This window comes from Coffea arabica, chromosome 11e (genome assembly GCF_036785885.1).
Source record: "Coffea arabica cultivar ET-39 chromosome 11e, Coffea Arabica ET-39 HiFi, whole genome shotgun sequence".
Taxonomy (NCBI): domain Eukaryota; kingdom Viridiplantae; phylum Streptophyta; class Magnoliopsida; order Gentianales; family Rubiaceae; genus Coffea; species Coffea arabica.
In genome coordinates this window covers 12959096-13031184 of record NC_092331.1, presented here as the reverse complement: position 1 = coordinate 13031184, position 72089 = coordinate 12959096, and the positions used below count along the sequence as shown (strand labels likewise).

Genomic DNA, 72089 nt, shown 5'->3' with positions numbered 1-72089 from the left:
AAAATCTTGACTGGTCCTTCTTCATACGTTAAGGTCTCATCCACTTCAATTCCCTCCAATGGCAGCACATGACTTGGGTCTGAATAATATTTCTTAAGCATGGAAACGTGAAATACATCGTGAACCTTAGCCATGCTTGCAGGTAACTTCAGCTGATATGCTACTTTCCCAACTCGCTTCAAAATTTCGAAAGGTCCGATATACCTTGGCTTTAGCTTCTTACTTTTTTTAGGTACTACTCCGCTCTTCAAGGGTTTAATTCTTAGGAAGACCTTGTCTCCTACTTCGAATTCCAAATCTTTCCTCCTTGTGTCGGCGTAGCTTTTCTGTCTACTCTGAGCGGCTTGAAGCTTTTCCCTAATAAGTTTCACTTTCTCCTGGGCCTCTTCTATCCAAGGTATCGCTGTTGGATCTACAATCTTCTTCTCTCCTATTTCATCCCAATGAATCGGAGATCGACACCTTCTCCCATACAAAGGTTCATAAGGTGCCATTTGAATGGAGGCCTGATAACTGTTGTTATAAGCAAATTCTACTAAGGTCATATAATTACTCCATTTACCTCCAAAATCCAATATACACGACCTCAGCAAATCCTCCAAAGTTTGAATTGTTCTTTCCGATTGCCCATCGGTTTGGGGATGATATGCAGTACTAAATTTCAACTTAGTCCCCAAAGACTCCTGAAATTTTTGCCAAAAACGTGAGACAAACCTTGGGTCTTGGTCAGACACGATACTTACAGGAATACCATGTAATCTTAGGATCTCTTCTGTGTACAACTTGACCAGTTTTTCCAAAGAAAAGCTCATGCTTACAGGCAGGAAATGTGCAGACTTAGTGAGTCGGTCAACTATTACCCAAATTGCATCGAATCCTTTTTGACTTCTAGGTAGTCCCGTTACAAAATCCATTGTGATATGTTCCCATTTCCATTCAGGGATTTCTAACGGTTGCAATAAACCAGAGGGCTTCTGATGCTCAGCTTTTACTTGTTGGCAGATCAAACATCTTTGAACAAATTCCGCCACATTTTTTTTTTAAACCGTCCCACCAGTACAATCCCTTCACATCATGATACATCTTGGTCACACCTGGATGTATAGTATATCTCGATCGATGTGATTCTTCTAAAATTTCTTTTCTTATCTCTTCATTTGCCGGAACCACAATTCGATCTCGAAACCTCAATACACCTTCAGACCCTAATTTAAAATCTAGGGTTTCCCCTTTTTGCATTTTCTCCAAATTCTTTTGAATCACAGGGTCCGTTTTCTGGGCCTCCTTGATACGCTCTAATAATGGTGATTTTAACGATAAGTTCCCAAATAAAACCTTCAATTTCTCCAAGCGAGGGTTCCAACTGCTTATTTCTTCTAGCATGTCCCACTCTTTAACCATTAACCCTGCTACTTGGGCCTTTCTACTTAGAGCGTCAGCTACCACATTAGCTTTTCCTGGGTGGTAATTAATAGAACAGTCATAATCTTCCAAAAATTCTACCCATCGCCTTTGTCTCAAATTTAATTCCTTCTGGGAAAACAAGTACTTAAGGCTCTTATGGTCCGTATAAACCTCAAAAGTCACGCCATACAAGTAGTGTCTCCATTTCTTCAAGGCGAAAATCACTGCTGCTAACTCTAAGTCATGAGTTGGGTAGTTTTGTTCGTGGGGCTTCAGTCTCCTGGAAGCATAAGCAATCACTTTACCATTTTGCATTAAAACACATCCTAGACCTTCTCCGGAAGCATCGGAGTACACGGCATAACCTTCACCTCCATCAGGTAACACCAAAACAGGAGCGGATGTCAATCGCTTCTTTAACTCCTGAAAACTTGACTCGCACTTAGGAGTCCAAATGAACCTATTCCCTTTCTTGGTTAACTCAGTCATGGGTCCAGCAATCTTTGAAAAATCCTTGATAAATCGCCTATAATAGCCTGCTAATCCCAAGAAACTTCTAATTTCAGTTGGAGTTTCTGGCTGCTTCCAATTCATAACGGCCTCAACTTTTGCCGGATCCACGGCAATTCCATCTTTGGAAATCTTGTGCCCTAGAAAAGATATTTCATCCAACCAAAACTCGCACTTGCTAAATTTGGCATACAATTTATGTTCTCTTAATATCTGCAAAACTGTCTCCAAGTGTTTAACATGTTCCTCTCGAGTCTTAGAGTATATCAAGATATCATCGATGAAAACCATTACAAACTGATCCAGATACTTCTTAAAGACTCTTTGCATTAAATCCATGAATGCCGCTGGTGCATTAGTTAGACCAAAAGGCATGACTGCGAATTCAAAATGTCCATACCTCGTACTAAAAGCAGTCTTGGGTATGTCCTCCTTTTTAATCTTCAATTGGTAATACCCTTGCCTCAAGTCCAGCTTAGAGAAAACTACTGATCCTTGCAGTTGGTCGAACAAACTATCTATCAACGGCAGAGGGTATTTATTCTTAATGGTAATCTCATTTAACCCTCGATAATCAATACATAACCTCAAGCTTCCGTCCTTTTTCTTAACAAACAGAACGGGTGCTCCCCATGGTGAATCACTCTCCTTTACAAAACCCTTCTCCAAGAGGTCTTGCAATTGAATTTTCAACTCCTTCAGCTCGGCAGGAGCCATTCGGTACGGAGTTTTTGAAATTGGAGCCGATCCAGGCACTAAGTCAATCCTAAACTCCACTTCTCTTTCCGGCGGTAGAGTCTTTAGCTCCTCAGGAAAAACATCAGGAAATTCTTGTACCACTGGTACATCTTCCAACTTTGCTTGATCACTAGGAGCATTAATCATGAAAGCTAAGAAACCTTGAGCTCCTTTTGACAACATTTTCCTTGCCCGTATCCCTGAAATCATAGCAGATGAGGCTAACCTACCCTTAACATCTAACCTCAGAGTTGCTTCTCCAGGTATACAAAATTCCACCACTTTTGCTCGGCAATCAAGCTTAGCATGATACTGGGCTAGGAAATCCATTCCTATGATAACATCGTACCCTTTTATGTCCAAACTGATTAGATCCACTAGCGTTTTACGCTCTCCAATCCAGAATTCACAATTCTTATAAGCTAAGCTAGCGATTATCCTCTTATTACCCATTGGTGTCTTAACTTCAAGATCGAAGGGTAACCTAACAGGTCTCACATCTATTCCAGACATAAATGATGGATTTACGAATGAATGAGTTGCACCAGGGTCAATTAACACTTTAGCTAGTCGATGAAAAATGGGAAGAGTACCTTCCACGACTTCCGAGGAATCAGGTACAGGTTGGTCATCTATAGCATACACCCTGGCAGGAACTGTTGGCCGGCTCCCTCCAGAAGTGTTTGGCCTAGCATTTGGATTACCCCACTCCTGAATTTTTGGACATCCAGCAATTTGGTGCTCGCCACTTCCGCATTTCAGGCACTTCCCTTGCTTCTTCCAGCAACCATCTATAGTATGGCCAGGTTTCTTACAAAATACACAATTCATTTGGGGAACTATTGCTCGACCTCCTTGCGAGATATTCCTAGGTTGTCCCCTTCCAATCGGTCCCATTCGGGTTCCATTATTCCGTCCCCCTGCATTCCTGGCCCCGTTTCCTCTTGCTTGGGCTCCTCGTGGTGCTCCAGGGTTATTCGCCCCAAAGGTCCCTCGGCCCATTTTGGCCGGTGGAGTATTTCCATAAGTCGGCTCCCGACTACTGTTAGGAGCAAATCTTTTCTTAGCCTGAAAAGATTTCACTTGAGCCCGAGCTACTTCAACTCTCTGGGCTTTTTCGACAGCATCTGCAAAGGTATCAATCCTTACAGCAGCTAAACCTTCCTGTATTTCTACATTCAGACCTTGCACAAACCTTCTAACTCGCCTTTGTTCCGTGGTTACCAATTCAGGAGCAAAACGGGATAGTTTTGTGAACTGGACTTCATATTCGGCGACACTCATCGCCCCTTGTTTACATTTTATGAAGTCATCCTCCCTCTTTTCTTGGATAAGAGGTGGAAGAAATTTGGCATTGAACTCCCTTGTGAAGTTTGCCCAAGTCCTTGGAGTATGATTTCTGTCCCAATTAGTCCTTACCAGATTCCACCAGGAGCGAGCAGCTCCCTCGAACTGGAATGCGGCAAAAGTTACCTGCCGCTCTTCCGTGTAGTTTAAAGCTGCGAAGATGTCGGAGATTCTCTCCCACCATCCCTCAGCTATATCAGGTTCGGGTCCTCCATAGAACTTAGGAGGTCCAAATTTCAAAAACCTCTCCAGCGCCCGATCCTCAGAATCGGTTGGGCCTCCTTGGCGGTGCACTGGCCCAGAGGCTTGATGTTCAGTCAAGCGCTCCAAGACATCAGTAATACGGTTAATTGCGGTGGCCACTTGATCTCCGGCCACTCCCTCTTGCCCTTGGTTTTGGTTGACCTCGGGTTCCCTATCACCACCCGCTTCCGGGTGTTGTCTACGGGGTCTCCCACGGCCTCTTCCTACTATTTGGCGATCCATTGCCTAATTATGCCTATTACGGAAGGGTAAGATAATTAGGCAAAAATTTTATTTATTACTAATCATTATTATCCGTTAGGTGATTAAAATCAACATGGTAATGGAGGAAAAAGGAAATGAAACACTTAACATATATTTCCGTGGAATCAGTCATACAATCAGCAAGTTGGAACATTTCCAAAGGTGAGGCACATAAGTTAGCGAAAATACATACAAATAATCCCTTAAGCACAAAATTAGGGATATGGTGCCTCGGAAGCAAGTCATTCACCTAGACAAAACTTGATGACTTGACTAATGTCCCTTTTCTAATCCTATATATCCGATACTGTCAAGTCAACCTAATCTAACCCTCAGCAGGGCTATCAGGAGCGACATCCTCAGCCGGATCCTCCTCCGAGTCCTCCTCCGGATCCTCCTCCGGGTCCTCCTCGGCACCTGCCGGCTCATCCTCCTGAAGGTAACTAGTGGCCTCATCCATAAGCATAGAAGCATCAGCCCTGATGCCAGCACTCCTATCTGTGATCCCCTCAGCAAGTCGGGTCACTCTGGACCTCTGTCGCTCTATCTCCAATCGAGCAATCTCCAGCATATTATGCTCAGCAGTTAGCCTAATCTCCAAGTCGGCTATGCGATCGAACTGAGTATCCACCATAATACTCAGCTCCTCCACATCCTGGGTCAAGGTGTGGTTAGCGTCCCACAAGTGGCGGCGCTCATCATCTAGGGATAACACCAAGTCGTTGGGGTAGGCATATGTGACTCTGCACTGGCATCTAGGTTGCCTATCAGCAGGCGAGTATCGAACTCGACCTCCTCCATCTCGAGGCCTATAGGAAATGGATCTCAGCGGCTCTACATGTCCATTAGCCGCGCCATTACCATTAACGTGTCCATTACCATTCTCCATACCTGCAAAATAATCAATACTTAAAGGTTAGAACTTAAATAGCTAACTGGATCATACATTACTTAAGGTATTTCTAATGATCTCAAAACTTATTCCTAGAGAGGATTAGGGTTTCTAACACAACTAATATGTCTTTCAAATAACTTCTCTAACCCTGGCTCTGATACCACCTGTGACGACCCCACTTCCCCCTGAGGCGAACCAAAGGGTTGGCGGGCCGTCTGCCCAGCTCTCGCCAGGACTCACGCGAGCAATCTAACCCGAATCCTTTCGAAGAATAAACTAATCTATTACAAAACGGTTTTTTTTCCCCGAATAGAATCATACCTAAAGCCACATTAACTTTAAAGATAGCTATGATAAAAATAACTAGTCGAGGGCTTTAAACGACCTACGTGCTAAAATCGAAGTATAAGTCGTACCCATCAAAACAGATAAATACATAAATCCATAATACAACTTACAAGCCAAGTAGTCAAATTAGGGTTTACACATTTTCCAGCTTCAAGTGGCAATCCAAGAAGGAAAATACACTATCCCAAATAACACATTACAGCCCACAGAATAAGTTATAGAATTCAGATACAGTCCAAAAGAAAAACTTAAGTAGCATCCAACTCTCAGTTTCCAGAACCTGTTAAGGAAAACAATAAACGTGGGGTGAGCTAAAGCTCAGTGGTGCCCCAAAACATGCAATCACATAATTTCAAACAGCGATTAATAACTGCATAAATTTAAACAGTTAGAAAAGCGTATAACAGCACAAGGTAGGATACGTGGGCTCTCAGGAGCCATTTTTCCTCGCTTGATCACCAATTATCGTAGTTGACCCTCCGTCAACTCTCACTACTTATGGTCCATGTAGATCCACTTATTTTAATCCTAACCCGTCACCGTTCATACTTCTGCTTCGGGCCCGACTTCGTCTACCGACGCAGTATACTCGAGATATACCCGTATAAAATTTAGTCGAGGGATTCATCCAATGACGTGATTGCAATCAGATACACGCGTCGAGGAATTCACCAAACAACGTGATTGCAATCAGATACACGCGTCGAGGGATTCACCCAAATGACTTTTGTAGTTAGATTCACGCGTCGAGGGATTCACCCAACGACGTAACTACATTTAGATTCATGGTAGTTGGATACAAGAGTCGAGGGATTCACCCAACGACGCAACTCCATTTTTGAATCAAAGATTTAGGAGAAACTATTTTGCACCAGTCACCACTCGAACGGCTAGTGTGATAAAGTACACACAGCTCACTTCGATGGATCAGAAACCAAATTTTTTTTTTCAACTTATCACATAACAAGTCAAGGAAGCACTTTAAACGATTAGGCATAGAACAAGCAGGGACACTCACCAAGAGTGGAGTTCAGATATCAAGTTGGGGATCGAAATCCGCGTCCTCGAAAAACCCTAAAAACCAGAATTTGAAACTATAAGTTTCTACTTAGTTTTTAAGCTTAAAGTCATTAAGGTATATTTAATATAGTACCAGTTCACTTTAAAAATTCACAGACAGCAGTACACATGGAGGAAAAATACAAAATTTCTACAGGACAAAGGCCTATGGTTCTAGTTTCAAACGCCACTGACGGCGCCTTAAACGGATTTTCCTACACCAAGATATCAACCTTTTATTGAGACTGGTCAGGGCATCCGAAAATCTGAAATTTCCATTTTTCACTTGTGAAAATTCCTTTTTCTCTTTTAACACCAAAATGTTTTTATTCAAACCATCTTTATACTTCTTATAGAACTTCAAAACAATATTTTCCAGGCATTGACATCCATTATATGTCCAAGAAAATTTCCAAAATCCAAGTTGATATTTCAACTCAACTTTCGGCAGCCACAAGAAAGTTTCCAGCATTTGTATACCCACATGTTTGGTTAAATCATTCAAGATATCAAATATTTCCTTGCTAAACAAATTATACAATTTAAACTTACAACCCTATTGTACTTCCAAACCATCATACTTCCAGGAAAATAAAATAAATTACCAAAAACCAATTAAACTCCAAAAACAAACTGAAATTGCTGGTTCAACCTGGCTAGCGGCCTCCAACATTTTCCAGCCACCAATACGCTTTATATCAAATTTTCCCTTGGTTTAAACATGGTGCTAGGTACTCAGTTTCAGCATATAAACACCTAGTTAGTTGCTAAAAATTCCACTTCAAAACCAGGTTCATATAACAAATAAATAATAACAAAAATCAGAAATCTCATCCAACCAGTCACGGTTGCATTAATGCATGAAGGGCATTCTGTTTTCATTTCATTTTCGGGTTTTAAACATGCCTTTAAACTCTCGATTTAGCTATCTAATATGATTATAAGCTTAAACCACAAAATTAACATCAAATAAACCAGATCAAAGAGGAAATATCATATCAAATTCTCGGCAGAACTTTTACTTCCAAAGCAGGATTTTTTTCTAAGACCTTGATTTCAATAACCGGCTGCTTAAAATTACCTGCAACCTTTGATAAGACTTCCTCTAATAATACTTAACTTAATTAGCCCAGAAATTTTACCTCAGATACACTCCAAACCTACGCACAGAAATCTGGAATTTTCTTCTTTCCTCTCGGCTATCACGCACCCGGTTTGGTCCTGCGTTCACTTTGCAGCTGGAAATGGTGTTGTGATGAAGGTGGTTGCAGTTGGTGGATGTTAGTCTGTGGTTGACAAAGGTGGTGATGGTTCCCTGGTCTTTTCCCTCAGCTTACGGATTAGCAAGAAAAGAAACAAGAAGCTCGGTTCTCTCTCTCTCTCTCTTGCTCCCCTTTGTCGAAGAAACCCAAGCTGTAGTCCTCACTCTCTCTTGTTCTCGGACTAAGACAGAGGAAGAGCTGAGATGGTTTTGTGGAAAGAAAGTGTAGTGTCTGGAGTGAGGTTTTGCAGAGGAAATGGAATTGGTGAAGGTGGTGTCTCGGTATTAGATAGGAGGAATGGTTTTGTGTTATAAGAAAGGTTTGGTAGTATGAAGGTATTGTGGGGCCGTGTGAACTGAAGAGACTGTATCGTGGTTTACTTGTGCAGAGAATGAATTGACGTTGAGGCTTGTGTTTGTGAATTGGAATTGTGGTTTGAGATGTGAAATAAAGCAAATGGTTTACGGTAGTGATATGAAAAAGGATTGAATGTTATTAGATAGTATAGTGGTGCCGTGGTTTTAATGATGTGAAATAAAGAGACTGGTATTGTGTGCCGTGGTCTTGAGAGAAAGGATTGCGTGTGTAAGAATAGGTAGCGTATCGCATTAGATAAAACGTGATTGGCCAGAAGCTGCGGTGATTAAATTTGGTTGTCAGAGATTACGTTTGGTTTGCATTGAAAGGTAAGGTAAGGGTAATTTAGTCTTTTCACTTTATTCCCTAAGCTCGACTTAATTTCGCAAATCCGACTTAATTCTAAAAATTATTCCCAAGTGTGATTCAAACGCCTAATTATACTCTAACATACCTAAACCATTTTTATCGGATAATTATCGATTAAACTTGAATATTAAGGTTCCTAGTAATTCTTATATTATTTAGCGATTAAATTAGTCATTAAAATTTCCAATTATTATTTCTCAAGTAATAGAGTTAGTCTAACTCGAAATTTATCGATTTAGTAAAATAAGGTCAAGTGAAACAATAATTGCATCCACGGGTATCAATTTGCACACAAAATTATTTTTACACACTTATTTAAAAACAAAGAAAGATAAGAATATATTTATCGAAATTTTCACACCTAAAGCATGTTTAACATATTAGAATCATATTTATCTAAATTCATTGATTTCTATCTTAACACGGAAATTCTTATTAACATTTAACATTAGCATCTAATTAAAATTAATCATAGGAATTAAACAATTTATTTTAAGATCATAATTCTAATTACTCAAGTATCAATACTTTAGGATTAAAGACTTAAGTATTCCTACATTTAATATTAGGGCAAAAATAAATCTCACCCTAAAGATATTAATTTAGTCTATTAAGACCAAGAAATATCATAAACTAGAAAATTATATTATTTTTCACGTAAACCTAATTTTTACATACTTAATTGCAAACAAGTAAAAGTAATGCTCGAAATTATTAAGAAATAAAAGAAATGCAAATAAAATATGCACTAGTTTATATATCCATTTTTCACGGTTCTCACAAACAAGACTTCAACAATCTTATTCTTCAAAATCTAACACGAATTGAGGAACCTATCAACCAAGAAGATACTGAATTCCTAAAACAATTATCCAAAAAATTCAAGAAAGACAAGGATCATTTGGTCCAGATCTGATTACTAATTAACAATGGTTATGTAATCGAAACTGAAGTCTTATTTGATACTGGGGTAGACCAAAGTTGTATTCTTAAAAATCTTGTCTCATCCCAATTCTTTGAACAAAACAAAGAAGGACTAAGGGGAGCCAATTGATCTAAATTTGAAGTCAGCTTCAAATTGACAAACGTTCAAATCCAGTTATTCTCCTTATCCATTTTAGATACATTTTTTCTAACAAAAAAACTAACCAATAATGTTATTCTTGGAATACCTTTTATTCACAAACTTATTCCTTACCTTATAACAAATAAGGGCATAATATCTCAACTTCTTGATCCTAATGCCCTCTTACCCTTCTTTAAACTCTTAAAACTAACAAATTCTATTTTACAGGAAAATGACATGCTCAACATTCAGACCAGTCAACAATTGGATATCTCGCAACTTTGTTAATAATCCTATTGCAAAAGATTATTATTCTTACAAACAAGAATGTAGAGAGGACAGAATTCGATATTTCGATATTGTATTTTATAACAACGAAATTTGACAACGCAGTCCTCCACATCTTCGACACCAACATGACAATATTGTTACAAAACCAACAAACTATACAGTTCGTAATTTGAAGAATCAAAGCTTCATAAGACGAAGAAAAATTCAAAGATTAACCCTTCACAAACATTGGCTTAAAAACCAATGGGTAATGTAAGCACCTGAATTTGACAAAATGATTCAGAAAATAAAACAAGAATTATCAGTAATCATTTGTTAAAATAAGCAGTCAATACACAACATGGAACAGAGAAGCATCAGAAGAATTATCCGCAATAATTTGCTGAACAAATGCTTCTAGAAACAATCAAACTGGCTCAATCAGGACAAAATTTTAGAAAAATCATTTTTTATTGTAGCACCGAAAGCACTGTGCAGTCCGACAAGTTACTGTACAAACACAGCAACAAAAGACAAACGATGCACTGTAGCGATACTGTAGCGGGTACTGTAATAATACGAAAATTTTGCTATAAATATCCCTCAAATCTAACACAATCCACACACCATTCTCACACCAATTCTTCAAAGCTAATTCTCTCTCTAACTTGAAAAAGCTCTCCTCTTTCTCTCTACAAACTAGTTTTAGTTTTTAGTTTTTAGAATCAAACAAAGAAGCAAACCTTGTGCAAATTTCATATCCTGTAAGTCCTCTTACATTCTTGTATTCAATCTTATTCAATCAAATGGTCGGTTGAACCGCCTATATTTATATTCATTTATTTATTTTATTTTATTTTGATTATACTAACCATACATGGCTAGTTATACCGCCTATACTAACTAGTGGCAGTTCGACTGCGACTCACTTCCTAACTTCTATGCCCTTTGCTTTATTTATTTTATTTACTTTCCTGGTTTAAGGGGCTAACCCCTCGTCCCGTCTGGCAACCCCTTAAATCAGGAAAGTAAATTAAATTAAAAGCATAAGATTTAGGAAGTAGATCGCAGTCGGACTGCCATTCAGTTAGTATAGGCGATTGCACCAGCCATATATGAATAGAATATAAAAATAGAATGTAAAAACAAGAATTAAATGGATATAAGGCTGCTCAACCGACCATTTGATTGAATAATATTGAATATAAGAATGACTTGCAGGATATGAAGCTTGCACAAGGCTTGCTTCCTTGTTTGATTCTAAAAACTAAAAACTAAAACTAGTTTGTAGAGAGAAGGGAGAGGTTTTTCTTCAAGTTAGAGAGAGAAGTAAATTTGAAGAATTGGAGTAAGAATAGTGTGTGATTGTATTGGGTTTGAGGGGTATTTATAGCAAAATTTTCGTGTTGCTACAGTATCCGCTACAGTGTTTGCTATAGTACTGCTACAATGCATCGATTGTCTTTTGTTGCCGTCTTTGCACAGTAACCTGTTGGATTACTACAGTACTTCTGGTGCTAAAATATTTTCTCTAAATTTTTGTCCCGATTGAGCCAGTTTGAATGTTTCTAGAAGTATTTGTTCAGCAAAATCATTGCTGATAATTCTTCCGATGCTTCTTTGATCCATTCCTTGTAAAGTTGTGTATTGACTCTTTGTTTGTCAAGCAAGTATTTGTTAAGAATTATTCTTTGAATATTTCTCCTTTGCATGAAGCATTACTCTTTCAATGTTTGTACCGAGTAGTTTGAGTTTACTGCCCCAATGTGATTGTATCTGTGGGTATTGTAGCAAGGGATTTTTCACCAGTATTACTGCTAAAGTATATGATGTCAAAGTTTTTTATTTTGGATTCTTTTCTCTCATTTTCGAAATAGTGATATTTTATCTAGAGAAGTGAGAAAGTATCATCTCTGAGTTTGATCTGAAAAGATTGAGTTGGATCTTCAGGAATTAGAAATGGATTTTCATCTTCTTCATTTTTCTAAATCCAGTTTATTCTTGAAGTCTCGTTGATTGCTTGGAATTGGTTTGAGATTGTTTCATCAGGTACCCAATTTGAAGTAGATTCTACCGGTATCCAGTTTGAGAATGATTCCTCAGGGATCCACTCCCAATTAGCTTGATTCTGATTTGATGCTGTTTGGTATTCATTGGTTTGATTGCTGGATATTTCTCCGTAGGAGGTTGTTCCCAAGTAAAGTAACCATCGAAGAGATAGTTTTTCTCTTTTGAATTGTATGATGATGAACTTCCTTCACCTGCCATATTTCTACATAAAGAAGTAGTTAGTTTAAAAAATTGGGATATTATCCCTTTGGAAAGGAGTTAATTGATTGAGAAATGATGCTCCTATAATGAGATGGTTAGTCAGATACTCAGTCAAAAAGAAGGTATCTGAGAATTGATTTTGTATATTTGGAAATTTGAATTCGATATTAAGTTTGGGATAGTTGGTTTTTCTAAGAGATTCTAGAAATTGGATTGCAATGAGGTATTCAGGAATATAGTTTTGGTCTGTCCCAATATCAAATAGGGTCTCAGTAGCCAGAACCTACCCAGGTATAAAGCAAGCATATAAAACTTACAGAAAATCAGAGTGATCTTTGAAGTGGAAGCTTCTTGAAGCCAAATCAACTTTAAATCTTTATTGATCTCTTTGAATAGAAGTGCGTACAAGGAAATTTAAAAACTGAGAAAGAAAGGGTTTACAAAGAGATTTTTAAGATGACTCAAAACTCGATGCCCTCCTTCTATTTTCGAATTATATTTATAGAGTCTTCTATCTTTGAATTTCATCTTCATTTGATTGTCGACTCTTTCATTTGAATTTCATTTGCTGACACCTTATCTTCTTCTGATTGGTGGCTTTTTGAGATTCTTATCCTTATGTTGAAATTGACATCTTGAAATTGGCTGACATCTTTATGGCGCCCCACTTCTCCCTAAGGCGAGCCAGAGGGTATCCGCGAGATGTCTGTCCAACTCTCGCCAGGACTCAAACAATTTTCATTCAAGCTTAATGCAATACTAGACATTACCACTAAATAAGACAAGTTAAATAATGCGGAAGCCTTCAACTTAACGATTTATAATAATTATCCGAGTCTTACATCGAATATCCAAAGGATACTTCAATGCCTAAAATATACAACATTCAGATACATGAAATATCTAAATCATATATTAGATTTCCAAAAGTACAACCAGTAAGAGGTCTAGTCCAAATTACATTAGAAATCCTAAGTCAAAAGTACATCAAAAGGGGTTTCTCCAAATCCATTCCATGTCCAGTCCTGTTAAGGAAACAAATCTACAGGGTGAGCAAAACGCTCGTGAGGCCAAAAACACACATGCAAGCACATAGTCCAAATAACAAACCCAAATAACAGGTCAATTGATAAAGTACTAGTAATTAATAATTCCAATAAGATGTAAATAGAAACAATTCAAGGATATGGTAGCTCTCAGGAGTTAAGTTCCACTTGCTTTGCCAAGGTCATTCGTATACCTTCCCGCGATGACACTCCGTCAATCGGGTTGGTATTTTCAATCCGTAGATTACTACTTACTTCCATCCGTCCACCGTACATACCCCCACCGGGCCCGAACGTCATTTATAAGGCGATACTTCAACGAATATGCCAAGCAAGATCTCTCCAGTAGATCAAGTTTATCATGTAATTCTCATGGCTCGCCAAGGTTCCCGACCAAGCCCATGCCGACTCGAGTCTAAGGTTTGCCTATGAGTTTGGGCGTCCCCTAGTTAACATTTATAAGTCGAGGAGATTCACTCCAGCGACGTGTGCAGTCATAGCATACCATTATATTTCATTCATTCATTCAATACATTTCAATCATTCATTTCTTTCAATGCATTTCAATCCTTAAATATCATTTCTAATGAGAACGAATGCGGTAAAGTAAACACTCGACTCCATTTTCAAAATCTCCAATCATTAATAGCAGTTAAGCATGTAACAAATTTACATACACTTGACACTCACCAAATCAATCAAGGAGAAATATTTCTTGAAGTTCAAGCGTCCTTCGTAGGATCCTCTTGAAGGTTTTCGTGCGAGCCTGAGCAATTAATAGTGAATAATTACTTATAAATCCCAATTATCGAGAAAGATTGCACGCTTGTACAATCCCAAGAAATTTCACTAAAATGAGCCTAAATTACTCGCAAATTAAGTCTCAAAAGTGGGGTTTTAAGGTACAAGAGAAATCGAGTTTTCATCTTTGAAATCAAGTACAAAACGTTAAAGTAATATCTAAGGAGTAAAGAGAATTCGAAAAACTCCATTTCCTTAAAATTCGGAAATTTCAGTTTTAATACGAGATTTTTGAAAAATCGTATCTCACTCTTTACAAGTTCAAAATTGGAAAATTTAGTACCGTTGAAAACCTCTTAGAAAGTACTAAAAGTTCTTAGAAGACAATTTTTTATTATTTGAAACGGAAGGTATTCAAAAATTAGCTCAAAATTGCTGTTTTGGGGCATAGAAGACAGGTTTAGATTGGTTTTTGGCCAACTTTGTAAATTTGGAAAAATTCACTTGATCCGAACTAACCTCTGAAATTTGGAACTCTATTAGAGTTGCACTCCAAGTTTAAAACAAAACAAACGGAACAAGATTCGAAGTTTTGAGCGCCAAGATATGGTAGCTCAAAGTTACTAAAATTTCCTTGCTAATCAAGGGTTTTCCAAACTCAAATCATGAACTTTGGAAGTTTAGTTGAGACGTGAAACTGGCTCGGAATGTCACCAAATTTAGAAGTATAATACTACCATATAAAGACTATTTTTCTGTAAAATTTCATAGAAAAATACGTACGGAAAGATGGTTAACGAAACCACTAAAGTTCCAAGGAGTTCCAAGGCAAATCTGCCTTGGACTTCCGTTTTTTTTCCATTTTCAAGCATTTGGTTAAGGAACCTCTCAAACACGGTCCATTCTAGTAGGAAATGTCTAAAATATGTCTAAGGTATATCCGATAGGTGATTTACACTAAAAAACTTCGGATAACAAGTCCCAAATCATTTTTAGTTTCAAATCTGTCCAAATGCATGGTATTCCTTCACATGACCAAATTCGAATTTTGATCATAAATCACTCAAACTCAGAATTGAGCATGGTTGGTGATGTTGGAAAATAGACTCATAAGGCTACATTTTCTCAGAAGAAACCGTTTTCAAAATCTGTCCATAACTAGCTCGTTCGTGAGCATCAAGTTACAGCTCATGTGCTGCCTTCAGGAAGCAATGAAACAGGACAGTTAATTTCAAACGAATGGTTTGGCTTGCTCAAGTGGAACCAGGACAAGCATTTTATACCAATGGAAATCTGGAAATGTCTAGTTTCCAGTGCCGCAAACGGTACTCGATTCCGACATCGGAGCGATGAGTTATAGCCAAAACAATCTCTTAAGGAAACATGTTCCTGTAGTGTTTTAACATTCCTGCTTAAGTGCTTCGTATATCCTTGACAAGCTTCAAATTGACAGCCTATACATTATACACATTACTATTTCATAATTTTAGAAGATTTGTAGGTAATAGTGAGAATTCTCGACATTGCTATCCAGAAAAGAAGAAAATTTGTCTTGTTTATTAGCTTCTTCTTCCTTCTTTATTTCTTGATTCTTTTTTTTCCCTTTCTGGGTGAGGATTTCCTCTTTCCTCATGAAAAGTTGAAGAGGGAAAAAGGAAAGGAATTTAAAAGGCTATAAAATCTTCCAGCTATTTTGAACTTAGTATTAGTAGAAAGTCTTTCTCCTATTAGTGAAAGACTGAGGTGGCTTTGATGCTTAAAACATAAAGATAAATTGGATTATGTGCTTGTGAGCCATTGTTAGGAAGCTGAATGCAGTTAAGAGTTTGATTAGGATCTTTATTGGCTCTTTGTAATGCTATTACCCAAAAAAAGGACAAAAATCAGCATATTTAATAGTACATCTCAGAGTAAGTGTTACAAAGGATATTTAAAAAAAAAAAAAAACAGTGTTACTAGGGCTATGCACCACAGATTTATGTGTGTATGTTTGCATTCATGGCCTCAAACTATTAGCACACTTAGCAGTAGAATGGCATTTCATTTATAAAAATTAATACCTCAATTATAATCAACCACGACCACCTTTTCATATCTTCATGTCTTCTATTTGGGAATGTTTGATTTTTGAAGTATAATTAATTTGTGTCCTACAAGTTCACCATTTCAAAGAATTTTTATTAATCTCTATGCTCGCTAAGCCTAAATTCAATATATCCCATATTCATGTTAGTCGAATGCATCGAAATGTTTCTCATATTATGATTTGTTACCCAAAATATATACAATTTCTCTTATAATATTCTAGAATCAAGCATAATTGGCCATCTTCTCCACGGGTGAAATACAAAAAAAGTTCCTGTGGTTAAACTAACATACGGAAAAGCTCCTTATAGTTTCAAATCATACATTTCGATCTCTCATGATTTGAACTAATTTAAAACAACAATAGAAATCGTCAAAACTAACGGAGGCAAATGAAATGATATAATTATCCTAATATACACATGTATATATATATAAACAATAAAAAACTTTCTAACAATAATCCTATTCAGCAAACTCGTGGAAAAACTCCCTGTGGTTAAGCCAACCTATGTGAAAGTTGTGACAACCCCACCTCTCTCTAGGACGAATCCTAGGGTATCAGCGAACAGTCTGTCTAACTCTCTCCGGGACTCAATCGATTAAAGAACTAATAATTCAGATAGCTCACAAAATATCTTCCAAGGAAGAAGTACAAACTCTAATGGAAGTATAATCTCCACACCAACTTTCCAAACTTAGAATATAGAGTTAAATATCAAACTTACCAATCCACACTTAATTTACATACATAAGCCAAATTTACGAATTCAAGTTTACAAGAGTCAAAAGTAGGGTCTTCTAAACAAAAGTTACAATCCAAAGTACAAGTTCAAAATAAAAGATAAAGCTATGAAAGTCCTTAATCAAAAGTCCATCCCAGATCTGTTAAAACAAACAAAGGGAGTGGGGTGAACTAAAACTCAGTGAGGTTCCACATAAACATATAAGCATATAGCCAAATAAAGACGTAATTTAAATAAGTAAACATAGTATTGTACTATAACAATTTAATCACAGTTCAATTCAAGGATACGGGTGGCTTTCAAAAGCCAAATCCACTTGAGCTTGACCATACAAGAATCCGTTAACTCTCCGTCAATGTTTGCATTTAAAGAATACAATGTCAGTAGAATACCACTTTTTCCAATTCCCGTCCACTAGTCAACCCCCTTACCGAGTCTGAACTCCTCAAACAGTAAGTAGGTAATACTCGAGTATACCGGTTTCCAATTTTCAGTAAACAGTCCTCAAGGTTTATCGGTCTTCTCGATCAATCCCTTGCTGGTTCGATACAATCAACTCGCCTATGAGGTTGGGTACCCAAACAGTCATAGTAGTTGATGGGATATCACTCAAACAATTCATATACAGTCAAATATAGAGAAATCATATCTCATGATAGCAATATACAGAGCCTTAGTGAAATCAAAGGAGATCAAGTATGACAAAGTACATGCTCATCTCAATTTTGGCAAAACAATGTTTGGTTCAACCAATCGCAAATCAAGTATTCAAATATTTCACATAAACAGTTAGCAGGTAATGGAACACTCACCTGTCAAACAATACAGTGATCAAACGTCAAGTCCTTTGGTTACGATCACCTCTGTTTCTCAATCTTAGGGCAACGAGTGAAATCATTAACAATTTATATTGGTTTCCAACTCAAATGTGAGCTCATTAGATGACCAAGTGAGTGATTAAATTTATTTAATTCACCATGTAAGTTAGGCCCAAAATGCAGTACAAGGTCATAAAAAACAAGTTTAACAAGTGTAAGAAAGTTGGGCAAAAGAAAATTTTCATTCAAATTCAAGTCTTCTTCGCGGGTAAAACAGTCGCGCCCACGCAGTCTCGAGAAAACGGCCATATCTCACTGTAAGAAGGTCGGAATTAGGTGCCATCAGTGGCGTTGAAAATTAGACTCAAAGAGCTTTCCAACTATACTAAATGCACACTCTAGTTCATCTCTTATCAATACCAGTGATCCAAGGAAGTCAGCTGATTTTTCAGTTCTGATCAGCCCTTAAACCCTAGCAAAGTTACACTAGTTCTTGATGCTAACTTCACTTGTTTTGACTCAAATTCATTCAATTCAATCTCTTATGGTTCATATACAGGGAAGCAAGTTATCTAGTACCGTTGAAGCTTAAAATGCAATACACATAAATGATTAAAAGAGTTAAAACAGTCTAGCCACCAAAAGGAACCAAAACAGTCTATTTCTTACTCAAAAACAACCACTTGTCTTGCTTAATTTCCATATAAACTCATACCAAACCTTAAAATAATGTTTATTCAAGTTTATCAGACTTAAATAAAGTGCAAATGAACAACAAAATCAAGGAGAAACCTCTCCTATAAAACCGGTCAGCCAAAACAATTCACTAATTCACTTATCTCACCAACCTTCATCCTTTATTGTAGTTAACTTAAACATCATACCAAGTGTTATCTTTAACTCAAAAAGGGTCCAAAACATGTAAATACATGAAGGAAAGCTATGAACAAAGCTCAAGCAAGTCATCAAACACATGGTAGGCAAACCAACCAATCCTACTATCACTTGATTAGTTCAAGAATTTTAATCATAACCAACATCCATTTGACTCCTAGTTTGCCATCAAAACTTCAAATACTTGATATAGTATAAGAAAGCTAGGATTTAAGGTTCACCTACCTCTTTTATGTGAAGTTTGAAGTACCAAAACAAACCACCAAAACCAAAGCTCTAGACTTGAAACACACTCTAGGGTTGAAGATGGTTCACTCACTACTCAAGTTCCTTCTCTTATGATTTTTGTTCAAGATCAAACTAGGGATTTAAAAGCAAGAAGATGGAATTTTCTTCCTTCCCTTGGAAGCTTCAAGAGAGTCGGTCAAGCTAGGGAAATAATGGCTCCAAGATGGTTTAAATTTCCTCTAATTACTTTGGTCAAAAAGTTAAATGGCTAGAGTTTGGCCACTTGACCTAATCTTGGCCCTTTCTTCCCTTAATCTTTTGACTAATGAAATTTCTACCCTCCAAATGTACCAATGTATAATTAACACCTCTAAACTATCATATAAAGTCCCAACTACTAAATAAAAGACATTTGGCCAAAATATATATGGTGAAATAAATAATACCAAGTCAAGAAAATGTTTTAATTCAAGGCAATGTAAGGATATATTATAAGTGATTTAAATCTTAGGGTAAGGCATGTAGTTTAGGAGATTTGTGTTTTAAAGTGAGGGTTCTCACACTCTCTTTCCCGTAAAGAATTTCGTTCTCGAAATTCTCACCTTGATCACTGAATAGCTCCGGGTACTTTGTACGAATGTCCTCTTCCACTTCCCAAGTTGCTTCCTCTACTTCTTGATTTCTCCACAAAACCTTTACCAAGGGTATCTGTTTAGTCCTTAATTTCTTTACCTTTTGATCTAAGATCTGTACCGCCTTTCCTCATAAGTCAGAGATTCGTCAATGTCTATTTCTTCTGACTTCAGTACATGAGTGGGGTTTGGATGATACTTCTTCAACATAGAAACGTGAAATACATCATGGATCCTGGATAGACTCGCTGGTAACTCCAACCGGTATGCCACATTCCCTACTCATTGAAGAATCTTGAAAGGCCCTACATATCTCAGTTGAAGCTTCTTTCCTTTTCCCGCCGTGAAACTTTAAAGTGATGTAACCTTTAGAAATACTTTGTTTCCAACTTCAAACTCCAAGTCCTTACGTCGAGTATCTGCATAACTCTTCTGTCGACTTTGTGCTGTTTGAAGTCTATGACATATCACCTTCACCTTTTCATAAGCATCCTATATCCATGGTACTGCAACTGGGTCTAAAACTCTTCTTTCTCCTATTTCATCCCAGTATATTGGTGATCGACACTTTCTTCCATAGAGAGGTTCGTACGGTGCCATTTGTATGGAAGAATGATAACTATTATTGTATGCAAATTCAACTAATGCCATGTATTGTCCCCAATTTCCACCAAAATTCAAAATACAAGTTCTTAGCATGTTCTCAAGTGTTTGAATAGTTCTCTCCGACTATCCATCAGTTTGAGGATGATAAGTAATACTAAAGTTCAACTTGGTTTCCAAGGTTCCTTGTAATTGTTGTCAGAATCGAGACACAAACCGTGGATCTCTGTTCGAAATAATGCTTGTTGGGATCCCATGCAATCTCACTATCTCATCCATGTACAGTTGGGCTAATTTTTTCAAAGTGTATCTCATATTTGTAGGCAACAAATGAGTAGACTTGATCAACCTGTCTACTATTACCCAAACAGCGTCATGACTTTTCTGGATATGGGGTAACCCTAATACGAAATTCATGGTAATGTGTTCCCATTTCCACTCAGGAATTTCAAGAGGTTGTAGAAGACTTGAGGGTTTCTGATGTTCAGCTTTCATTTATTGACACACTAAACACTTTTGGACAAACTGAACAATTTTCTTTTTTATTTTATCCCACCAATACAGTCTCCTCAAATCCTAGTACATTTTACTGCTTTCGGGATGTACTGTTGTCACGCCCCGAGCCCGCACGTGCCCGTCACATGACATCCGCCGTACTCCCAAGTCCCACTCAGGAATACAAGGCTACATTAACTAATTTAACTTTGATAGTACGAGATAATTTAACTAAATAAAATGCGGTACGAATTACATATAAAAAGGAGTCTATGAACAATCAAGACGTTCGTACATTTATTCTCCAATTGAAACAGCGGAAACAAAGGTAAATAAGACCAACAACTGGACGTAGCCAGCCTGCCAACTTCTATTCATCTAAAACTAATAAAAGTCATCCTCAGGGTCTTCTACGTAAACCAATTCATACTCTTCAAAATCTGCAAAAATGGAAAAAAGTGGGTTGAGCGACACATCGCTCAGTAGGTAATATTTACCCCTCTGTTGGACTATGCACTCTTAGTTTTATAGATACATATACAAATATAAGTACAACTCAAATCATTTGCATATCATTCACATCCGTAATTTTGAAAGTAACGTCATTTATAAAGTAATCCGCAGTAAATAAGGACAAGCAATTTAAAGGCATCTTACTGATAGTTGTACATAAGAAATCGTAAAGTCATAAATCATTTCGTCTCAAGTCACAAATCTCTTCATATCCACTCGTAAATCAACTCATATCAGTTCATAAGTCTCATTTCAATTCAGTTCATAAATCATTCCATCAGATCAGCTCATAACAAGTAAATGCAACGACCGGTTATTGAGTACTCAACCTAGAGATTTTACCCCTTCTAGATGGGCAACCAATAGGTTTCATGACTACCGATTGGTCTTATTTCATTCTTGGGTCAATCGGCTGGGCTTTATACCAGGCTACCATGACTTTCTCAATTGGTCAATCAGCTGGGTTTTATACCAAGCTACCATGACTTTATCAATCGGTCAATCGGCTGGGCTCTATACCAGGCTACCATGACCTCACCAATCGATTGGGTTTTATACCAGGCTACCATGGCGATTAGACAGGACTGTAGTCCCTACCGTCTATTCCATGACTGCTCTGAACTTTACTTGTCAAAATTCATTTCTTATATCGTATACATAAATCTTTGCTTTCATAAACGATTCAGCTCGTTTTGTATATAAGAAACATATCAACACATTTCAAATAAGTCACATGGTCCATTTTTGTATAGTAAAATATAACATTCATAAATATCCAAGCAAAACATTTAATCAAACACATTTCGAGTCAACACAACAAAATAGCATTGAAACAAAAATTTCACTTTGCACGTTTGAAATCTCAGAAGGGTAAGTACCACCTACCTTTGTTTAGCTGCTCGAGTGGAACTACCTTAAATCCTTGTACCGTACCTATCAAATGCATGAGTTCCCTAATTAGTTGTTACTTCCTATAGATGCATAAATATACAACCTCTAAGTAAGTACAAGATTCATATCTAGACCATTGTATGGACCCTAATAACATTTCCCTCCAATCGGATGATTTCTCTTTTTGGAAAGTTTCCTAATTTGAAAAGTTTCTATTTTTAGAAAGTTTCTTAATTTGGAAAGCTCCCCTTTTTGTAAAATTTCCTAATTTAAAAGAAAATACTTACTCATGATCATATTTATTATCTTGACTATTGTCTTACTATACATATTTATATTTATAACTGTTCATTATTATTATTATCGTCCTTGTGGACGCTATTTTACTTTATTACCACTTATGTATATTCTGTAATTGGTTACTATTACCTTTCTCTTTATTCTACTTTTATACGCGTGTAGGTGTTATTATTATTTATGTATACGTGTACCTATGTGTATATAAATTGGCTTATTATAGTTATTGTCTTAATTTGTTCCACTCGTATTTATATTTTTATTTTCGTTTGTATCCTTAATTTATTTCCTCCATGTCCATATTGTTATTATTCTTACGATAATTGTTTAATTTACTATTAATATTAATATTATTATTATTATTATTATTATTATTCTTAGTGCGATCGTCAGCATTATTATTTACTATTATTATTAGTAACATTATTATTATGATTTTAAGCATTTCGTTTTACAATTTAGAACTTATCTTACATTATCTAAATTGACTTAATAAGGCTAGATTAAGATGTTTTAGATTTCCTTTTAAGTATCTTAGACGTAACTAATTAAGTAACATTTTACATGACTCACTCTTCAATTCTAACAATTACTTTAAATCGGGTCTATGAATTTTAATATACACGATGTACTATAAAAATTGACTAATTATATTTAAAATTTATTTATTAAACATTTACTAAATTTTTATACTATAGTTTGGCCCAAACCTCAGTTGCTCCCCTTGTTATTCATTTATTTTTATTTATTACTATTTCTTTTTTTTTTGGGTGAGACCCATGGTTGGCCAAAAAGCCAACCATTCTGACCATGGTCACCAGACTTCCTGGCGACCCATCCTCCGGCCAACCAATTCTTTGCTCAGCGACATCCTTCCATGAATTTTTATTTTTTATTTTTTGCTTCGGTCTTGGGTTGGCCAAAAGGCCAACCTTTGGGATTTCTTCCCCTGCCGCTAGGGATGGCGGCCCCCCACCTTTTTTTTTTCTATGGCGTTGCAGAAGCAACGCCGGCCAAAGCAGAGCAGCGGCAATCGCCATTGCTTTCCTTCTTTTTTTCTTTTTTTTTTTCCTTTTTTTTTTCTTAGTAACGTTCCAATCGATTTGGGTAAACCCTATTCACTCCATAATAAAATTTAATACCTCAATCCTACTAATCTAGATGCGAATCCTCCTAAACCTCATATACAATCATATATCTCTATATATATAACATAATACATATCCGCAAAATCCTTAGAATAATTAATTCGATTACTAGAACTTAAAAGATAAGTTTCACGTGAATTTGGGACTTACAAATTTAGGGGCCTAGTCGTCTGATTGATTGATGGCGACGCTTGCTTCACCTTCTCTACTCTCTGACGGCTCTTGCTCTAAGGGGAGACAGACAATAAAAGGTAGGGAATAGGTTTTTTTTTCTGTCTAGGGTTTCAATAAAACCCTAAACCTAGCACTACTTATATTAGTACCCCTTATTCCATCCTACAGTTATTTTATTTTATTTTCCCCTTTTCACTTAGTAACTTTATCTTTTTTTTTAATTAGTTGAGAAAATAACATAAAATAAAAATAAGGTAATAAAATTGGTGCCAAAAGTCGTGGGTTTCACAACTGTATACTTAGATCGATGTGCCTCCTCCAAAATGTTCCTCCTCCAAAATGTTCTTCTTTAACACTTTATCTTGCGGCACCACTATCCAATCACGAAATTTTAAGATACCCTCCGAAATCACATTAAAGTCTTGTATTTCCCCTTTTTTGCACTTTTTCTACCTATTTTTGCACCATCTGGTCATTCTTCTGAGTTTCTTTAATTCGGTCCAACAAATCAGATCCACCGTGATATTGCCCAAAATCACTTTCTGTCGCTCCAACCGTGGATTCCATTCACTCACTTTTTTCAATAAATTTCACTACTTGACCATTAATCTAGCTACTTGAATTTTTCGATTTAAAGCATCCGCTACGACATTGGCCTTCACCGGGTGGTAGTTAATTATATAGTCGTAATTCTCAAGAAATTCCACCACCATCGCTATTTCAAGTTTAGCTCTTTCTGAGAAAATAGATATTTCAAACTCTTATGGTTGGTATACACATCAAAAATCATCTCATATAAGTAATACCTCCACTTCTTTAAGGCAAAGACTATAGCGGCCAATTCCAAGTCGTGAGTCGAGTAATGCCGCTCGTGGGGTTTTAATTTTCTAGAAACATAGGCAATCACATTTCCATTCTGCATTAGAACATATCCCAATCCTTCTCTTGAGGCGTTAGTATATACAGAGAAACTGTTATTTCCATTTGATAAGGCTAAGATCGGCGCCGAAGTTAACCATTTTTTTAATTCTCGAAATCTAGTTTCACACTTAGAACCCCAGACAAATTGACCATGCTTTTCGTCAAGTCGGTTAAAGACCCTGCTAATTTGGAGAAATCTTTGATGAACCGACGGTAATACCCGACTAAACCTAAGAAACTACGAACCTCAGTTGGAATTTCTGGCCGTTTCCACTCAGATATTGCTTGTACTTTCATTGGATCCACAGAAATGCCATATTTAGATATCACATGCCCTAGAAAAGAAATCTGCTCCAACCAAAACTCACACTTGCTAAACTTGGCATATAACTGGTGTTCTCTCAGGGTCTACAAAACTATCTTCAAATACCGTTCGTGATCCTTTCGAGTCTTAGAATACATCAAGATACCATCTATGAACACCACGACAAATTGATCTAAATAAGGTTTAAAGACTCGATGCATCAAATTCATAAATGCAGTAGGAGCATTTGTTAAACCAAAAGGCATTACTGCAAATTCAAAATGTCCATATCTAGAATTAAAAGCAGTTTTCGGTATATCCTCCTGCTTAATTCGTAGCTGATAATAACCTTGCCTCAAGTTCAACTTAGAGAAAACTATTGCTCCTTGCAACTGGTCAAACAACTCGTCAATGTGCGGCAAAGGATATTTATTTTTCACCGTAACATCATTTAAGCCGTGATAGTCTATACAGAGTCTCAAACTACCATCCTTCAAATAGAACAGGTGCCCCCAAGGTGATTCACTTTCTCGAATAAACTCTTGCTTTAACAAGTCCCGTAATTGCAATTTTTGTTCCTTAAATTCAACAGGGGTCATTCGGTATAGTATTTTTGCAATAGGAGCGGTTCCAGACACCAAATCGATCTTAAATTCTATTTCTCTCTCTGGCGGCATCGACTTTAGCTCGTTAGGAAAAACATCAAAAAATTCATTTACCACTAACACATCCTTCAGTTTCATCTTATCTCCAGGAGTGTTAATCAAGAAAACTAAGTAACCCTGTGCCCCTTTATTCAATAATTTTCTGACTCGAATTCCCGAAACAAGTACAGACGAGACTAATCTACCTCTCACATCCAATCTCAGGGTTGCCTCTCCGGGTATAGAAAACTCTACCACCATAGTCTTGCAGTTCCACTGAGTATTGTATCGAGCTGACCAATCCATTCCTATAATCACGTCATACCCCTTGAGGTCTAAACTTATCAAATCTCTCACCAACTTCCGTTCTCCTACCCAAATCTCACAATTTTTATAAATCATGTTAATAATTAGGTTTTGATCCCCAGTAGGTGTTCTAACTTTCAAATCATAGGGCAATTTAACAGGGTTCACATCAATACCACACATAAAGGCAGAATTTACAAAAGAATGGGTTACCCCAGGGTCAATTAAAAACTTAGCTAAGCGGTGGAATATGAGGATCGTACCTTCTACTACTTCAGAGGACTCAGGGGCTCGCTGATAGTCCAAGGCAAAAACCCTAGCAGAGGCTTTTGGTCTACTTCCACTAGCAGTTGGTTGCTTAGGGTTTGACTTCTCCAACTGCACACCCTCATTTTCTTCACGATTTTTAACAGGACAAATGGCGATCTAATGCTCGGAACTTCCGCAACGGAGACGTTTCCTCATTTTGAGCCAACAAGCATCCTCTGTGTGGTTTGTCTTACCACAATATCCATTGCTAGTTCGAGGATCGGGTGTAGGACCTCGTTGGGAGACAGTCCTCTATTGGCCTCTCCCGTTGTGAGCCCCTCTGGATAGAGCTCATCTCTGTGTCCCTGAAATACGAACTCCACCCATACCTCTTCCAAACTTAGGAGGCGGTACATTCTGATCGCCTTGCCTGGTAGTACTGCTAGATGCACCTCGTCTCTTTGCTTGAAAGGTCCGAACTGGAAATCGGGTCTGTTCCACTCGTTGAGCCTTCTCCAGCACATCTTTAAACATATCAATTTGGGCTGTAGCTAAGTCTTTCTAGATCTCCATATTCAAATCTTGTACAAATCCCCTTATGCGTTTCTACTCATTAACCACCAGTTTCAGAGCAAATTTAGAGAGTCGGGTGAACTGGATCTCATATTCCGTCACACTTGAAGTGCCTTGGCATAGTTTGATAAATTCATTCTCTTTTTTCTCCTGGATTAAGGGTGGAAGGAACTTCTCGTTAAACTCTCTAGTGAAGTTTAACCAAGTACGTGGGGTTTGCTCCCTGTCCCACTTTGCCCTCACTACGTTCCACCAGGAATAGGCCACACCTTCTAACTGGAAAATGGCAAAAAGTCACTTGTCTCTCCTTAGTATAGTGTAACGCAGCAAAAATATCTTCCATTCTTTCAAACCAGTTCTCGGCAACTTCAGGATCTGGTCCTCCAAGGAATTTATGAGGAGTGAACTTTTGGAACCGTTCCAGGACCCTATCTTCATCTATTTTAGGGTCTCTTTGCTGGTTACCAGGTACTTGACCTTGCTAGTCAACCAAATAGGCCAGTAAATCAGTCATACGATTGATAGCTGTAGCCACCTAGTTCCCTCCTTCACCTCTGGATCCCTGGTTCTGGTTTGCTGCAGATCCTTGTTCCTCCTCTTGGTCCTGGGTTTGCTTGAGTCCATGCCCACGTTGTCATCTACCTTCCATTATCACTCACTATTCTAGGGTCCAAGTATTATAACTAATAGGTAAGCAAGTATTGGCATATAATAGATACTTATTCATAATAAAAAATCAAAGAAAAATGAAGTCGGAATGACGATAAGTAAGGGAAAACACAAAGCAGTTAAATGCCAATTCGAAATAAAGTCAAGTCAAAGTCAAAATATTATACATTCAAAGGCTCATAGCAGTCATTTACAAGCTAACAAGGCTAAAAGTATCAAGTACAAGCCTCACAAGTACAGACACAGTTCATCAAGTCATATCATGCAAAAGCCAGTGTACATAGCCAAAAGAAAATATACAGCCACCAAGTCACCACATCCCCTATCCTTTCTACTTACAAAGGTCAAAATCATCCAAAAGTATAACCTAACAGTTAGGACTCAGTCCGCTGTGGGACTAGCTGACCCTCCCATTGTGGGCAGGTTCAGCTCCTGTCTCGCCTCTAATGTGGGAAGCCTCATCGCTCACATTTCCAAGTAGCTCATCACAAATATTCAGAATGGATTTCGCTCTATTTCTCACTTTCATGGCCCCCTTAACCATGCGCTCCTGAGCTTCTCCAAGCTGCGCACAGAGGTCATCAACCCTTTCCTGACCCTCAACCATATCGTACTCAAGTTCTTTGACCCGATCGGCTTGCATCTCAATAGTTTCCTTTAACTGATTCACTTCAATTTCAAGCCTAGCGTTATCATTCGCTAGAGCCTTTCTCTTCTCCACCACAGCCAGAACTACCGTATTAGGATAGACATAAATATGGCGGCACTCGCATCACCGATGGCGGTTAGTAGAACTCCAATGCACGGCAGCACCTCCTTGCCGAATCTGGTATCTAATCATAGATAATAGACCATGGGGCTGCACGCCAACCTGATTATCGCTAGGGCCACTATATCCGTCCATCCTACACAAAGTGTAGATAAAATTTAAGTACTCTTAAGAGAAAATGATCAAATATAATCCTCAAGTCAAAAATTCCTAACGTGCCCAGGCCAATTCAAATTTAGCCTCTGATACCAACTCTAACACCTTTGGCCGATATTGTCCCATAGTTAGCCACCCCATGGGGCCGTGAGTTTTGTTCCTAGCAGTGTTGGACAACACAACAGGTTAATACCTCACCAAAAGGTCTCGGTCAGATGGGGGACACCACAACAGGTTATAAATCACTTTAAAACACAATTTTCCTAAACTACATGCCTTGCTTTAAGATTTAAATTACTTATAACATAACCTTACATTGTATTCTACATGTATTATAACATTTCCCTTGCATTGCATTTCATTATCTTTTACTTGAATTATTCTTGACTTGGTATTATTTATTTCACCACATATACTTTGGCCAAATGTCTTTCATTTAGTAGTTGGGACTTTATATGATAGTTTAGAGGTGTTAATTAGACATTGGTACATTTGAAGGGTAGAAATTTCATTAGTCAAAAGACTAAGGGAAAAAAGGGTCAAGATTGGGCCAAGTGGCCAAACCCTAGCCATTCAACCTTTTGACCAAAGTAATTAGAGGAAATTTAAACCATCTTGGAGCCATTATTTTCCTAGATTGGCTGACTCTCTTGAAGCTTCCAAGGGAAGGAAGAAAACTCCATCTTCTTGCTTTTAAAGTCCTAGTTTGATCTTGAGCAAAAATCATAAGAGAAGGAACTTGAGTAGTGAGTGAACCATCTTCAACCCTAGAGTGTGTTTCAAGCCTAGAGTTTTGGTTTTGGTGGTTTGTTTTGGTGCTTCAAGCTTCACATAAGAGAGGTATATGAACCTTAAATCCTAACTTTCTTGTACTATATCAAGTGTTTTGAAGTTTTGATGGCAAATTAGGAGTCAAATGGATGTTAGTTGTGGTTAAAATTCTTGAACTAATCAAGTAGTAGTAGGGTTGGTTGATTTGCCTACTATGTTTTTGATGAATTGCTTGAGTTTTGTTCATAACTTTCCTTCATGTATTTACATGTTTTGGACCCTTTTTGAATTAAAAATAACACTTGGTATGATGTTTAAGTTAACTACAATGAAAGGATGAAGTTTGATGAGATAAGTGAATTAGTGGACTGCTTTGGTTGCCCTTGGCTAACCGGTTTTGTAGGAGAGGTTTCTCTTTAATTTTGTGGTTCATTTGAACTTTATTTAAGCTTAAGAAACTTGAATAAATATTGGTTTAAGGCTTGGTATGAGTTTATATGGAAATTAAGCAAGATAGGTGGTTGTTTTTGGGTAAGAAATGGACTGTTTTGGTTCCTTTTGGTGGCTAGACTATTTTGACTCTTTTAATCACTTATGTGTATTGTATTGTGAGCTCCAATGGTACTAGATAACTTGCTTCCCTGTATATGAATCATAGGAGATTGAATTGGATGAATTTGAGCCAAAACAAGTGAAGTTAGCATCAAGAACTAGTGTAACTTTACTAAGGTTTTAGGGCTGATCAGAACTGAAAAATTAGCCGACTTCCTTGGATCACTGGTATTGATAGGAGACAAACTAGATTGTGCATTTGGTACCTTTAGAAAGCACTTTGAGTCTAGTTTCCAACGCCACTAACGGCACCTGATTCTGACTTTCCTACAGTGAGATATGGTAGTTTTTCCGAAACTGCACGGGCGCAACTGTTTTACCCGTAAAGAAGACTTGAACTTGGATGAAAATTTTCCATTGCCCAACTGTCTTGCCCTTGTCAAACTTGTTTTCTTATGACCTATTACTGCATTTTGGGCCTAACTTACATGGTGAATTGAGTTAATTTAACCACTCACTTGGTCACCTAATGAGCTCACATTTGGGTTGGAAACCAACCTAAATTGTTAACGATTTCACTCGTTGCCCTAGTATTGGGAAACGGAGGTGATCGTAACCAAAGGACTTGACATTTGATCACTGTATTACTTGACAGGTGAGTGTTCCATTACCTACTAACTGTCTATGTGAAATATCTGAATACTTGATTTGCGACTGGTTGAACCAAACATTGTTTTGCCAAAATTGAGGCGAACATGTATTTTATCATACTCGACCTCCTTTGATTTCACTGAGGCTCTGTATACTGCTATCATGAGATATGATTTCTTGATATTTGACTATATGTGAGTTGTTTGGGTGATATCTCATCAACTATTTACTTGAGAACTATTTACTAAAAACCGGAAACCGGTATACTCGAGTTTTACTTACTATTTGAGGAGTTCGAACCCGGTAAGGGAGTTGACTGGTGGATGGGAATTGGAGAAAGTGGTGTTCTACGGACATTGTATTCTTTAAATGCAAACGTTGACAGAGAGTCAACAAATTCTTCTATGATCAAGCTCAAGTAGATTTGGCTTTTGGAAGCCACCCGTATTCTTGAATTGAACTGTGATTAAATTGTTATAGTACAATGCTGTGTTTATTTGTTTAAATTATGTCTTTATTTGGCTATGTGCTTACATGTTTATGTGGAACCTCACTGAATTTTAGCTCACCCCACTCCCTTTGTTTTCCTTAACAGATTTGGGATGGACTTTTGATCAAGGACTTTCATAGCTTTATCTTTTACTTTGAACATGTACTTTGGATTGTAACTTTTGTTTAAAAGACCTTACTTTTGACTCTTGTAAGTTTGAATTTGTAAGTTTGACGTATGTATGTAAATTAAGTGTGAATTGGTAAGTTTGATATTTAACTCTATATTCTAAGTTTGGAAAGTTGGTGTGGCAATTATATCTCCATTAGGGTTTGTACTTCTTCCTTGGAAGATATTTTATAAGTTATCTGAGTTATTAGTTCTTTAATCGACTGAGTCCCGGCGAGAGTTAGGCAGGCAGTTCGCTGATACCATAGGGTTCGCCTTAGGGAGAGGTGGGGCTGTCACAGGCCCCTATGGTTACATGTTGCTTTTATTTATTTACTTTGTGTATAGGAATAAAGTGAGTTTTATTTGAAATTATTTATTTATTTATTTTATGTATAAAAATAAGATGAGTTATATTTGGGAGTTTTGAGTTGTTTTTAAAAATTTTATGAGTTCTAAGGGGTTTAATAGGTATATCAGCTAAAAAATTTATTTAAAAAATTATTTTCCATGTCAAGCAACTTCAAACTCATTAATTTAAATGATTTTTTTCAATTTTTCATATTAGTCCAAACCACGAGATAATGGTTTGTATGATTTGGAACCATAAGAGACTTTTTTTTTTGTAGATTTGCTTAATCACAGGGAGATTTTATGTATTATAATTCTAAGGGTATAATAGGTATATTAACTAAATATTTGTTTGTTTCTAATACAAATACTCTCAAAAGAAGTACGTGTATTTCAAACTAGTTAATTCAGACAATTTCCGTCGCTTTTTAAAATTAGTTCAAATAACAAGATATCAAAGTGTTTGTTTTGAAACTATAGGGGATTTTTTTGTATGTTTGCTTAACTTCAAGGGAGTTTTCTATATTTTACCCCGTTAAAATCCCATGTCCAAATCTTCCAGCATATGCCCGTGACTCCCAAGCATAGTCCGAAAAGATTGAGGGAAGGGGTTAAAGAGGACAGAGTCAAACTTATAAATAGCTCGCATGGAGAGGTATTGAGCGTCATGGAGTGGCGCTTAATTATTGGGCTTTTACTCTCTTGTGGTTTACTACCATACTAAACAACACTTCTATAATTTAAAAACCTATACATAAGTCGCTCACAATTCGGTTAGAATATATATTATTAGTTTCGATTAAAACTATCAGTCAATACTAAAAAGTCAAAGAAAAAATAGTAAATTGATAAATTTAACCTTTGATTACTACTTCTTTTTCAAATACAAAAAATAAGAAGAAAGAAAAATAAAAAATAGATATATAAGAAATAGAAAATACAATTGAAGATTTGCAATCATTAAAATACCAAATCTTTATTATTACAAATATTGGTTTTTATACCAAATATTTGATGATTGCAAATCTTCATATGTTTTTTGCTGTTTCTTATTTATCTATTTTTTATTTTCCTCTCTTCATTTTTGTAATTGGAAAAAATTAAGATTTAGTAGGTCAAAATGTAAGTTTTGCATGGAGTAGGGCATTCTCCACAAATTAATTTTTGTTTTTGGAGTGCATAGTAAAACACTTTAAGAATACCCAAAATACTCTAAATATACACAATTTCAAATATATCTAATAAAAACAAAAAAAAGAATAAAATAAACCCTTTACCTCTTTCTTCTTGAACTTGTCATGTAGCACTCCCGCCTCTCTTCTCCTATTTCCTCCATCTTTGTCACTCTCTTCCTCGCTGCTTCTCTCTCCTTCTTCTCCCTTAGTCTCATTTCTCCATTCTCCTTGTTATTCTTTCTCTTCTTCCTCTACCCTCCTTCATCTTCTCCCTTTATCCCATCCCCTTCCCTCCCTTCTCGCTTCTCTTTGCAAGGATGGGAGAAGGGTGGGGAGGGGAGAAAGAAGAGAAGGGAGAAGGAGCAGGAAAGAGAGAGAATGTGGGGAAGGGATGGCGATGGTGGTGGAGACATGAGGGAAGCGTGGTGGGTAGTTATGATAGAAAATAACAATTTTTTAAAAAAATATCTCAATAAAATTTTAAAAGCATCCCAAAATATATTCCAAAAACACCTAACCCAAACCAACTAACTAAATTTAAAAAATTTTAACATACATTGATTCAATAAAGTTTTTGAAAAAAATCTCCAAAACAATCTTTAAATTGCTAAATTTGTTTTATTATATGTTATATTGGTCAAATGTTTCAGTTTTTAAAACATAATGATTTGGCTTATATCTAAAAATTGAGAAGATGTGAATGAACAAGATCTATGGCCTTGTTTGGACAGCCATTTTTGGCCGGAAAATTGCGTCATTTTTCATGATTACATTTCCCTATTACCTTTTTTTCTCACATACATCAAATCGCTACAATAAATTTTTTACAAAAAAAAATCCTAGAAAATGCAATCCAAACACAACCTAAACAAAAAATAAATTTCAAATATTTAAAAATATTTAAATAAATTACTTTTTTGAGCCAAATTCGAGCTCAACAAGTAACAAGTATTACAACAAATTGGGCCTAATAGTAACAGGGTTAAATATGATTTCATATTCAATTTAAGTAGATGTGATGTTTGAATCGGCCTTAAAAAAAACATTTTCTCGCCTGTTTGGAAGGTGAGTTTTTTGGGTGTTTGTACAAAACTTTTCGCCTCTTTGAAAGGTAAGTTTTTTGGGTATTTGTATAAAACTTTACTGTAGATCACTGTAGAAGTTGTAGAAAAACTTTTGTAAGATAAAAAGTTTTTTTTTCTTTTCATTTTCTTTCTTTCTTTTTCTTTTTTCTTTTTTTTCACTTTCTTATTTCTTTTCCTTCCTCCCTTCCCGCTTCTTCTCCCTTCCCCTTCCCTCCCCTATTCTCTCTCCCGAGACTTCCATGGCAGCAACTTTCTAGTTTGTCTTTTTTTTTTGTTTTTTATTTCTTCTATGGCTGCCACCCCTCCCTCTTCCTCCCCTGCCATCCCTCTTCTCCCTCTCCCTCTCCATCTCCCCTTCCCCTTCCTTCCCCCGCCAACCTTCTTTTTTTTTCTTTTTTCCTCTTCCACTCTCCATCCCCCGCCACCCCTTCCTCTCCCTTCCTGCCATCCTTCTTCTCCCTCTCCCTCTTCATCTCCCCTTCCCCTTCCTTCCCCCACCACCTCTCCCCTTCCCTGCCACCCTCCATCTCTCCCTTCGAGACGCGATCTGGCCGCCCCTCTCCCCTTCCCCTTCCTTCCCCCGCTGCCCCTCCCCTTTCTCGCCACCTTTCCGCTCCCCCTTCGCAATGCGATCTGGTCGAGCCCCTCCCCTTCCTCTTCTTTCCCCAGCCACCCCTCCCCTTCCCCTCTCCCTCTTTACGATCTGGTCGCGCGACCAGATCAGTCAAAGGGGGAGGGTGGCGGGGGAGGTAGAGGCAAAGAGAAGAGGGGGGAGAGAGGGAAAAAATGGAAAAAATTTCAGAAAGGGGCCAACAGATTGGTCAAAGAGGGAGGGGAAAGGAGAAAAGGGGGTGAGGGAGAGAGAACAAAAAAAGAGGAAGGCCGGAACTGGGGGCCGGAATAGTGATCGGCACCAAAAGCGGTGGTGGAAGTGGTGGCCGGCGGCGGAGGAGGTGGTGGGTTGGGTGGGGGAGGAAAAAGAAGAAAAGTTGAAGGGAAAGTTTTTTGTGTATTTTTGAAGTGTGTAGGTTAAAAATTTTGATAATTTTTTAGGGTTCCTGTAGGAAAAGTTATTAAAAAACTAATATTATACAAAGTTGGTAAAAAACCAAGCTTCCAAACAGGCCCTTTACTGTAGATCACTGTAGAAGTTGTAGAAAAACTTTTGTAAGATAAAAAGTTTTTTTCCTTTTCATTTCCTTTTTCTTTTTTCTTTTTTTCTCTCTTTCTTTTTTCTTTTCCTTCCTCCCTTCCAGCTTTTTCTCCCTCCCCAGTTCCTTCTCCCGAGACTTTCATGGCAGCAACTTTCTGGTCTGTCTTTTTGCTTTTTTTCTCTTCCATGGTAGCCACCTCTCTCTCTCTCCCCGCTTCCCCTTCCTTCCCCCGCCACCCCTCTTCTTTTTTTTTTGCTTTCTTTCTCTTCCCCTCTCCCTCCCCTGCCACCCCACCCTTTCCCTTCCCCACCATCCCTCTTCTCTCTCTCCTCCCCTTCCCTGCCACCCTTCCTCTTCCCTTTCGCGACACGATCTGGTCGCGCCCCTCTCCTTCCTCTTCGTTCCCCTGCTGCCCTTCCCCTTCCTCTCTCCTCCCCTTCCCCGCCACCCTCCCTCTCTCTCTTCACGACGTGATCTGGTCAGGCCCCTCCCCTTCCCCTCCCCGTCTTTGCGATCTGGTAGTGCGACCAGATCGGTCAAAGGGAGAGAGGGAGGGTGGCGGGGGAGGCAGAGGCGAAAAGAGGAAGGGGGAGGGAGAAAAAAAAGACAAATATTTTCAGAAGGGCGCCAACAGATCGGTCAAAGGAGGAAGGGAGAGGAGGAGAGGGGGTGAGGGAGAGAGAAAAAAAAAGAAGGCCAGAACTGGCGGTCGGAATAGTGATCGGCGCCGGAAGCAGTGCTAGAGGTGGTGGCCAGCGGCGGAGGATGTGGTGGGTTGGTTGGGGAAGGAAAAAGAAGAAAAGTTGAAGGGAAAGTTTTTTGTGTATTTTTTAAGTGTATAGGTTAAAATTTTTGATAAATTTTTTGGGGTTCCTATAGCAAAAATTGTTAAAAAACTAGTATTATACAAACTTGATAAAAAACCAAGCTTCCAAACAGGCCATTTACTGTAGATCACTGTAGAAGTTGTAGAAAAACTTTTGTAAAATCAAAAGTTTTTTTCTCCTTTTCCTTTTCTTTCTTTCTTTTTCTTTTTTAATTTTTTCTCTCTTTCTTTTTCTTTCCCTTCCTCCTTTCTCGCATCTTCTCCCTCCCCCTTCCGTCCTCTGCTTCATCTTCTGAGACTTCCATGGCAGCAACTTTCTGGTCTGTTTTTTTTTTTTTTTTACTTTTTTTCTCTTCCATGGCAGCCACCTCTCTTTTTTTTGTTATTTTTTTTCTCTTCCCCTCTCCCTCCCCTGCCACCCCTCCATTTTCCTTCCCCGCCATCCCTCTTCTCCTTCTCCCTCTCCCTCTCCTCTTTCCCCGCCGCCTCTCCCCATCCCCTCTCTTCCCCTTCCCCGCCATCCTCCCTCTCCCCCTTCACGACGCGATCTAGTCGCGCCGCTCCCCTTAACATTCCTTCCCCTTTATTCCCCCATTGTCCCTCCTCTTCCCCTCTCCTCCCCTTCCCCGCCACCCTCCGTCTCCCTCTCTTCGCGACGCGATCTTGTCGAGCCCTTCCCCTTCCCCTTCCTTCCCCCACCGCCCCTCCCCTTTCCCTCTTCCCCTTTGCGATCTGGTCACGCGGCCAGATCGGTCATAGGGAAAGAGGGAGGGTGGCAGGAGAGACAGAGACGAACAAGGGAAGGGGAGGAAGGAAAAAAAAAGAAAAATTTTTAGAAGGGCGCCAACAGATCGGTCAAATGGGAAGGGGAGAGGAGGAGAGGGGGTGAGGGTGAGAGAAAAACAAAAACAGGAAGGCCGGAATAGTGATCGGCGCCGGAAGCGGTGCTAGAGATGGTGGCCGGCGGCGGAGGATGTGGTGGATTGGTTGGGGGAGGAAAAAGAAGAAAAGTTGAAGGGAAAGTTTTTTGTGTATTTTTGAAATGTATAGGTTAAAAACTTTGATAAGTTTTTTGGGGTTTCTGTAGTAAAAGTTGTTAAAAAACTAGTATTATACAAATTTGATAAAAAACCAAGCTTCCAAACAGGCCCTTTACCGTAGATCACTGTAGAAGTTGTAGAAAAACTTTTGTAAGATAAAAAGTTTTTTTTCCTTTTCTTTTTCTTTCTTTCTTTTTCTTTTTTCTTTTTTTCTCTTTTTCTTTTTTCTTTTGGTTCCTCCCTTCTCGCTTCTTCTCCCTCCTTCTTTCCTCCTCTGTTCCTTCTTCCGAGACTTCCATGGCAGCAACTTTCTGGTCTGTCTTTTTTTTTTTTTTACTTTTTTTCTCTTCCATGGCAGCCACCCCTCCCTCTCCCTTCCCCACCATCTCCCCTTCCCCTTCCTTCCCTCGCCACCTCTTATTTTTTTGTTATTTTTTTTCTCTTCCCCTCTCCCTCCCCCGCCACCCCTCCATTTCCCTTCCCTGCCATCCCTCTTCTCCTTCTCCCTCTCCTCTTCCCCCGCCGTCTCTCCCCTTCCCCTCTCCTCCCCTCCCCGCCATCCTCCCTCTCCCCCTTTGCGACGCGATCTGATCGTGCCCCTCCCCTTCCCCTCCCTCTCCCCCTTCGCGATGCGATTTGGTCGGGCCCTTCTCCTTCCCCTGCCGCCCCTCCCCTTCCCCTCTCTCCCTTTGCGATCTGGTTACACGACTAGATCGGTCAAAGGGGGAGAGGGAGGGAGAGGGTGGCGAGGAAGGCAGAGGCAAAGAGGGGAGGGGGAGGGAGAAAAAAAGGGTAAAATTTTCAGAAAGGCGCCAACAGATCGGTCAAAGGGGGAGGGGAGAGGAGGAGAGGGGGTGTGGGAGAGAGAAAAAAAAAAGAGGAAGGCCGGAACTGGCGGCCGGAATAGTGATCGGCGCCGGAATTGATGGTGGAGGTGGTGGCCGGCGGCGGAGGATGTGGTAGGTTGGGTGGGGGAGGAAAAAGGAGAAAAGTTAAAGAGAAAGTTTTTTGTGTATTTTTTGAAGTGTGTAGGTTAAAAACTTTGATAAGTTTTTAGAGGTTCGTGTAGTAAAAGTTGTTAAAAAACTAGTATTATACAAATTTGGTAAAAAATCAAGCTTCCAAATAGGACCTTTATTGTAGATCATTGGAGAAGTTGTAAATTTTGTAAGATAAAAAGTTTTTTTTCCTTTTCCTTTTCTTTCTTTCTTTCTCTTTTTTCTTTTTTTACTCTCTTTCTTAATTCTTTTCCTACCTCCCTTCTCGCTTGTTCTCCCTCCCCTGTTCCCTCTCCCGAGACTTCCATGGCAGCAACTTTCTGATCTGTTTTTTTTTTTTTTTTGCTTTGTTTCTCTTCCATGGCAGCCGCCCTTTCCTCTCCCTCCCCCACCATCTCTCTTCTCCCTGTCCCTGTCCCTGTCCCTTCCTTTCCCTGCCATCTCTCTTTTATTTTTTTTTGCTTTTTTTTTCTCTTCCCCTCTCCTTCCCCCGCCACCCCTCCCTCTCCCTTCCCCGCCATCCCTCTTCTCCTTCTCCCTCTCCCCTTCCCCTTCCTTCCCCCGCTGCCTCTCCCCTTCCCCTCTCCTCCCCTTCCCCGCCACTCTCCGTCTCCCCCTTCACGATGCGATCTGGTCGCGCCCCTCCTCTTCCCCTTCCTTCCCCCGTTGCCCCTCCCATTCCCCTCTCCTCCCCTTCCCCTTCCTTCCCCCGCCGCCCCTCCTCTTCCCCTCTCCCTCTTTGACCGATCTGGTCGCGCCCCTCCTCTTCCCCTTCCTTCCCCCGTTGCCCCTCCCACTCCCCTCTCCTCCCCTTCCCCTTCCTTCCCCCGCCGCCCCTCCTCTTCCCCTCTCCCCCTTTGCGATCTGGTCGCGCGACCAGATCGGTCAAAGAGGGAGAGGGAGGCAGAGGCAGGGAGGGGAGAGGGAGGAAAAAAAGGAAAAAATTTTCAGAGGGCGCCAACAAGTTGGTCAAAACGGGAGGGGAGAGGAGGATAGGGGGTGAGGGAGAGAAAAAAAAAAAAGGAAGGCCGGAACTGGCGGCCGAAATAATGATTGGCGCCGGAAGCGTTGGTGGCCGGCGGCGGAGGATGTGATGGGTTGGATGGGGAGGAAAAAGAAGAAAAGTTGAAGGGAAAGTTTTTGTGTATTTTTGAAGTGTGTAGGTTAAAAACTTTGATAAGATTTTTGGGGTTTCTGTAGCAAAAATTATTAAAAAAACTAGTATTATTCAAACTTGGTAAAAAACCAAGCTTCCAAACAGGCTCTTTACTGTAGATTACTGTAGAAGCTGTAGAAAAACTTTTGTAAAATAAAAAGTTTTTTTTACATTTCCTTTTCATTTTTTTTTCTTTTTCGTTTTTCTTTTTTTTTTCTCTTTCTTTTTTCTTTTCCTTCCTCCCTTCCTGCTTCTTCTCCCTCCCCTGTTCCCTCTTCCGAGACTTCCATGGCAGCAACTTTCTGGTCTGTCTTTTTTTTTTTTGTTTTTTTTCTCTTCCATGGTAGCCACCCCTCCCTCTCCCTCCCCTGCCATCTCTCTTCTCCCTCTCCCCTTCCTCTTCCTTCCCCCGCCACCTCTTTTTTTTTTTTTTTGCTTTTTTTCTCTTTCCCTCTCCCTTCCCTGCCATCCCTCTTCTCCTTCTCCCTATCCCCTTTCCCTTCCTTTCCCCGCCGCCTCTCCTCTTCCCCTCTCCTCCCCTTCCCCGCCACCCTCCCTTTCCCCCTTCACGATGCGATCTGGTCGGGCCCCTTCCCTTCCCCTTTCTTCCTCCGCCGTCTCTCCTCCTTTGCGATCTGGTTACACGACCAGATCGGTCAAAGGGGGAGGGGGAGGGGGAGACAGAGGTGAAGAGGGGGGAGGGAGAAAAAAAAAAGGAAAAAAATTTTCAGAAGGACGCCAACAGATCGGTCAAAGGGGGAGGGGAGAGGAGTAGAGGGGGTGTGGGAGAGAAAAAATAAAGAGGAAGGCCGGAACTGGCGGTCGGAATAGTGATCGAAGCCGGAAGCGGTGGTGGAGGTCGTGGCCGGCGGCGGAGGATGTGGTGGTTTGGGTTGGGGAGGAAAAAGGAGAAAAGTTGAAGGGAAAGTTTTTTGTGTATTTTTGAAGTATGTAAGTTAAAAATTTTGATAAGTTTTTTGAGGTTTCTGTAGTAAAAGTTGTTAAAAAATTAGTATTATACAAACTTGGTAAAAAACCAAACTTCCAAACAGGCCCATAAATTTCGATTTCGAAAATTACAGACCTAAAGCAATCAATTTCACATGCATAGCTAGTTATAATGGACAAATTGACACTAAATCTGGTTCCATGGGCCACCATAGTGGGCTTTTGGTGGCCCTAATTCAGCCCAAAATCCACTTAACAAGACAATCCCACTCGGAACGGCAACTTGAGGCTTCGTTGTATGGTAGACTAAGACCACACTAAAAGCCGCCGCCTCCGCCTCCGCCACCGTCCGCAGCCTCCCTCCTCCGGTCGCTTATGTATATGTCGATGGTTTCAACTAGTCCTCCTTCTCCTGAAGACAGAATCAGCCAAGCAACAGTCACAAAAGCAGTAAAAGCTCTGATAAAATGGAGAAAATTCCACCCCATAACAACCCAAAATAAACCTGCTGCAGGAGAAGAAGAAAAGCAAGAATTTCTCGGAGATGAAGATGGTAACGAAGAAGAAGATTTCATTTACCTCCTCTTGACCCTCAAGAAAATCCCACCAAAAGATTCGTCCAAAATACCCCACAAAATTTCACTCCCAAACCCGCTTCACTCTCTGGCTGACGGCAACGTCAGCCTTTGCCTGATTATAGATGACCGGCCCATCAAATCCCCGTATAGAATTACTGCAGAATTTGCTCAAAAGAAGGTGAAGTCTGAGGATATTCCCATTGATAAGGTTGTCAAGCTGTCCAAGCTGAAATCAGATTGCAAGACTCTGGAGGGAAGGCGAAAGCTGTATCAATCATACGACATGCTTTTTGCGGATAAAAGGGTTGTTTCGTTGCTTCCAGGTGTTTTAGGGAAGCAATTTTATAAGAAGAAGAGGAAAATTCCGGTGCCGTTGGATTTGAGGAGCAGGGACAATTGGAAAGAGCAGATTGAGAGGGCAGTAAATTCGGCATTGTTATGCTTTGGGAGTGGGAGTTGTAGTGTTGTGAAGGTGGGGAAATGTGGTGGGATGGGGAGTCATGAGATTGTTGAGAATGTCTTTGCTGCTGTGAAAGGGATTTCGGAGGTTGTTCCAAAAAAGTGGGATGGGATTAGAGCCTTGCATTTGAAGCTTTCGGATTCTTTGGCATTGCCTGTTTATGATGGGAATTTGGGATCGTTGAATGCAGAGGATCGAGTTGAAGAGGGAGATCTGGAGAAAAATGGGATTTTGGAGCTTAAGAAGATGAGACAAGGAAGAGAAGGTGCATTGAAGAGGTGAAGAGTGAGGAAAGGATGTGAACCGAAGAATTAAGAGAATGGAAATATCAACGGGGTGAGTTCTGTGCAGTTACACTTTGTGCCTCCTACTAATGTGAGATGTTCTAGGGGTCCCGCAGCAAATACCCGAAGAGCCAACAGTTTGGGTAATAATGTATTTTGGGTTACGGATAGTGGATATTGAAAGACCTGTTGGCTTCTTAGCTTCCATTGTTATTTTTGATTTTGTATTGATACTTGATAACATAGCCAGGAGAAGTAAGATTCTGATGGTCTGACTTCAAGTTTCTTCCTTTGTGTTTGATTGTTAATACTAGTTTGTCATTTGAATATTAAGTTACACCTCCTTGCTTCCATATTGGGGTATTTGTGATTGCCAATAATTGGTTGGAATTACTCACACTTTCCAATTTGTCTTTTCTGTAAGTTGATATTCTTGATACTTATTGCTTTGTCATGTAGGGTTGAGTTTTCTGTTGAAAGATTAACAGCGAAGTTGGGGTAGACTTTCATCTTTCTAGTGTAAAAAAGGAATAAAAAAATTCATATTGATGACTTTGACTCTTCAGGTTCCAAATCTTGGTAATGAAAACATGAAGAAAGAGATGGTAAACTGAGGAGATGAAAGAGTGGGAAGGTGGTAAAAGATAAAGCATATACAAGCTTTGTTTCCTAAAAGCTAAGAAGGAAACTAGATAACTTTCTTTACTCACTGGATTACATAGCTGTACAAGTAATTGTTCCTTTTTTCTTTTCCTGCAAAGTTGACATCTAATTGAAGATCATCAAAGTGATGAAAATTCAACTTAATTTGAGATCTGAGCTTTCCAACATTAAGCAATTGTTCAAATTTGATTTTCATTTGTGATTGGGAACTAATTTTATGAACAGTGGCTTTAAATATAAGTTACTTTCTGGATGCATGTTTGTTGCATTGCCTCGTGTTTACATATCTTTATGTTTCTTAGCTGTGTATTTATTCTTACCCATCTTGCGCTCAAAGTATCATAGGAATTCTAAAGATGTCGTAAACATTGAATAAGCTTACTCTATATTTTTTCCTGGCAATAGTTCACCCTAGTTGGAGATTAATCATCTTCAAGCAGCTATGTAAAATTCTATACTTCTGTCAACATACAAGTAAATGCATCTTGATGACATCAATTCTCTTAATTGAAGCTCCTTTGTGATGAATATTTTCTAATATTGTATTTTTTAATATGCATTTCTATTAGTGAAAGGAAGCTTTTGATGTTTTTAATAAAATTTTCCTTCTTCGTTCTATTTATCGGCAGTAGTAGAGATGATATCCTAGCACCAATATTGCAATATCTGTAACTTTTTGTGTCTATCTATTATTGGCAGAGATACAATGATAAGCTCTAACTTTATGGTAGTTGTGATTTGTCTGAGACTCTAGAATGCTGTTGTATTAACATTTCAAATGATTCAAGGTAATTTTTTTTTTTATCAAACTTGAAATCAGTGAGTTATCACAAGTTAAGGTGGCCTATGTCCTACATACGAGGTAATTTAGATATTTTTTATTTGGCAGTGGTTTTATTTTTATATTAATTTGAGTCTCGGTTAGCTTGTTCTGCCGTGCACTTGGATTATTTCAACTCTGTCCCAGTTAGTACACCCAGAGCGTCATGTGTAGTTAAGAGAAAGGCTATACAGATATGTTGATATGGCAAGACCAATTACCTTCTGTATGAAACGAAACAACTTTTTCCTTTGTGGTTTCAATTAGGCTTCTTCTCATGTTATATTGTTATATATAGTCAATATTCTATTAGGGATTATAGAAAGCAAGTAGGGATCCAAAAAATTACTCTTTTCTAGGCAGAAATTGATTTTCTGGTGTGTAATTGTATACTTCCTTTTAACAGATTATAACATTAAGCCTAGGGACTTTGGGTGTTTACTGTTTTGAACAATGTCGATAAAGCTAGCTCCAAACAATTCCAACTTTCCCAAAGAAATTAGGAGGCAAATTTGAAAGGTTGAGCAAATGTTAAAAACTTCAGATTTGTCTCATTTGATCGTAGTTGCTTGAACCTTTGTCATCCAAACAAAAAAAGAACGCTTGGACTCTCTACAGTGATCTTGTTGATTGGCACTCTTTTTGGTATGTAATTCTTATTCTTTTTGTGGGTCTCCAAACAATTCCAACTTTTCCAAAGAACTTAGCAGGAAAATTTGGAAGGTTGAGTGAAGGTTGAAAACTTCAGATTTGTCTCATCTGATCATAGTCACTTGAACCTTTATCATCCAAAGAAAGTGTGCTTGGACTCTCAACAGTAGTCTTGTTGATGGGCACTCTTCTTCTGCCGAACCAGATTTTTTAATAAATTTTTTTTGGGGATCAACTTGATTACTAGCATATAGAGTTGTCCTAGTACAGAACAGATTTGTGATTACTTTCTGTTATTTTTGCATGTGAGTTGGCTTTTTGCATTATATCTCAAGCCAGTATTATCTTTCTTGAAATTCCAAATCGTAGTTCACAAGATTAGAGAAGCTAAATCCTTGGTGTTGAGAACAATTGCTTGTATACTCCCATTTCCACTGGCAGCAGTATTCATTGACCTTTGATTAGCTGTTAAGGAGTCTTACACGCACCTTATTTCATGAAATTAGCATGGCATTTTTGCAATTTTGACAGCTGGAATATTTTAGGTTGAAGAGTACTCACTTCTGGTTTTGAAATGATTTTAAAGGACGTTAATGTTGATTGAGATATACAGTTGCTTCTTTGACATGAAGACAACCTATATACGGGGGTTAAGTTCAACCCAACAAATGTAGCAACCCAATTTCCTTAAAATTGATATAGTGGAATGGTTTAAGAAGACTTCTGTTGCAAAATTTTGAGGAAAATTGATAAGGCTATTATGTTGAGCTTTATGTCCAAAATTTTTTCACGGTCAGTGGGTGTGAACGCATTTGCTGCTTTTCTAAATTTTGGAGTTGTCAGCGAGTGTGAATGCATTTAGTACTCATAACATATGCGCCAAGCCTAAAAATCCGGATCACTTTCCCCGTGCCATCAACTCTCCATAAACGTGTGAAATTCTGTGGATAAGCTGATGTATGATGGTAATATCCTAGAAATGGGTGTATTGTCTGCTTATATCTATATATACGCCATTCTTTCCCCTAAGCAAGGGCGATTGATTTTTTTGGTTGAGGCGAGAATGCTTCTCATGGAGCATAGCAAAGATATAAGAAAAAATACAAAGAAGAAGAAACGGAAGAAATTCTACATTTGTTGCTCATTAAAAATAGAGAAGACAATGTTAACGGATCATCGGATTAATGATCTACCAGAAATGTTCATTCAGGTTTAATGGCTTTTTCTTCCTGTTCAACCACTTTGCTTGTTTTTCAATTCATTTCTTTTAGCAGTTTTTTATTGCTTTTTTGCAGAACTAATTAAATATTTTTCACTTCCAGGCCCTGTTTCTATCTCAACCCCCCTCCTCATTGGCGCTGCTCATCTTTCTTTTCCTGCAAAGCTTACATCTAATTGGAGATCATCAAACTGATGAAAATCCAACTTAACTTTAGATTTGGGCTGTCTGTTAGTCCTTGATAACAAGAATTGATGGTTACGGTAAAGATCCAAAGTAAGTCATCATAAGACTCTGATGCTCTTCTTCTTCTTCCTTTTTTTAATTTTATATTTGGCGCTTGTGGGGCTAGGCTCTTATTCATTATTTTGATGTGCCCAAAAAAAATAATAAAAAAATAAAGAGAAGGGAGGAATCACCAGTCTCTGTTCTTGCCTCAAAGAAAGTTAAGAAATTAATTGTTGCAATTGAATTTTAGTGTGCGTTGTTCTTCACAAAACCTTTATTTAGAATGTTGAAAGTCACCTATGAGTTCTTTTCAAAAAGGAAATAGAAGAGAGTCTGTTTGGATTTTCTTTCTTAAATTGTGTAGGTACAATTTTTGTAGATTGCTTTTTTCCCGCTCTTTCTTTCTTTCTCTGATAGTGCATTTATGGGCATATGTCTGTCAATTGCTCGCAAGATTTCTGCTTTTAAAAGAATTAAATTAGCTTACTTTGTTGGTGGTGCTCTGGTTAGGCAATTTCAACTTTGGCAGTTCAGTGCTCTTTAATGGTCGTTCCTGGAACTATATATCTGAAGATTGCCAATGTGTGAGTTGAGGACAAATGAGGCTGACCTCGAGACTAGGCAAGTGTTGTATCCTCTGTTTTAATGGAGATTGCTTTTATTTTCCCTCTTTAGAAAGTGATGAACTTGTTTGTTGGAAATAGGAACTAATTATGCAGATGCAAGAGGAGGTTGCTCCCGAGGAGTTCTTTCCATACATTCTAGACCAAAAATGCTGACAGGACTTGTTTGAGGAAGCTCAATTAGAATAGAAATACTCAGAGATGGTGACTGGTGAGAAAGCACAAAGTAAGACCAAGGTAGTTGTTTGCATCATCAAGGACATGAGACAAAAGTTTGCTCCACGACCTGTCTGTGGACAATACCCTGATGAAGTTGCTCATAACGGGAAGGAAGGACTTGCTAGATGCTAGAATTCTTAGTTAACTAATTAAAATGTCAAAGATGCAACTATAGCCAGGAGTTTACATAATCAACTAGGAAGGTTTTCAGTGATGGAGTGGCTTCAATTTGAAATTACTCCAACTTGTAATAGTAGTTTCTTTGTACAATTTCAGCAGTTGTATGTTATTATTTTAAAAAAAAACTTTAGAATTCTTTGGAGACCAACAGCAAAAACGAAGTGGATGTTGATCACTACATATTAAAAATGAAATTCTTTTATTTTTTAAAGGTACTTTGGATAACAATTTTCCTGTAGCTTAATATTCCTCTGTTTTCTAGTTGGGCCTGGCAATATTTTTGTTGGTCGTTACTGTAGCATTCAAGCAGGGGAAGGAATATAGGTATAAATTCACTAAGCTCATTCCACTTTCTGTTTGTTTTGGTAAGAATGGATAGCAATAATAGTTTCAGCAGCAGTAGCAGCAGTAGTGAAGACAGAGCGAATGGGATTTCAATTGGAGGCAAAAATTGGCATAAAGCCACAGGCTTTCTCAAAATTCGAACTGGTTTTGGGTCCATCAACTATTGTCAAAGTCTGCACCAGACTCATTTTCTCTTGTCATCAAGTTCTTCAGCGGTAAAAGTATTTCGTAAGCCTTCTTCAATTGATATATAATTGTTGTTTCTAATTTCGTAATTAAGAGTTCCTTTTTGCTTGTGTACAGCTTTTTCTAGTAAATAACTGATAATAGGTGTTCATAATGCTCATGATTTTGCATATGTGTATAGTTGTGGAATGTGGAAAGAGCATCTTCCTTGCCAACTGAATTTTTTTTCTTTTAAATTATGGAGATTTAATCTGGTAGATTATGGTGTTCATTTTACTGATTAAGGGCAGTATTTTTTTTCTCTTGGCAGTTACTTCTAGAGATTTAACCGTTAATTACTTGGATTCAGAGGAAAACATGTGCTTTAATCTTAAAATTTTGTGGTTGTTTACTGGGTGTTTCAGGAGATTGTTAGATTGTAGGTCATGTAATTAGATAGTGAACTTATTATGGAATTGAGGGATGAGTTGTTGAAAAACTGTTACTGGTTACACTTAATGCATTCTGTGGAAATGGAAGTTAGAAGGTTATGAATGTTCCTTATTAAAAAGAATTTGTGCGGTTCAACATGATTCGTTTGTGGCTATATTTGGAAATGGACAATTTCTTGTGCCATTTTTCTTTTTAATTTTTGAAGTGTAAAAGTGGCATACAAAGTTACCATGTTAATTGCAGTTGGTCAAGCTGGATGCTTGGAAGATGTGTGGAGTAACATATAGATTCATAAATGCTACTCTTCAGCAGTAATGTGCAGACATACACGTTTCATTGTAGATTAACTGCATGGACTGATTGTGTCTGTTCTTCCTTAAATAGTATCTATTTTATGAAATTAGTCAACCTACACCTGTCCTCTTAATTGAAGCTCCATCTGTAAATTAGTTCCCAATCTTGCATTTTTAAGATACATTTCCTGAATTAGCGTAGTTGTGATTGGTCTGAGACAGAGAGCTTGATAATTTGGGGAAAAGAATTGTATTAGTGCTTGATAATGCATGGTGCAGGATCAAAGTCTTGTTTTGTTTGAATGATGCATATGTGTTTTGGGGTTTTTAATTTGCTACTAGTTTTACTTGGTAGTAGTCGTGACCACTTGTTGCATATTATCCATATATTTGTGCTTCTGAATCTGTAATTCCTCGGGTGATCGGCTGAATGGCGGCATGCAGGACACATATTCTGTTTCTGTGTTTTGTAGTAATAGTTAAACTGCTTACGTTTGTAGTGAATGCGTTCAATTAATTCATTTATTCTTCACTTTATTATTATATTACCTTGTATTGCTCCAATGTTTCCCAACCTAAATCCAATATGTGCTCGTATCCTGACACTTGATAATCGTCTAGAACTTGATGATTATGATTTTGGTGGCTACATGTGTTTCTTTGTTGATTGAACTATAAAATTACTTCTAAAATGGGTAAGTGAATTGTTTAGATGTTGGAGTTTTGTTAACTGTAAGTGAGGACAATATGGTCCAAGGACGTACAGAATATGAAAAAGCACTAGTAATTTTTCACACCCAAGTTTTAATGTGGAAAAATATTTGTGAACCTCATCTTACAGATAAGTCCTGATTGTCCCGTGGAACAATTATGATCAGTTTTTAATACTGGTGGGATTTAACTAATTATGATTAGTTTTGCACCAGGAAATTAAATTCGTAACTTGGATTGTTTGAGACGAAAATGGCTGGATTTTGGTGTCCCAATCTTGCACTTTTAAGATACATTTCCTGAATTAGCGTAGTTGTGATTGGTCTGAGACAGAGAGCTGTTATATTCACATTCAAATGACTGAGGTAAGTTTTAGTTCATTATTACCTCCAAAAAAGATTGTGGTGGACCATTTATAAGTTATGATAGGTTAATATGGCTCTACTTGTTCCTCTCAGGGCACGTCACATCTTTTCTACTTGGTATTGGCACTGTTTTAATCCGGTCATGTTGGTTAGTTCTTTATGCCTTGCATATCAAGTATATCACTGCTCTTATCTCAGTTATTACGATTCAGACTGTCATATATACTTTGAGAAGGTCTACTTGTATAAGTTGCTATAGTCAGGCCAATTACCTTCTGTATGCAATGAAGCAACCTCATTCTTGTGTCCTTGTTCTTTTGTTGCATCACTCAATATAGTCAATATATCTTTTTAGGGCTTAGGAAATGCAAGGTGGAGAGAAAAAGTGACTCTTTTCTTGGCAGAAAATGTTATTTTGGTTTTTAATGGTATATATTCTTTTGTTTCTGTATTCTGCTCATGAGAAATCTTGCAAGATTTTCCTAGATGACAGCACCAAATTGATTATGTTTGGGTCAACTGGTAAACAATGTTGAAAATGTAGGTCCTAAACGATTTTAACTTTGCCAAAGTACTTAGGAGACGTATTTGAAAGGTTAACTGAAGATTGAATTAGAGGTCCTTGAAGTTTTACTACCTAAGAAACAAAAAAGTGCTTGGCCTCTCTAGAGTCATATTGCTTATTGACTTTATTGATATGCTTCTTTGGATCAATTTGATCACTTAGTATTTTCCGGGTTTAGGTCTGCAAGTTTCCGGGTTCAAAAATTCTATCTTGTTGAGCCAAATGCTTGTGTAAATCTTGGTCGCCTAACAACTTCTTTTGTTATCTATACATGAGTTCTTCTTTTCAGCAAAAATAAGTAATGCAGTTATCTTTTGGCTGTTCGTCCTTCCACAATGACTGGAAAAATATATTATTGTGTAACAAGTCAATTTGGAGCTTTTTCTTTTTTTAGTATCTACTAAAATGGCTTTGAAATGTTAGAATGGAAACGAAGTCCATTGACAGTGTTAAAAACTGGTCCACATTGAATAAATGTATCCCGGGGATATTTCATAAACATATTCTAATCATATTGATCAATTATTTTGTGCATAATATGTAGCTGTCCAAATCTATCTCAAGCTAGTTTGAGAGAAAAAATGTGATTTTTTTTCCAAATCCATTTTTCATACCAAACATGGTGAAGAACAAGAGATCTTCACTATAGAAGTTTTTTTGAATCTTGAAATTAAATGGTTTTTATGACTTTTGAGACTGGAAGAGTCGCGTGAAAATGCTTTCTTAGACTTGTTCTTTGTCTTAGCTAATAATTCACTAGTTTATTTTGAAATTAATAGAAAAATGCAGTTACAGTTGAAAAGTATTATTCTAAATGTGTGACCAGGCCTATATAGGTTGTGAATTATATCAGATGGGTCAGCATAATAATTTCTGACCTGCTAAATATTTATTGTGAGCCAATATGAACGTGGAAGAAAGCTAAAATTTCACTTGGACGTCTCATCAATGTTGCATAGGTTATTACATTCTTTCAGTCTTCTCGTGAACTATTTGCAAAACAAAAGATCTCTATGAAACAGAAGTTTTGGAGAAAATGTTGACTAAGAAGAGAATCAATCTTGTAGATTTCTACAGAATTTACCCATTTCGTGTTGAGAGAGTGATCTGAGTCTGGGCACTTCAAGAAATTTGTAGTTATTATGGTTTATATATTCAAAAAGTATTAGTTTTGCATTTCATAAGTTTTCTTGGTTATTTATTCATCAACCAAATCTTAACAGCAGAAGGAAAATTGTTCATTCTTGATCTTGAATGAGTTTCTATAAGAAATTGGTAAGTCTACCAAGAAATTAGTTGTTGATGCCGTTTGCATCTCAACCAATTGAATTCTGTCAGAAATAGTTTAAGCTATGTTGTGGAAGATTTCTCACGATAAAGGCCGCGGTCACAAGATAAGGTTAAAAAACCTCTTATTCCTTTTTCAACCATGGAAGCCCATAAAATTGGATTTTAAGCAAATTAAAAGTTAAAGCTTCCTATGTTTAGTCCTATGACATTGAAAGGTAAGGGGGAGTAATCTTGCTTGCAGTCAAACAAACAAAAATTTATAACTTCTGATACTTGTGTGACAATGAAGGGTAAATAGGATTTATCCTGCATGGGTTTAAAGAAGCAAAAAGTTGACAGAATGGATCAACATAATAATTTCTTAGACTTTACACATTCAGCAATTATTCAAATTTGATTTTCATTTGTGATTAGGAACTAATTTTTGAACAATGGCTTTAAATATAAGTCACTTGCTGGATGCATGTTTGTTGCATTGCCTCTTGTTTACGTATCTTTATGTATCTTAACTATATTTTTTTTCTTACCCATCTCGTCCTCAAAGTACCACAGAAATTCTGAACATGTCATAAATATTGGATGAGCTCACTCTTTTTAAAAAAAAAAAAAAAAATTTTTTGTCTCTCGTTCTTGGCAATAGTTCACTCTAGTTGGAGATTAATCATCTTCAAGCAGCTATGTAAAGTTCTCTACTTCTGTCAATGTACAAGTAAATGCATCTTGATGATACCAGTTCTCTTAATTGAAGCACCTTTGCGATGAATATTTTCTAATATTCTATTTTATAAGATATATATCCTATAGTGAAAGGAAGCTTTTGATGGTTTTAATAAATATTTCCTTTGTCGTTTTATTTTCAGCAGTAGTAGATATGATACCTAGCACCAATATGGCAATATCTGTAACTTTTTTGTGTCTATCTATTATTGGCAGATACAATGTTAAGCTCTAACTTCAGCCTTCAGGGTGATTGTGATTTGTCTGAGACTCTAGAAAGTTGTCGTATTCACATTTCAAATTATTTGAGCTTTTTTTTTTTTTTTTTTTTTCAAACTTGACTTGGCAAGTTATCACGGGATAAGGTGGCCCTATTTCCTACTTATGAGGTACTTTAGATATCTTGTATTTGCCAGTGGCTCCCATTTTTATGTTAATTTGAGTCATCTTGCTTAGTTCATTCTGCCTTGGCTCTTGGATCATATCAATTATATTTCAGTTAATACAACTCAGACTGTCATTTATACTTGGGCTAAATGGATATGTTGATATAGCTAAACCAATTACCTTTTGTATGCCATGAAGTAACTTTTTCCCATGCGGTTTCAATTAGGCTTCTTGTCATGTTATGTTGTTATATGTAGTCAATATTCTATTAAGGATTATAGAAAGTGAGTCGGATAGAAAGAATAACCCTTTTCTGGGCAGAAATTGATATTTTGGTATGTACTTTAATACTACCTTTTAATAGATTATAACAATTAAGTTTAGGGATTCCGGCTGTCAACTGTCTGAACAATCTCTATAAATGCTAGCTCCAAACAATTCCAACTTTGCCAAAGAACTTAGGAGGCAAATTTGAAAGGTTGAGCAAAGGTTGAAAACTTCAGATTTGTCTCATCTGATCATAGTTGCTTGAACCTTTATTGTCTGAACCAAAAAAAAAAAAAAGATTGCATGGACTATCTACAGTGATCTTGTTGATTGGCTCACTTTTTATGCTGGACCAGAATTTCAGATACTTTATTTATTTACTTATTTATTTTTTTGGATCAACTTGATCACTTGTATGTAGAGTTGTACTATTACAGGACAGATTTCTGACTACTTTCTGATTTTTGTATGGGAGCTGGCTTTCTGCGTTACATCTCAAGCTAGTAGTTCTTTAATGAAATTCCAAATCGTAGTTTACAAGATTAGAGAAGCTACATCCTTGGTGTTGAGAACCATTGCTCATAGACTACCATTTTGAATGGCAACCACATTCATTGACCTTTGCTGTGAAGGAGTCTTATACATGCTTTATTTCATGAAATTAGCATAGCAATTTAGCAATGCTGACAGCTGGAGTATTTCAGGTTGATGAGTCCTCACTACTGGTTTTGAAACGATTTGATGGGAATTTAATGTTCATTGAGATATATAGTTGCTTCTTTGACATGGATACAACCTATCCACAGGGGACAAGTTCGACCCAACATATGTACCAAACAAATTTCCTTAAAATTAATATAGTGGAATGGTTCTAGAAGACTTCTATTGCAGAATTTTGAGGAAAATTGCTAAGGAAATTATGTTGAGTTTTATGTCCAAATTTTTTCGTGGTCAGTGAGTGTAAACGCATTTGGTGCTTGTCTAAATTTTGGAGTTGTCGGTGAGTGTGAATGCATTTACTACTCATAATATATGAGACAAGCCTTAAAATACGGGTCACATTCCCTGTGGCATCAACTTTCAATAAACGTGTCAAATTCTGTAAATAAACTGATGTATGATGGTAATATCCAAGAAATGGGTGTATTGTCTGCCTATATCTATATATATGCCATTCTTTCCTCTAAGCAAGGGCAATTGATTTTTTTGGTAGAGGCAAAAATGCTTCTCACGGAGCACAGAAAAGAGATGAGAAGAAATGGGAAGAAATTCTCCATCTGTTGCTTATTAAAAATAGAGAAGACAATGGTAATGGATCATCGGGTTAATGATCTACCAGAAATATTGCCCTTTTGTTCATCCAGGTTTAATGGCTTTTTCTTCCTGTTCAACCTCTTTGTTTGCTCTTCACTTCATTTCTTTTAGCAGTGTTTTATTGCTTTTTTGCAAAACTATTGGTTCTAGGTGTTAATTTTTATTCATTTCTTTTCTTTTCAGGAAATACCAGATGGAAATTGGTATTGTCTGCAGTGCGCTTGCCAGATCTGTGGCAAGGGGATGGATGAAAAGGAGGCTTTACTACCTCTTGGAATGCTGAAATGCTCCCAGTGCCAAAATATGTGGAGGTTCTCCTGTCTCCTGTTATGCATTATCTTCATATGTGAGTATACATGGATAATCTTTGTGTGGTGGGGAGAGTGGGAGAGTTTATAAACTGAAGGGACAGATGATTACGTGTCATACTCAGATTCATTTTGATATGGCTAAATTTTCAGTCTTTTTCCAGAAAAAGACCCTTTTTTTGGGATTAATGAAGTTTCTTGCATCAACTGATTGGGATACAGATCTAAATGTAATTTTCCCACTGCTTTGGACCATGTTCCATATCCCATGTGGCCTCAACATGACTGTTGGATATATATAATTTATTATTATGCATTGAAAGTCTAACTTGTTAACAAAAATTTCTTCAAAGTGTCCTAAGGAAATATAACTGTGTCAAAAGTCCATCATAAGGTTTGGCGTGAAAACGTAGGCAGGTTTCACACTTTGGATGTGGATATGCATCTGGCATCCCTACTTGGATTTGGGTCATAAATAGGGTAACTCTAGTATCAACTTCCATTAGAACAAAAATAAGCATGATTTTCATTTGGTTGCTTTTTGTGTTACCCATCTGCCATTGTGTTATGTTGATCTTATAGTGGCATATTTGTCATTAGAAAACTTCAAAAGATTTTCATGTGTTTATCTTGTTGTTTGTGGGCCATGCAGTAGACTGTATGCAATTTGTTTTTATTATTGATTAGGTTTTGTTGCTTGTAGATCCTTAATTTGTCAGTTAAAATTTCTGGCAGCATGATTACTTGGATATGTTGGCAGATCATGAGGGTTGTGTGGAAGAACATGATAGCAAATTAGACATATCCTCTGATACCTGGTGCTGTTCTGCGACATGCCAAGGGGTATTCCTCTTTGTTTTACGACCAGTTTGGTATTCAATTTGTTGAATTCTTGCCATGCCGTCTTATGGCATAACAGTTTCATATGAAGTTGTTTCCCTGCAAGAGTTGCAAACCTGGAATGAAGTCAAAAGAAGTATCATTTTTTCTACCATGTCCTTTGGTCATGAGGTCATATTGGGCACAGGACTGTTGTGATTTTTAAACTTTAGTGTTGGATGAACCTGACAATTGGATCAGACCAATTATGGAACAGAGGAGTTTAGATTAGCTTTTCCAAGATATAGGTTATAGGTTCATTTTTTACGTACTTGTATTAGAACTGGGAATCAAGAGAGTGAAGAAAAATGAATTATACACAAATAAGACAGGAGATGTTGCCATTGAACTCAAAAGGATGTTTTTGGTTACTTCAGTTTACATGGTCATGTCTCATCCATGTAATGCAGGGCATGACAGTCTTAAATTAACTTTTAGAGTCCATATGTATAGGTTTTCCTGTATTGTTGTTTTCTGTGGTTCTATTCTTATTCCATTACTCTAAAAAAGTGAATATCTTTAAGATACTAGGTCGACTGTGTCATGTAGGTCTATCTTGGTCTTCAAGCAAACATTGGTCGTCCAATCCTGCTTCTGATGGATTTCGCTGGACACTTTTGAAGTGCATCAATGGTGATCAGCAAGCTCATTCTGCACAGAGTTTTCTAGCATTAAAGGCATAATACAACTCAAAGCTAGCTGTTGTGCCTCAAATGATGGAGGAATATTTTGACCCAATGGTGGATCCAAGATCCATTGTTAATATGATACCACAACTAATATACAATTGGGGGTGAGTTCTTTATCTTTCGGACATGAACCTTTTCCTGCTTAAAAATCTCTACTTATTCTGCACATGGTTTCTCTCATCATCCTCTTCTCCATGTTTTAAACCTTCTTTATTTAGCTCTCTCGTTCTGCCTTGTGCTTGTGTAATTGATTATTGATTATTAACATTCTATATGCCTTTTATGCGTACCATTTTTAATTTGCATTTCATCTTCCTTCGCTACTAATTTCAGTTAATTTCTTCACAGCCCTACGTTGCACAATGCAGATCAAACTCAGTGGTAGACTTTTTAAGTCAATATAGAGTAGTAATCCGAGATAAAATATCTGATTCTTTTAAACTGTGTATTTTTTGGTCTGTATACTTCAACTGTGTGTGTTTGCTATATATTCATCCCTGTGACTGAAGGTGTAGATATAGTAGACAATCATAGGCTTTCAAATTGTTATTAATCCTTTGCTGTTTGATGTTGTTGTGCTTTGTTTCTGTTGTTTAATAACTCACATGAGACGTTAATCAAAAGCAATGCACCATATGACTGCTTTATCTTTTGCAGCTCTAAGTTTCCTTGTGAAGATTGTAGTCGGTTCTACACAGTGGTCTTGGAGAAAGGCGACACCTTGATCGCTTTAGCATCAATCAGGTAATTGTTGTTATGTCATCTCTAGTGACTAGGAACTTTTCAGTCTTGGTCCGAGTACTGCACTGCTCCTTCCTCAATATAATCTTGTGCTTGTGGAAGCTATCATGTTGTATATAGAAGTGCTTGGTTTATTTTTCGTGTGGCTTATCTGCTGTCTGATTTTTGCAGATGCATTAATGAGAAGAAACCACCGTGTGTCATGCTGTTTGTTTACTACCAAAAGTCAATAGTATGAGTAACTGTTTTTGGCCACCAATGAACATGTCTTAACCAGAAAAAGTTTTTAACTCAATACAAGATATGCTTCTGGAGACACTATTGAGTCAGAGTAGTATTCTGCTGCAACTAGAGGTTCTAGTTCAGAATTAGATGTATAGCTAAGGTATAGACCTGTATCTTTTAAATTTGGCTTTGTGGTGAGGCATGTAAATTGATCCTAGTCCGAGAGCATGGTAGCAACGTCATGCTGTGTCTGCTCCTGTTTTAAGATCAGAGATGATTTTTCCTGTATTGCAGTCTTCTCTGAGATATTACGCATGAAAAGTTCTGAATATTGTCCTTCTTGACTCCCTCTATGGAATGCTAGATCTTTTGCATGTTGATCGTGGATTTTATTAGCGACTTAGTTAACTTCTATCTTCTGATTGGCTGTCAGTTGTTTTATCTGTTTCTTGGTTGAATGTTCAAGAATGATCTAACTTTTGGTTTTGGTTCAAGGTCCACGGTGTAACAGTTGCAGAAATGCCTTTTGCTGTCACCAGGGCATGTTCCGTCGCCTTTTACAAGCTATCCAATTGGTAGGAACTAAAATTCTTAGTTAGTTAATCGATGAATAGCTGAACATTCTCCTTCCCCAGTAAAAGAAATATCCATGTAAAAAATATATAAGAAAGTGTTGGATGAATCATCCAAAAATGGGAAAAATGGGATCCAGCCTTAGATGGATCATCCAAAATGTAGAAGTCACAAAAGTAAAACAAAGAAAGGCTTTTAATACATTTGTACGTGTGAGCGCTTGCAGTGGTGTGTGTTTGCCTGTTTGCACGCACAAGCGCGTGAAGCATGTGCTTGCTTTTGTGGGTGTGTGTCTCTCTGTGTGTGTGTCACAGAGAGCGAGAGCGAGAGCGAGATAGTAAACTCAAAATTTAACATTAAAGAGAACTGACCAACCAAAGTTGAACTTACCTGGTCAAAGCACCAACTAGGGGTGTCAATGGGTCGGATTTGGATCCGGACTAGACACAAATTCGATAAATTTTTTCGGATTTGGGTTGAAAAATAATTCCGATATCCGGATCCGGACTCATACCCGTTTACTTTAACAAAAAAATGTGTCGGATACAAAATATAGAATTTTGATCCGTATCCAATTAGGACCTGAATAATATATTAATAATTATAAAATATAAATATTTCTAAATACATTTTTTTACCAAATTAACAATTTAGTAATGACTTTGTAGATTAATTTGTGGTTAGTTTTGGATTGACTGTTACAAGTTATTTGTGATTTAGTTTTGTAATTTGATTTGTTTAAATTTGGAGATTAGATTTATGATTGATTTTGGATTTAATTTAGAAATGTTTAAGTCTATATCTTTTCTTTCCAGATAGACTTGGACCCGACTTGGGACCCATCAGTCTTGGTTTCGGGACTCTAAGGTCAAGCACATCGAGTATACGGGTCGGGTCTGAATCTACTACATAAAAATGAAAATTTCGAACCTGAACTCGACCCATTAATACCCCCAGTATCAATAACAAATTAAGGTAATATAATTGTTTTAAAAGCAGATATCTTGTGAGAAAATTGACAGACATATACCTATAAATACACTATCAGAGAAAGAAAGAAAGGGAAAGCGGGAAGCAATCTACAAAAACTGTATCTTCACAATTTAAGAAAGAAAATCCAAACGGACTCTTCTCTTTTTCCTTTTTGAAAAGAAATTAGATGACTTTTAACATTCTAAATAAATATTTGTGAAGAATAATGCATACTGAAATTCAATTAAGATGATTTTAACTTTCTTAAGAGTCTAATATTGATAACTTACTTTGAATCTTTACCATTTCAATAAATTCTTGCTATGAAGACTAATGGAATGTCCAGATCTACAATTAAGTTGGATTTTCCATCAGTTCGATGATCTTCAATTCGATGAAATTTTCGTAGGAAAAGAAAGAAGAGTGGTGCGGCAGAGGAGGGGGTGGTGAGCTAGAAATAGGGCACTAGAAGTTAAAACTGCTTTAATTAGTTGTACAAATGTGTAATTCAACGAGTAAAGAGAGTTATCAAATTGCCCTTTTAGCTTTAGGAAACAAAAGCTTGTATACACTGTATTCATACTTTTGGTAAGCTCATTATGCTTTTTTATCTCAGTGATAGGGCTCTGGCTTTAATGCCTTCTATCTGCGCAATACCACTTAGTGATGAAATCAATGGCAAGGGCCAAATGTTTTCCTTTATTTTTTTTGCTCCTATTTTCCTTTTGTCACTTGGAATGCAAAAAATCAGTATGGATGTGTACGTCCGTGTGTCCAACTTTCTATGTAGTACCAATTGAGAACTTCTATAAGATGATGCATATCATAGTCTAACAAGCCTCAGAATATGGGATACTGGAAGTACGGATTGGGGTAACATCAGATATATCCAACCACGCCTTTGGCATTGGAATCAGCCTGAATCAAGGAGATCAAGGACCACACCGAGGATGGGCGCTACGAGCAAGAAGTTCAGGATCAATTCTGGTGGATGAAGCAATTGCACTGAAGCTGGCAATGTGTAAGACAGCCACAACGCAAGCCAGGGAAGTGCAATTCCAAGTGCAAAACCCACAAATCCTTAACAATATTCGCACAAACAGAGTAAGTGAGATTAGATTAGCGACTGTTGTGGATGACATTCTTCAATTAAGCCAATTGTTTCATATGTGCTCCTTTTGCCTAGTTAGAAAAGATAAGACTCATTTAAGCTACAAGCTTAGCATTCATGCCTTGGGCATTATTTTTGATGAGGAACATTGGTTTCCTTAGTGGTAAATATGCCGCTTGTAAAGTTCAATCGAGCCCTTGCTCGCACTTGTATATCATTTGTCAAGCAATACAATCAATTATCGTTTCGAAAAAAAAAAAATAGTCTAACAAGCCTCTTTTATTAATATCTAGTTGAAAAAGTGGGCCAGAAAAGTATTTTAACTAAAAAAAAATGAACCTAATTGACCGGACTTGGTTTTCCATTGATCATGAGATAAGTTGATGATATATTTTGTTAATATTTAGCTGAAGTTTTTTTAAATTTATTTTATTTTAGACGCGCACACATATTCACATCAATGTCTAGAAGTTTTGGTAATTATGGCATTTTGTATGATGGTTATGTATAGTAGTAGGTTTTTGTGCTTATTTGAATTATTATCAAATTCGAATTTTTCTTAGTATGTAATCCCTTTATTAGATTGAGTGGAAAAGGTTGTTCTTCTTTGAATAGTTCTTTTTTGGTTGCGAAGAACATAATAGATTTTGGTAATTTATGTAAATGGTACCTTGGGAGATTTGATGAGTAAAAAGTTCTATTTTGTTGAGTAATCGAACTGTCAGGTATTCATTAAATTTGAGGTTGTGTAAGAAGACAAGTAGACTTAATAGGGGGAATGGAGGAAAGAATTGTTTTGAAGTTGAACGTATGATTGTTTAAAACTTGAAACTAAAAGTTGCAATTGGGGGTCATTGCAACTGGAGGCTATAATTTGTAACAAGAGAGTTTAGGTTCTTCTCTCCGGTCAATTAGGTTCTTTTTTTTTTCAGGTCTCACGCCAAATTTGGAAGAGGAAAGGAATGGGTTTAAGGATTTGAGTACTTGGGCTATTGAGTAATTCGGGTTAATTATTTTGGACTAGTGGATTTTGGTCCAAAAATTACTTGAGTCAATGCTTGGACCCAGGTCATGACAATTAGTATCAGAACAAATTTCGCATGGTCTTTGCATGGAGTGAGTATGAGCCAGCGGATTATGGTTTCGACTACGCAAAAAAGTGTAACGAATTAAGTACCGTGAGGGGCTAAGTGACACGTTCAACATGGCTACCTCTAGAACTAACGGGACTAAGCGCAATGTCAGACAAAGGCCACATCTAGAATCTGTACGAGTCACTTCTAGAATCCGAGTATGATCAAGTGGACAGTATGAATTCTGACGGGTTTTGTAAGAGCGCAAAGTTCTAAATGTGGGGAGAATGTAGTATCCCACGTCAAATTTGGAAGAGGAAAGGAATGGGTTTAAGGACTCAAGTGCTTGGACTATTGAGTAATTTGGATTAATCATTTTGGACCAGTAGATTTTGATCCAAAAATTACTTGGACCAACCTTTGGAGCCAAACCGTGACATAAAATACTTTTTTGGCCCATTTTTTCAATTAGCTATTAATAAAAGAGGCTTGTTAGACTAGATATGCATTGTCTTATAGAAGCTCCCAATCGGTACTACACAGGCATATGTCTGTCAATTTTCTCACAAGATTTTTGCTTTTAAAACAATTAAATTACCTTAATTTGTTGTTGGTGCTTTGGTTAGGTAAGTGGAATTAGCATCTATATTAGTTTTCTTTATCTAGTTATTGTTTCTCATAAACAGATTTGGTTGGATGTTAATTGAGTCTTATCTAATTAGTTTTCTATTCTTCGTGAAATTCCTGATCTGAAGGAATTCTTCCTAAATTTCTGGACTGGAATATCAGTCTTTCTGCTATATGTACCTCTCTGTTATTCATCTCAAAATAATGGAAATAATTTCTTTTCTCTCTCAAAGTTTCACATGATATCAGAGCTTTCACTCCGATCCATTTCTAATAACCTAATTTTGTGAAATTCATTCTTCATTCTCATTCTAATCTAGGTAACTTCAAACCTTCTACCCTTCAAGTCTATCTTCTAGCAATTCTTTAATCTCTTCCTTCTCGATTCCTCTAAATCACATCATGACAAATTTGGAGTAGCATTTCAAACCTCCACTTCCAAGATCAATTCTAAATTAGAAGGGGAATCTACAATGACAATAGCCACTCATAGTAATCCAGAATTTGAAACAATTCTGATCACAAGTCACAAGTTAAATGGAAAAAATTATCTTCAGTGGTATCAATTCATGTTGATGTTTATTTTCGAAAAAGGTAAAGATACATATCTCACTTGTGAGATTGAAATCCAAAGAAAGGAGATTCAAAATTTAGGCAGTGGAAGAGTGACAATAATATGATAATGTCATGGTTGATAAATTTCATGAACAATGATATAAGGTGAAAATTTTCTTCTCTATGGCACAGCAAAAGACTGGGACGCAGCAAAGAGACATGCTCGAGTTCTGAAAATACAGCAGAACTGTTCTAGATTGAGGCTATCTTGCATGATTTTCGCCAAGAGAGTCTCTCTGTCATACAGTATTTCAATACCTTAACACAGCACTGGCAGCAACTTGATATGTTTGATACTCACACATGGAAGTGCACAGATAATGCAGTTAATTACAAGAAAATTGTGGAGCAGAAAAGAATATTCAAATTCCTATTGGGACTCAACAAGGAGTTGGATGAAGTAAGCGGACGTATTATGGGCATCAAACCATTACCAAGCATTAGAAAAGTATTTTCCGAGGTTCGACGTGAAGAAAAAAAGTAATGATGGGATCACAAGATATAGTAGTGAGCATTACATTGCTTGATAGTTCTGCACTTGCAATCCGAAGAACCAACTTCAGCGCCAATGACAATCGACAACAACAAGGAAGGCCCTAGTGTGAACATTGCCATAAGTCAGGACATTTGACAGAGACTTGTTGGAAGATCTATGGAAGACCAGTTGATTGGAAGCCAAACAAGCCAAATTGTGATTAAAAAAGTCGTGCCAACATTTCTTCATCCGTTGAGGGAAAAACATCAAGTGGAACAAGTGGATTCAACAAAGAACAAATAGAAATTCTGCAGAAAATGATTAGCCACAATCTTTTGCAATCTACCAGCTAACCTAGAGCAACAAATGTGATGACACAGTAAGGTAATTCTTTTATTGCCCTTACAACTAGCAGAGGCTATAATAGATCCTGGATTGTTGATTCCGGTGCATCAGATCATATGACTAGAGATGCAACACTCCTATATAATTACAATTCTTAAAAGCGTAACTATTTCGTTCATATTGCAGATGGTTCCCTTTTCATGGTTTTGAGAATAGGATCTACATACTTAATAAAGGATGTTGTTCTCTCTCCTGTTCTTCATGTTCAAAATTTAGATTGTAACTTACTTTTAATTAGAAAGTTGAGTCAAGATTTTAAGTGTGTTGTTAAACTTTTCCTGTCCTTGTGTGAATTTCAGGAGATGGAATCGAGGAAAACAATTGGCAATGCTGAGTTGGTGTCAGATCTCTACCTACTCAAAACTAATAACCCTCCAAGTAGACCAGCTAATTATTCAAGTTGCAAAATGTTCACTAGTGTGTCAAAGAGTATGGCATTGTGTCATCTCTACTCCTCTATTTCTAATTCAAGTGTCAATAATGTGGATGAAGTTATGCTTTTGCATTTTCGTCTTGGCCATCCCAATTCTGTGTATCTAGAAAAGACATTTCCTCAATTGTTCATCAATAAAAACTCGAGTACTTTTCACTGTGAAAACTGTCGGTTTGTCAAGCATATTAGGACAAATTTTCGTCTAGGTCATCGCTTACCTATCCGTCCTTTCACCATGATTTATTGTGATGTGTGGGGTGTATTACAAATTAAAATTCTCACTGGTGCTCCATGGTTTGTGTCTTTTGTGGATGTTCATACTCGTCTTACTTGGATATTTCTTATGAAAGAAAAATCTGAAATTAGTCACATCTTTCAAAACTTTCATATGATGGTTCAAAATCAATTCAATGCTCATATCCAAATTTTTAAAACTAACAATGCCAAAGAATACTTCAAGTCCCATCTTGAATCATATCTCTCACATCACAGCACCATCCATATCAGCTCATGTGTAGATACTTCTCAACAAACGGAGTAGTTGAAAAGAAAAATCACCATATTCTTGAGGTAGCCAGAGCACTTTTATTCATAACTAATATGCCTAAATATTTTTGGGGTGAGGCAGTTCTTACTGCTGCTTACCTAATAAATAGAATGCCCTCTAGAGTCCACAAATTTCAAAACCTTTATCAAGTTCTTCTAAAAGTCTTTCCTCACATCAAATTCATCTCCTCAAATATTCCTCCAAGGTTCTTTGAATGTTTGATTTTTGTTCATAACCATTCCCCAAACCGAACTAAATTAGATCTTAAGTCCATCAAATGTGTCTTCCTAGGTTATTCTTCCAACCAAAAGGGTTATAAATGCTACTCTCCTATTACAAAAAGGATATACAATTCAATGGGTGCCACTTTCTTTGAACATGAGCCTTACCATCCAAAATCTAACATTTAGAGGGAGAATGTGAGGGAATCTCAATTTTGGGATGAACTTCTCATCAGAGAGCTAACCTAAATATAGAACACAACTCAAACATAACATACACCTCAGTTTCTAGTTTGTCTTCCTTCTGACTCAAGCACCACACCAAAAATCAATTTTGAGCATTCACCATCTAATATTCCAACCTCAAATCACAGGTTTGGGCAACTTGACTCCTCTCAACTTCAAATCTATACAAGAAGGAAAAAGAACATCAACGAGAGTGAGAACCCCATACCTCTTGTGCATTGTCATGAATGCAACCCGAATTCTGATTCTTCTCAAGTTCACTCAGGTGAATCCAATCATTCTCAAGAATTGATTATTCCAATGATTGATAATGTTAACGCCCCAATTGCTTTAGGGAAGGGTGTAAGATCATGTACCAAACATCCGACTGGAAATTTTGTGAGCTGACTCTCTTTCTCCAACATGTAGGGCATTTATTACTTCATTTGACAGTGTACACATTTTGAGAACTATTTATGAGGCTCTTAAACATCTAGGATGGCAAAAAACTGTTCATGAGGAGATCACATCACTTGAAAGAAATGGAACATGGGTGATTACAGATTTACTCGCTAGAAAAAAGCCAATAGGTTGCAAGTGGATCTTTACCATCAAAACAAAGCAGATGGAAGTATTGAGAGGCTGAAAGCTCACCTTGTTGTTAAGGGATTCGCACAGCCATATAATATTGACTATCTAGAAACCTTTGCTCCAGTTGCTAAACTTAATATCTGAGTTCTTCTTTCACTTGCAGCTAATTGTGACTGGCCATTACATCAACTGGACATTACATTTCTAAATGGCAATCTTGAAGAAGAAGTTTATATGGAAGTACCCTCGGAATGGAAATTTCTCACACTAAAAACAAGGTATGTAGACTACAAAAGTCCCTTTATGGACACTGAAATAGTCTCCTCGCGCATGGTTTGACAGGTTTGCAAAGCTTGTGAAAAAATATGGGTATAAACAATGCCAATCAAATCATACCTTATTTGTCAAGTTTTCAACTGAGAAGAAAATTGCTATTTTGAGTGTCTACGTTGATGATATTATTCTTACTGGTGATTTCGAGGAAGAATTACAGGTCGTAAAACAACATCTAGCACGAAAATTTGAAATTAAGAAGCTTGGTAATCTAAAGTACTTTCTTGGTATGGAAGTAGCAAGGTCAAGAGAAGGTATTGCAATGACTCAACGAAAATATATATTGGATATGTTGAAGGAAATAGGGATGCTTGGCTATAAACCAGTAGATACACCCATGGATTTAAGCAAAAAGATAACCGTAGAATTAGGAAGCATTCCCGTAGATAGGAGGAGATACTAGCAACTTGTTGGTAACTTAATTTATCTCTCCTACATGCATCCAAACATTGAATTTACTGTCAGTTTAGTAAGTCAATTCATGAATAATCCCACGGAAGAGCATATGAAGGCTATGTATAGGATACTAAGATATCTTAAGCCAACACCTGGAAAGGGATTATTATTCAGAAAGAATAACAAAAGGGAGACTGATATCTATACTGATGCTGATCACATAGGGAATCTACTGGATAGACGCTCAACTTCTGGTTATTGTTCATATATCTGGGGAAACCTTGTTACGTTGAGAAGTAAGAAACAATTAGTTGTCTCACGCAGTAGTACAGAATCCGAGTTCAGATCATTAGCTTTGGGAATTTGTGAAGATATCTGGATTCAAAGATTACTTAGTGAACTGAGGGTGATGGACAAACAACCGATCAAGTTATTCTATTATAACCAGGCAGCTATCAACCTTACTAAAAGTCCTGTTCACAATGATAAGACAAAGCATCTTGAGATTGATCGTCATTTCATCCTGGAGAAGATCGAAAATGGGACTGTTCAAATTGTCTACACCCCTTCTCAACATCAATTGCTGATAATCTCACCAAAGCACTTCCACGAACTAGATTTGAAGAGTTGAGTTGCAAGCTAAGCATGTACAATTTGTGCAACCTAGCTTGAGGGGATGATATGAACATGGGATCCAATGATTTATGTTCAAATCATATAAGAGATTGATCCATTGGAGTTCATCAAATCCGAGATCCCTTCCTTGATTTTCCTTAGTTCAAGTCGTTTATGTTAGTTTCCTTCATCTTGTCGTTTGCTTGAAAAATTCCAGCCATGTGTGTTTAATTATTTTCAGCAAATAGTAGTTGATTAATTAGTTAATTTGAGTTGTTAGTTTGGTTGAATAAATGGTTAAGGTCATATGGACCAAAGTGTTAGCTGATTTGAGTTAGTTAGTTTCCTATTCTAGTCGAGTTAGGATTTAGGAAAGTAGTTTTAGTTTAGATAGGGTTTTGAGCCTTTGTAAGGCTATAAATAAGCATTGTCTCAAACGTTATTTTCATAGAAGTCATGATGAATTAGAGAAAATTCCAGCAAAACACTTTGTGTTTAGCAAGTCTTTTATCCAAGAGATCTTTTCTTGAATACTTGAGAGGATTCTTGAGTTTTCAATCGACTAATCAATTCAAGATCATGTTGAATTGTTGTGTCATTCTACCCTTTTAATCAATCTCGAGCGGTCCTTGATTGCTTAGAATCCATCATTTTGTATCTATAGTTTGATCAAAATAGATCATTCCGCTGCCTTTGCAATTCGTTTCTTCAAAAGCGGGAGTTTGGAGAATCGAGTTTGCATTAGGGGGAGTGCGGAATTATCATCTATATTAGTATTCTTTATTTAGTTATTGTTTTCGATAAAGAGATTGGGTTGAATGTTAACTGAGTCTTATCTAGTTAGTTTCATATTCTTCATGAAATTTCTGATATGAAGGAATTCTTTCTAAATTTCTCGATTGGAATACCAGTCTTTCTGCTATATGTGCCTCTTTGTTATTCATCTCAAAATAATGGGAATAATTTCTTTTCTCTCTCAAAGTTTCACAAGTAAGCTCAACTTTGGTAGTTCAATTCTCTTTAATGTTAAATTTTGAGTTTCCTAGCTCTCTACCTCTCTATGACATGCACGCACACACACACACCCCCCCCACGAAAGCAGGGACATGCTTCATGCACTATTGCATGCACACAGGCAAAAACACACACCACTTCAAGCGCTCACATGTACAAATGTATTAAAAGCCTTTCTTTGTTTTACTTTTGTGACTTCTACATTTTTGGATGATCCATATAAAAAATTCTTCTTCTACATTTTAAGGTCAAACCCCATTTGCATGAACGTGTTTTGTTTATTGTCCATATTTTGCCAAGTGCTACTACCTAGCAAGTCGATTATGATATGGTATATCTACTCAAATTTTTCTGAAGTTTTTAACTATCTGTTAAAGTAAAGTTCATGATAGTGGCTTCTTTAACTAATGAAAGCTAAATTGTTCTGTAGATGCTAAAATCTCTTAAGGTTGAAAAGCACATAGTAGCTACCATTCCGAGTACAGTTGAGACTTGGAAAGCAGGTTTTGACTTTACAAATTTGGAAGACCATGATAACCAAAGTTTGAGCACGATTCAACTAAGGGCAAATTACATTTTACCCCTTGTGATTTTCGCAAAAACCACACAACCCCTCCCCCAAATTCTAAAAGTTATACATAAACCCCTTGTGGTTTGGATTCAAGTGTCAAACAGATGAAAAGCACCCATCATGACGATTTGTGGCTTAAACGCGCTTGTACTACTGGTAGCAGTAAGAAACATTCCCATATTACCCTTGACCACTTTGATGCACCCAATAAAGCCTAGATCTGTGCTCCTTATCTCTTTTCATGAGCTGAAAGTACTTTGTAGCTGACTTTCCATTGAATCTTGGCGAAGGCAATACATTTACTGAAGAAACCAAACCGAGATTTAGAAAGAAAGAAATCTAAAGGTGAGTTATAACATCAAGGTGCAGTCATTTCCTTTTCCTGAAATATAACTTGAATGGATTATTATTATTTTTTTCAATAAACTCTAGATGTCATGCTCAAGCAGTGCTGGTGGAAGCACTCAAGACTAAGGTACCAATACCTGCATTATGCATGTGGGAGAAAAGAAAGTGGTAAAAATTGTTGAATCCGACAAACCTTCAAAAGAAAAGCTATATTTTGTTTGTACAACAAAAACTTGTGAATTTTTCTCATGGTGCAATCCAACAAGGAGAATAAGACAAATTACACCAGTGATTTGAATGTTACAAGCAGAGACATCTTTAGTAGAGAATCAATATTGATGGTTTAGATTTGGAAGGCTTGCGCATGGATGGTGGTTTATATTTGAGGAAAATGAAAAAAATTGAAGAAAACTCAGGAGTCATGAAGATTTGTATGGGTGCTTGTTTTGCTATATCTGTGCTATCATTCCTATTTTGATGTTCAAGTGAAAATATATCAGATGAATTGTGGCTATGAAAATGCTGTAAATCTGGACCTGTTGACTTTAAATGGATTACTTTGTTGTCTTCAATGAATGAATGAACCTGTTTTGGTGGTCAATTGATATAAATGGGCAAACAAGATTTTCAGTTGGTATGAACCTACTTTGGTACTCATAGGTTGAATTTTGGATTCATTTGACAATATAGTTGTCTAGAATTTCACAAAAATCTGGTAATACATCAACCAGTTTTTACAAAACAAAATAAGGTACATAAGTACCTAATCAAAAAATCCAGCAGTCACCAAGATTCAACAAAAAGTCCAGCAACAAACTATTAACAAAAGGCATTGAAGACAAATAACTTAGTTGAATTTCAACTCCTTAACCAATGGTCATCAAACACGTTTAGCTCTCTTAACCCCAAATTTTCCAACACACTTGCAACTGTTGGTACAAGTTTTCTGATTCTAGTTGATCTTCTAGTATCCAAAACAGGTTCAACAGCAGAAGTTGATCTTCTAGTATCCAAAATTGGTTTAGCAGCAGAAGTTGCATTAGGCTGCATAAATAGATAGATTTAAGTCAGTAAATTGCAGTTAACAAAGTAATAATCAGCATCATGAATAGTACCTGTTACATTGAACCCTGTTGTGAGACAGATCCAATACTTGTTGAATTTCCAGCAATATCCGTTTCACTTGCAACATCATTACTTGCATATCCAGCATCACTAGCTCCCCCAGGCACCTATTTTAATAGTAATAAATTAAGTATGGATTTAGGAAAAAATAGAAAAGAGAAGGTAACACTGATTACAAATTAACAACTACTACAATTTATCTTATAAAACTTGGACTTTGGATGGATTAGGAATTTACAAGTCCTAGAATTATGTCCTGGCATAAAACACTTCTTACAGTGCACAGCAAGTCCTTTTCTTGTAGACGTAGTGCTTCTAACTTCATTAGCTTCTCTTCTTCTCGCTTTTTTGGGCCTTCCAGGTTGTTTTCTAATCTTTGGACGATTCACCTGTTTAGCTCCTTTCAAATCCCAATACTCTTCAGAGGGCATTGCAGCTATAATGTAGTTGTAGGTGTTCAAGTATGCTTCTTTGCTATAACAAGGATCAAATAGTGTTCAGGCTCTGATTTATCCCTTTGAATGGCAGCAATAGAATATGAGCATGGAATCCCAGTTAGTTGCCATAGTCTACATGTGCATGTTCTACGACTTATATCAACAACATATCCTCTAGTCCCATAGTCCACTTCATACTCAGCATCTCGAGAATAATGAGCTATGCAGAACCTACTATTTATCTTGTTCTTCTCAAGTCGTTCTTGTATGTTTGGACAGAGGTTCCCTTGATACTTTTGCATGCCTTCCTTTTTCACATTTAGCCTCTGCATCAGTTTTCTTCTTATCCACTCAAACATGGCGATGATTGTAAAATCTCTTGCTGGAAGTATGTAAGAATTAAACAACTCATTCAAATTATTAACAAGAATATCACTCTTGCATGAGGAGCTGAAGTGTGACCTAGACCATAAATGTGCAGGAATCCTACTTAACCAACTAGCTGCATTCATAGCTTCTCCTACCTTTAGATCAGCCCTTTCCAATTCAGCCATTGCTGTCTTAAAGTCATGAATGTTCCTAGCAGAAGTAGTTGCCCAAAGGTACTCCTTCAACTCCTTTCCCTTGAACTTCTGTTTGAAGTTTTGATATATATGGCGAAGGCAGTACCTATGCTCTGATTCAGGAAACACATCATCAATTGCACTAACTAACCCCTTTTGCCTATCATATATGAATGTCCATAGAGCTCCATTTCCAACACCAAATTCAGTTTTCAACTTCATCAAAAACCATTTCCATGAGTCATATTTCTTGGCTTCCACTACAGCAATTGCCATGGGAAACATGTTATCATTGCCATCCCTGCCTATCGCTGTCAAAAGCTATCCACCAAATGGGCTTTTTAAAAAGCAGCCATTTAATCCAATTATTGGTCGACAACCAACTAGATACCCATTCTTCATTGCACTTAAACTCCATTACATTCTTTCAAGTGTCCCAACCTCATTGTCATCCAGTCTAGCCACTTGCAGGATAATATGGCTACCAGGATTCCGGACCAACAAGGTAGCAGTATAATCTCTGATGACATGATACTGTTTCATATCATTCCCTTGTAGTGCCTCTCTTGCAAACCTTTTAGCTCTATAAGCCTGTCTAATGCTTATGTCAACCATATTCTCTCTCCTCACAGTTTTGACAAATCCTTCAATAGAAGAATTTGGTTCATCCCTGAACCAGTCTAAATATTTTTTGCTCAAATATCTTGCATTTGCATGATGGTTGTTGTATTCTCTTCCACACATATGCACTCCCTTTATTGATTTGATTTGGAAAGTGCTTTCTTTTTGAATTAGGCTTGCACGTATCCTCCAGGAACAACCATTTTTGCACATGGCAATAACTTTTGTTTTTTCATTTTTTTTGTACTTGATGGTGTAGCCTTCCCTGACATTCCATTCCATAAGTGCTTCTCTAAAGGCCCGTCAGTTCTTAAATTTATCCCCAACTTTCAACTCAAAATTTGATTTTGTGTACTCAACTACAGCATTAAAATCTCGACAGCCATTACCTTTCCCATTTCTTTCATCATCTCCCCACATAATGTCAAGCAGTTCTTCATCATCAATAGCAAATTCATTCCACTCTTCAGTAGTTTTAGAACTCTCTCCTTCTTCAAAAGTGTTCTTATCATATCCCGATGGTGCCAGATCCTCTAATGTATATGTCTGCTTTGCTGCTGCTGGTTCTTTAGTTGTGCCTTTTGCCTGCTATTGATTTTCTATTTCATTAGCCTTTGTTATGTTTGTAAAAATATCCTCATCTTCTTGTCCTTCTACTCCTTCTTTCAACCACTCAGGTTCTTCTAAACTATTAGATCTAGCATCATTAACATCATCTTCACCTGCAGATTATTTTTTTCAACTTCATCTTGCTTCTCTACAACTTTTCACCTTTTTTCTTTGCTGATTTTGTGATTACTTTGCTATGCTTTTTGTTTCCAGCTTCTTTGGTAGGTCTTCTCACTAATTTCTTGACTATTTGCTTCCCCTTTTTGTTTGCTAACTTTTTAGGGATATTTTTATCAGATGTCACATTTTGTGCCCCACTATCCTCTCGCATGTTCTTGCTTAACAGGTTGTTTCTATTATCATCATGACAGCTCACAAAATATGAGGCATCAGTTCAGTGGTGGCACTTTTAACATGACTTTTTACTCTGACAGAAGCAACTTGACTAGGTATTTCATCACGCAATTTAGCATATATGTTGATAACATCTACGCCTTCATATGCAGTTAACATTAACTCTACTTCTTTATCTCTTTTGATTTCAGCTGCTCCAACATACAACCCACAATCTGGTATTTCAAAATATAGATTCACATTTGAGGCATCATTATACCTACCATACATTTCACACAACATATCCTTGGACAATTTCCTTGTCTCACAATTTGTAAATATGACAACATTATTACTAGTATAGACAATTTCTGGTTCCCATATGAATATACCACCAAAATGCAATTTTATAGTAATTCTTTTTTAAGTTGTCATTTTTTTGAAAGCCCGCATTAGAAATAGTGAAGCACATGATAAGAAAAAAACACAATCTGATTAAGAAAAGGACATACAATATATTACATACTTCAATGAAAACATATGATAAGAAAAAAACACAATCTGATTAAGAAAATGACCTATAGCATATCACATGCTTCAATGGACCACATGATGGCCAACAAGCTAACAAGCAAGAATTAGTCAATGGCCAAATTGCCAAAACTTTATTGGCAGCCAAATCACGCCACCCAAATCTAACCCAAATTTGACACTAATCAACATTTTTCAAACTAACAAAACTATATTTTACTCATGTTTAGCTGAAATTCCAGTGATTTTAGAACTCCCGAATGCAATTTTTTTACCCTAATCTTAACGCATAAGTTCAATTCTAGTTGATAAAATACTCTATGCTTAAACATGATAATACAAGTTGTCCCAAAGCAACAAAATTTTAAATTAATCAATGCTTAAGCATTATAATCACTGATTTATTAAATTTCCAACGCCCGATAGTTTCTGTTCAAAATGCTCAAGTGCATCTTATATGTTAAACTGATGTCGAAAAACTTACCAGACACAACAATAGCTTTCGTGATACTCTTTCACTGCTACTTTTTGATCTTCAATGGTAGATCTAGGGTTTTAATTTTGTGGGTTAAAATTTTCTCTCCTTCATTTGTCGGTGGTCTTTTTTTCTCTCTTTCTCATGACAAAGACTAGAGCAAGGGAAAATCTAACTTCATCTGCTTCCTTTTTTGTATTTATATATGGGTAATTTGGACATTTCGCCCACGAATCGTCACGATGGGTGTTTCCGTCTGTTTGACACTTCAACCCAAACCACAAAGGGGTTTATGTATAGCTTTTAGAATCATGGGGGTTTATGTGGTTTTTTCAAAATCACAAGGGAGTAAAATATAATTTGCCCTTCAACTAATGGTAGTTCCTAGAACTAAATATCTGAAGATGCCTATATGTAAGAGTTGAGGACAAAAGAGGCTGACCTCAAGACTAGGCAAGTGTTGTGTCCTCTGTTTTAATGGAAATTGCTTTCATCTTCCCTCTTTAGAATGTAATGAACTTGTTTGTTGTAAATAGGAACTAATTATGCAAATGCAAGAGGAGGTTGCTCCCCAGGAGGTCTTTCCATACATTCTAGACCAAAATTGCTGACAGGATTTGTCCTTTGGAGAAGCTCAATTAGAATAGAAATACTCAGAGAAGGTGACCAGTGAGAAAGCACAAAGTAAGACCAAGCTAGTAGTTTGCATTATCAAGGACCTGAGACAAAAGTTCACTCCACAACCTGCCTGTGGACAACAGCTTGATGAAATTGCTCATAGCGGAAAGAAATCACTTGCTAGATGCTAGAATTCTTAGTTAACTAATTAAAATGTCAAAGATGCAACTATAGCCAATTGTTTGCATAATCAACTGACAAAGGTTTGCTTCGATGGAGTGGCTTCAATTTGAAATTACTCCAATTTGTTATAGTGGTGCCTT

General features: G+C 37.4%; 2 protein-coding genes and 1 long non-coding RNA gene across 8 annotated transcripts in view; 1 reads left to right on the top strand and 2 right to left on the bottom strand.

The window, feature by feature from the left end:
* Window positions 1-4485, bottom strand: part of LOC113718113 (uncharacterized) — a 5093-nt gene extending 608 nt beyond the window's left edge. Inside the window, exons 1-5 of the mRNA XM_072072951.1 lie at window positions 4072-4485; window positions 1770-3816; window positions 1391-1457; window positions 335-585; window positions 1-79 (exon numbers count right to left, since the gene is read on the bottom strand). The exon at window positions 1-79 is cut by the window's left edge and continues 49 nt beyond it. Of these exons, the coding sequence (XP_071929052.1) occupies window positions 1-79; window positions 335-585; window positions 1391-1457; window positions 1770-3816; window positions 4072-4485 (2858 nt within the window). The remainder of the gene's footprint in view (window positions 80-334; window positions 586-1390; window positions 1458-1769; window positions 3817-4071) is intronic.
* A 1329-nt stretch (window positions 4486-5814) lies between these two features.
* LOC140021107 (uncharacterized) lies at window positions 5815-8623 on the bottom strand. Its single transcript, XR_011825081.1, has 3 exons — window positions 7951-8623; window positions 6768-6823; window positions 5815-6029 (listed from the first exon to the last, which is right to left on the bottom strand). It is a non-coding gene; the product is annotated as an uncharacterized lncRNA (long non-coding RNA).
* A 31321-nt stretch (window positions 8624-39944) lies between these two features.
* Window positions 39945-55648, top strand: LOC113718906 (uncharacterized). 6 transcript variants are annotated; one of them, XM_072072355.1, is made up of 9 exons: window positions 39945-41044; window positions 44449-44621; window positions 45084-45194; window positions 45278-52517; window positions 52651-52813; window positions 53511-53618; window positions 54204-54447; window positions 55001-55087; window positions 55256-55648. In XM_072072355.1, the coding sequence occupies exon 1, from the start codon at window positions 40046-40048 to the stop codon at window positions 40988-40990; it is 945 nt and encodes a 314-aa protein (XP_071928456.1). In that variant the 5' UTR covers window positions 39945-40045; the 3' UTR covers window positions 40991-41044; window positions 44449-44621; window positions 45084-45194; window positions 45278-52517; window positions 52651-52813; window positions 53511-53618; window positions 54204-54447; window positions 55001-55087; window positions 55256-55648. The 6 variants fall into 6 exon arrangements, with proteins under 6 accessions (XP_071928456.1, XP_071928455.1, XP_071928454.1 ...); XM_072072354.1 differs by having other exon boundaries at window positions 39945-41135; window positions 52651-52778; window positions 53536-53618; XM_072072353.1 differs by having other exon boundaries at window positions 39945-41135; window positions 53536-53618.
* Window positions 55649-72089: the final 16441 nt, after the last annotated feature.

What these genes read in the sequence shown, in the direction of transcription:
- LOC113718906 (XM_072072355.1), top strand. Translation starts at nt 40,046, where the DNA reads ATGTATATGTCGATGGTTTCAACTAGTCCTCCTTCTCCTGAAGACAGA.